This window comes from Rosa chinensis, chromosome 7, assembly GCF_002994745.2.
Source record: "Rosa chinensis cultivar Old Blush chromosome 7, RchiOBHm-V2, whole genome shotgun sequence".
Lineage (NCBI taxonomy): Eukaryota > Viridiplantae > Streptophyta > Magnoliopsida > Rosales > Rosaceae > Rosa > Rosa chinensis.
Window position 1 is genome coordinate 55,448,389 of NC_037094.1, and position 72,089 is coordinate 55,520,477.

Consider the following 72,089-nt stretch of genomic DNA (forward strand, 5'->3'; position numbering starts at 1 on the left):
CAATGTCGTGTAGTGGTCATCGTCATTATGAGACGTTGCCTTACCGCTTGGCTGCTGGTTGTGGACTATAGACTCTTGGAGTCTAAACCCGTTTAGGTCTCTTTCCTATGGGGAGGGTTTGACAAAGTATGGTGCCTGGAGGCTAGACAATATGTTTGCATATAGAGTATATGTAAAGTTTGTAATTGTATGAACAATGACAAATAAGTATAGCAAGTAATAATATATGGATCTTATGGCCATGTAACGTGTATAATAATAGCGGCAAGTGTAATGGGTGTCTAGATAAAATTTGGGGAGTAGCTCCCGGTGAATAGTATGAAGCATTGTGAACTTGGGACTTAATTAAAGTATGTTGGATATATATTTGAGCGAGTTAGGTTGTGTTCGAGCAAGTTGGGTGTAGTTGAGCGAGTAGGCGCTGTGCGAGCACGTGGGGCATGGCTCAAGCAAGTCGTGGCCATGCTCGATACCTAAGCAAGTCGTAACCCAAGAAAATCGTTATCCGAGCATGTTTAATTAAGTCATAAGTGTCACAAGGTTCTAGGTATGTCATAGTTTGTTTAAGTGAGTGTCACACTAAATTGATTTAAGCGTGACATGTGCATAGCAAGTACTTGTAGTAAAGTTGCTAATAACATTTTTGAATTGTTGTAAACATACTTTAGAGATTATGGAGACATTTGAAGCCTGGCTTTGAGCATGGTAGATGTACTAGTAACATTGATACATAGTGTAAGCATGCTTAAAGTCATAGAAGCATATAAATGCATATCAAGTGTGATATGTTGTAGGCATGTTTAGAACTAGTGAAAGCATGTAAAGGCATGACAATAGTTCTAATTGCAAGACCGTGTATTGAGATATACACTACAAGAATATTGTTTATTGATAGCACAAGTTAATAGTGTTTTTCCCTTAAGTGCTATTATTTGTCACTTTTAAGACAAAAAAAAAAACAATCTTGAAACGTTATAGTTTTACTGGAAAGGTTACCGACTTACTGCCAATAGAAAAATGAAGGCAGGATTAAAAATTTTGGTTTCGCGGTTCGGCTTATTGATTTAGAGCGTTTAGCTTATCAAATGAATAAAAAAACAACGGGAGTTTATTAGAGCGTTTAGCTTATCCACTGCCGTCATTGCCATTCCCTCTCCTCCTCCTCCTATCCTCTCACCTCCCTTCATCATCGTTGCTGCCGTCATCACCATTCTATTCAATTCTTGTGAGGTCACCAGAAAAAGTGAGTTTATACTATATACTCCATATGTTTTGCTTTTCTAAGCTACGTGTTCTGGTGTTTTTTTTTTTTTCACAAGTGAGCTTGGGTATATGGACTGAGTTTTAATCTATTTGGATTTTTGTTTCCCTTGATTTCTTCGATGGGTTTTTCTGTCTCTTGAAGATTAGGTGCTTTCATTTCGTGTTTGTACTGGTTTGTGAAAGTTATTTGTTGTTTTTTGCAGTTCTGATTGAGCAAGGCGATTTGAGGGGACTCTCTGCTCTTTCTCAAACTAGACAATAGAGCTGCTTGTTGATGCTTCTCAATCATCCAGATGACCAATATCTCCAAATCTCTTTGGAATTTTCTTAAATGTTCGTTTCGTTTAGTCATGATCGATTTCTGTTCCAACAGCTTTCTCTTGCTTATTTTTTACTTTTGCTTATTCTGTGTCTGGGTATGTCCTCACTGATTTATTGCTTAATTTTAGTGGAACATTCGCTACTATTTAAATAGTTTATAGGAGTAACATTGTGGTTGCTTGTTCAATGGTGTATTGATAATACAAAGTGAAAAAGAATGTTTATTATAGAAAGCTATTAAAGAGGGATCTGTCTTTCTATGAAAAGAGTGGGATTGCATGTGGACCTACTCCTTGCATGCTCATTGGATATTGTTAAACTTAGGAGTTTGGGTTTTTCCATCAGATAACTGTTCCGTATCAACCTAGAGATGACTGTGCTTCAATTAGTATGGAAGCTGCAACTTCAATGGTTGTGCTTTTGTGCGAGTATGTCTGTGTTCATAGCTATTTGAGTATCTTTCTACTGTCTCAAGTATGTGTTCCATTGATCATTGCTCTCCTAAAATGTCAAATGTATATATGCAATAAATTAACATGATTCTAATTATAGTAGTTGTTGACTCTAGTTAGTGTGATAAGCTTTTCTACACAAAGTGAATTGCACATAGAACCTTGGCCTTTGACTCATGTTTGGTGATTATTGTGTGTCATTTCAATTAGCTTGTTTAGCGACTTAGGAGTTAACGCCTCATCCTATTCTATTAGAAAAGGTTGTAAGGTCAATAAAGATAATTTGTAATGAAGTTTAGTGTGGTATAACTAAGGCATGTGTGCCAGAGTTCTCTTCTATCATATTCCTATTTTGTTGTTCACACACCCCTTGAATGTTTTCTCACAAGGCATGTGTGATCTAACTTTTTCTTTCTTTCTTTTTTTCTTTCTATAATGCTACTTCTTTCTCAGTCCGATATATGTTCACACACCTCATAATTTCTTAACACTTTAGATTTATTATTTTTTACTTAATTAAATCTCAATATTGCTGCTAGGATATTCAAGGACAATAGGTTCGTGTGGCAGAGCTGGTTTGAAATTGTTTTCTCAACACAAGTGGTAAGTTTCAACCCCCTCCTCCTCCTCCTCCTCTCTCTTCCTTTTACGTATCAAGAAACTATGGTACATATCTTTATAGGTTTTAATTTATGCATGTACCTCAGATACTATATGTAATTCCACAATGAATAGTTTGCTTAACTTTCAGAAATTGCTTGTTCGAATTTTATGCACTTCCATAACTCATGAGTTGTTTGAATTTTAGAATTTGCTTGCCTACAAATTACATGAATATATGATGCTGGATAAAGGTTGGGTGCGTCTTCACAGGTAAAAACTATTGTACTTGGATAGTATAGAATATGAAAACTTGGATAATAGAACAACAATTTTTTTTCTTTTCTTTTTCTGTTCTGTTTGATCATAGAGCTGATCCCGAGTACAAGAAAGGAGCATGGAATTTTGTGAAAATGGTCACAAGGAACCTGGGAAACCCTGAAATGATCTTATGTCCTTGCATAGATTGTCGCAATATAGATCATCAGCATGGCAATATTGTTGTTGAACATTTGGTTACAAAGGGAATGGAGGCCAAGTACAAGCAAAGAAAAGATTGGTATGAGCATTGGGAGCAGATAATTCATGGTCATAAAAATGATGAAGTGGTCAATTAATGATGAGATATATAACTTATTTAGAGCTGCCCAATTTTTGGATCAAGACTATATCAAACCGACTGAGTTTGTTAATGAAGATTGTGTTGAGCCCACTGAAGACATACATGATGATGATTTCATAGCAAAACTAGAAGATGCAGAAACTCCTTTGTATCTTAATTGTTCAAACTACAACAAGTTATCAGCCATTGTAGCTTTATATCAACTTCAAACTCATAGTGGATGGTCTGATAAGAGTTTTAATGAACTTCTTAAGACATTGTCAGACATGCTCCCAAAGGACAATGTACTTCAGAAGTCGATGTATTCGGTGAAAAAGTTTCTAAAGACATTTGAGATGGGCTATGAAAAAATTCATGCTTGTGAGAATGATTGCTGTCTATTTAGAAAAGAGTACAAGGACTTCGACAATTGTCCTAAATGTGGTGCCTCAAGATGGCAAAGAAACAAGCGGACCAATGAGATTAAAAGAGGTGTTCCGGTTAAAGTCTTAAGATACTTTCCTATATCATTCCAAGACTCAAAAGGATGTTCAGGTATGAGAAAATGGCTGAAGATGTAAGGTGGCATTTCGATAATAAAAGTAATGATGGGAAAATGTGTTACCCTGTTGATTCAGTGACATGGGACTTGGTTAATGATAAATGGGAATCATTTGCAGTTGATCCACGCAATCTTAGACTTGGGCTTTCTACTGATGGTTTCAATCCCTTCTCCATGTTAAGCTCCAAATATAGTTGTTGGCCGGTGATGTTGGTTACATATAACCTGCCTCCTGCATTGTGCATGAAGAAAGAGAATATTATGCTAACACTATTGATTTCGGGTCCAAAGCAACTTAGAAACGACATAGACGTTTATTTACAACCACTTATAGAAGACTTGGAACACTTGTGGCACAATGGAGTGGTGACTTATGATGTTTTTAGTAGAACAACATTCAATCTCAAAGCAATTTTGTTATGGACTAAAGTGATTTTCCAGCACATGGAAACCTTGCCGGATGTTGCACAAAGTGAAAAATGGTATGTCCTCTTTGTGGAAAGAATAGACATCATAGATGGTTAACTCTTGTCACCTCCACATTCATATCAGGGGAAAAAGGCCTGATTTGACAACAATATGGAACATGAAAAGAAGCCAAGAATGTTGACAGGTCGGAATATTTCCATTGCTCTTAGAAATTTTCCAAATGATTTTGGAAAAGGTAGTAACAAAAAAAGAAAAAGGAATGACAATGCTAATCCAATTCTGATGGTGAAGACAATTGATTGCACGCATTTATATGCTTGTAATTGTATCTAAAACACTAGAAATATGCTAATCCTTGATCAAATTATAATGTAATTAATCCAATTTTATTTATTGGGTAGGAAATAAGCGGAATTGCGGAAATCAAGAAAAAATTGTGGAAAATTGAGCAAATTGGAGTTTCCGACAAATGGACAAAATAGTTGACGCGGGTCAACCATAGTAAATGCCATCAAAGGAGTGGGATCCAATTACCTCTGATACTACGTGAGGAAATGCATGGAGAAGAGTGAGAAGAAACGGAAAGAATTGTAAAGTCGGCAAAAGTAATGCATCTTAATTAATTAAGTTAATTAATTAAGTGATTAATTGCTTAATTAATCAAGTGATTAATTAACATAATTAATTAAAAAAATTGTGCAGCAATGCACGTGCAGCCTATTATACTTGCTTTCACTCTCTTCCTCTTTGTTCAGACATATAGCACGTGAACAGTTTTCCTTCTTCAAAATCAACCATTGCAGCCTTGACACGTGGACAGCTATCCACCTTTCTTGCTTTGGCTGCACCCATTATCAATTATACTCTCTTCTCTCTTCTCTCTTCGACATATATAAATATACACCACCACCTAATTCTCCAGCTCCCAACACCAATAACAGAGAAGCCGCACACCACAAAACTGGGCAGCCCTTTGGGCTGCTCTAATCCTTTCCTCCTCCTCTATTTTTTTATATTTTCTGTAGTTTTATTTTAGGTATTTGAATGATTTACTCACCAAAAACTTCAAGGATTCATCAAAGATTTCTCCTCTATAAGATTCAAGACTTGGGTAATTGTGGGAGTTGTAAATTAAGACTAGTAATGCTAGTTTTTTAGCTATTTGTGACTATTCTTATTTTCTCCTACACTTCTATATATACTCTTTTCTCTTTGAATTTTGTATCTTTGATGTTCATAATTATGGGTAGTTAGTAATTTCCTTGTTGGGGGTTAGGGTTTTGTGTCCATAACCCAAAATTTTGTGTAAAAGATGTTTAATTTAATGTAATGATGCAATTTTCATATGATGGATGCTTATATCTATTTTTGTTGGGTTGAAATGCATGTCTAGGAGCCTAGTTAACTCTAGGGTGTGTATTTTGAGCATATCAAGGACGGAGTTAGAGGCTTGACCCCCTCTAATTCCTAAGCTAGAAACCTTCAATTTTGTATTCGAGGGGTTATAAGCATGGTGATTGAGCGGGCGGCGCCATTGACTTGATACATATTTATGCAAGCGTACGTATCATTGTCAAGATAGGGAAATATTATGCCCAAAGTTTATTGTACCACGGGGATTAGTGGCTAACCCACAATCATTGGGTGGTCGGAACTAAAGTCACTTAGCAAACAAAGGAAAGAAAAATAAATAAAATAAAACTAATCTAAGGTGCCAAGCCTTTGCAATGCTCGGCTTTGATTTTCACCAAAGTCTAATAAAAACTAAGAGCCTAGTGGTGGATATGCACAAATGAGTAGAAGAGTTTAATGTTTGGGGGTTGATTTTAACATAACAAAAAGTAATGAAATGTAAAGCAACTAATAAAAATGCAAAGAAATTAATAAAAGCGTAAACAATATAAATGGGAATGTCGGGTGCTAGGGAGGATCCTTCACCAAATCTCATGTGTCGGAAGCTAATCTAATGTAGATGCAAATCAGCTGCCACATGTCACATGATGGATGGTGGAGGATTGATCATGTGCAACCAGAAAGAAAAAAAAAAAAAAAAAGAAGATAGGGGCTGCACGTGCTTGCCAATAATCATGCTTAATTAACATTGTGCTACTACCCTTGATCAATTAAGTAATTAACCACTTGATTAATTATCTTAATTAATCAAACTTCATTTCTTTCTATCTCTGAAAAATGCACAGACAGTGTCTGGACACTCCGAGGACTGTCAAAATGATACCTGAACTTTCAAATGTATCAAAGTGATACCTGGACTTCTAATTTGTTGTCAACGTAGTACCTATGGGGACTTTCCGTCACGGGTCTGTTAGTTCGAGTCACGTGTGACGCTTGTGACCCCCATAAAGAGGGCTAAATGACTTATGTGCCCTCCAATACTTTATAAGACCAGACCAACATGTTTTTCCCGTGAAAACACTTTGTTGATCATTTTTCCCTTGATTTATTCCCTCCAGTTCTGACTAATCTACATTGCTTCCCTCCAAAATATGCTGACCTAGTTGACCATCACATGTTTCACATATGCTCAACCAACCAAAATAGTACCATATGAAGTCCTGCAAATCTGGGTTTATAACTCCATCCAATTAAAAAAGAAAATTAAAACAAGAAGGGCCAATAACCATAATAGACATTGCTCCATAAACCAACATACTTTGTTCAACAAACAATCCAAAATTTCCAGAAAAGAGAGCAATTTAACAACCCTTTCTCATAAGGCCTACAATCATTCCAAAACAATGCCAATGTTCAATACATCATAGGCCTACAAACATGTAACAAAAACTTGGGGGCATCGTCACAACTTGCCTCAAAGTGCTGCATATTCCGATTCAAGTTGGGTTTTCTGCTGCGCCTTTCTTGCTGCAGGGTTTTGGCTGGTTTGAGTTGGAGGTTCATGGATGGTTTGTGAACTAGAAGCCCTTGTATTGGCAGCTTGGTTTCCCTCCATGGTCTTCATCTTCTTCCAAGCCTTCCTAGACTTGATGATTTGTTCCTTCAAGGTGCCATTGCCATTTGAACCTTGAACTTTTGGCGCCTACATATCCAACAATACATAACCATAACCATAACCATAACCAATTAAGACACTTATGAAACCATAAACAACATAACTAGAACAAGCCACCAAACAAACCAACTCATACATATCACAAACTCAAACCATTAACCATCCCTTAACTTTTACCAAAAACCAAAAATGCACAGATCAAATCAAATCAAAAACAAATATCATGTAACAAACATAGGCTTGCATATTACAATGGAAAAATCAACCAACCTGCTGCCTTTGTCTCTTTTTAGTTTGCTGGGGTGCAATAGAACTCCCTTCCCCCTGAAATGAAAAAAAAAAGTTAATGTTAACTTTTTGAAACTCTCTTTGCACACTTAAGACCAAAAACAAACCAAGTACTGTAGTGACTTACTCCTTGTTGTGCAGCAGTTACTTTTTTGGCCTTTGTGATTGGGCAACCCAACCTGTTATGGCCTTGTTTGAAGCAGACTTGGCATGTCGTTGTGTAGGTTCTTGGCATCTTTGATTTATCAATTGGGGCTGGTGGAGGCTGCTTCTTCTCATCAGACTGCTTGGTTCTCTTCATTTTTGGTCTGCCGGCTTGCTTCTTATATGGGGGAGGTGCTATAGGGTAGTCCACTTGGTCCCAATCATCCTCACTAGCAATAGGATGAATAATGGGATTATAGGATTCCATATAAGTACTTGGCATCAAGTAATCATCACAAAAAAGAGCAAGGTCTGCCTTTTTGCTTCTGATGGCACAAATGGCATGGACACAAGGTATTCCACTTATCTGCCACCTCCTACATGTGCAAATGTGAAGCCTTAGGTCCACTGCATGCTTGCTGCTCTTTTCTCCCCCTCCAGTTATTTGGAACTCAAATTCACCAGAGTGATAAACTCTATAACAGCTGCTCCTTTCTGCCACCTTCTCTAATATCTTCCTAATCCTTGGACCAACCATATCAGTCTATCTTTGAGCTGCCACTCTTCTGTTTGCCATCCTTACCATCATATCCATCCTTATCTTCTCCAACATTGTTATAATAGGCTTGTCCCTAGCTGGCAGGATTACTGCATTGAATGACTCACAAAGATTGTTCAACAAAAGGTCACACCTTGAATCATCCCTAAAATAAGCCCTACTCCATTGTTCTGGAGACTTGTCCTGAAACCAAGTCCATGCCACATCATCCAATCCCTTCATCTCATCCATGTGCTTATTGAACCAAACCCTGGTGCTTGATCTAGCTGCATCCCACACTAGTTGCTTCAGCCCTTCACTCGGATGCTTGGCCTTAAAGTTTTTGTATAGGTGCCGGACACAGTGTCTATGTTCCGCCCCAGGAAATAATTCAGCTATGGCCATCCCCAAACCTTTTTGCTTGTCTGTGGTAAATGTGTAAGATGAAGGCCTTTCCATCTTCAGATCCCAAGCCAAGTACTCCAAAAACCATCTCCAAGTGTCTCTATTTTCAACTTCAGTAATTGCCCAAGCAATGGGGAACATACCATTGTTCCCATCAACACCAACAACACTAAGTAGTTGACCAGGGTGCTGACCTTTAATATGGCAGCCATCTAATCCAATCAAAGGTCTACAACCCTCAATCCACCTTTTCTTGCAAGCTGCCAGGCAGATATAGAGCCTATGAAACCTCCTCACCTCACCTACCATCTCTGTCTTTATCTGAACTGTAGACCCTGGGTTGCTCCTTAGCAACTCCTTCTTGTAACTTGTCAACATATTGTACTACTGTATGTAATGCCCATCATTCATCCTTTGGCCTTTGCTCTCCCTCTTGCAATTTTTTGCATGCTTACATCAACATTGAAATTCTTTTGGATATGGTTCTGCATCCCCTTCCTGGACCACTCCTCATCCACCAACAAGTCTTCTTGTACTTCCTTTGCTATTCTGTGGTATGTTAGATGATGACTCTCTGTAAGGCTTGCACACTTATGCTCAGGTTTCAATGTCTTGATGACAAGAGTGCTTGGACCAAGTTCTGCAATATTGCTAGCATAAAACCAAAATGGGCAGGCCAACTGACATTTAACCTCAATCTTGTGTCTGCTATTCTTTTGAAACCAAAATCCTCTTCTGGTCACCAGCTCACACTCTCTAACTGCTTCCTTAAGTACCTCAGAGTTTGCAAAAACATGGCCAACCACAAACTTTGGGTTCTTCAAATCTACCCTTCTATTCCAAGACTTCAACTTAATTCCTCTCCAAGTGGGGAAGGCAAGTGGATTACCTTCTTCATCTTCTTCACTTCCAGAACTATTCAAACTCTCAAGCTCATCTGTCCCTCCACCGTCATCACTGCATTCCCCTCCGAAGCCCATTTCTTCAAACTCTTCCACAACTCTCGGATTGGACACATTTTGTTCAAACTGGACATTATCTTCAGAATCAACAGGATCGTAGTCTGAGTCAATGTAAAAATCAGAACCTCCTGAACTTGAGTCACTGTCCTCTTCAAACTCATAGACCTTCTCCCCTTTGCTTCTGGTCTTATACCTTGCCTCCTTTATTTGTCTCCCCTTCTTTTTGGATGCAGCTCCTCCAGCAACCTTCTTGCCTTTCTTTTCGGATGCAGCTGGTTCAGCAACCTTCTTGCCCTTCTTTTTGGATGCAGTTGGTTCAGCAACCTTCTTGGCCTTCTCAACCTCACTAAACCTCCTATTCTTGCTCCCCTGTTTACCACCTACTTCTCTTCTTGGTTCAACTGCTTGTTGAACTGGTTCAGGCCTTGGTTCAGCTGCTTCTTGAACTGGTTCAGGCCTTACTTCAACTGGTTCTTCAACTGCAGGCCTTGCTTCAGCCGCTTGTTCAGTTAGGTGAGCTTCGGCTGCTTGTTCAGTTGGGTGAGCTTCAACTTCAATTGGCCTTTGCTCTGCCTGATCTTGGACCACTTCTGTAGCTTCAACCTTAGTTGGTTCAAATTGAGATGCTTGAGCAGCTTCCACACTTGACTCCTTTGCTAGATCTGTTTCTTCAGGTGGCCCTTTAGAAAACTTCAGTTTCTTACCCTCTCACGGCCTCTTCACTACATGTTTCTCCCTAGGGCTACTAATGAATGTGCTGTAAAATCCACTAAATACCCCTGAATACCCCTTCAGACCCTCCTTCTTGCCCATTGTTACAATTCTGCCCTTACCCCATGTGACTTCCATCTCCTTGACTAGTAAACAAATCGGGCACCAAGTCACTAAGACCATTAAAGGTACTTTGACTTGCCTGCTGCTCCTCCACCCTGCCATCCACATCACTATCTGAGTCTAAATTGATGATACCATCTACCCCTTCCATCGACCTGCTTCTTTCACCAACCACATTAACTCTACTAGAACCAGAACCCCCCACAATTAGCCTATTTAGTTTACTTCCAAAAATGTTGGCATCTTGTTCTGCCTTTGCTTTCTCTGCTGCTGTCATCCTATTAAGAGGATTCTCCCAATCTGGATCAACAAGTCTTAAATCATCCTCTTCAGCCTCCTTTTTTCTCCTCCTACCACCACCAGTTATGAAGACACTAATCTGCCTTGTCTTCAGCGGAATAAGCCATTTCGAGTGCATCAGCATCATTCCTTATCGGCATCCAACCCTCATCGCAGAGTGTCCTAGGCATCTTGAAGTAGTATGATATAGGCTTCTCCCTGTATCCTAGATCCCATGCTATGTTCCTAAACTCTGTCCATGCAATCTTATTTGGGTCTAGACCATCTAGCCAAATTCTCCCACCATCCTTGTTGAACCTAGCTACTTTGTACTTCTTCCTACCATCAAGCATCTTGTCAAGATAACCACCATGGTGTATAAATCCTCTGGAACTGAAAACCAAATAAAAAAGCAGAAAGCTAAAAAATCCACTTCTAATCGAAACAAATGCATACTTAAAGCCTAACCCTTGCATATTGGCAGAAAACCCAGAAATAGCTCATCTATAAATGCCTATAATTTCACAGTTCATGTAATTAGAAGATTAAAAAACTGTTCTGGAAATTCAAACTTCAAGATTCCAATGCAAAATGACAAATAGAGGGAATAGAGTACATGGACCACTCCCAATTTGAAGTTTAAAAATTCACCCCCAAATCCCGAAACCCTAAAAAACCATTTCATCTTAATCAAAACCCTAATCTGGACTCAGATTCTCTGTAAAACACGTTTTTTACCAGGTCCGACATTGTTCTGTCAAGGAAGGGGATGAAAGTGAGACTTACTATCTTTGCGTCTCGGTCCAGATTCTCTGAAAAACCTCCACATCTTCGCCATCGATCACTTTTTGTCGGGAATCCAATGGAAACGAATCCTTTCCAGCCTGGTTGATTCACTTTTGTCGACTTTTGGGTTTGGGAGGAGTGGGAGTTCGGGTATGATTTAGGTCGACTTCTGTGTGCAAGTGTACTTGGTTTGGAGGGAATCGAAGTTTTCATCGAGTTTTGGGACTAATGTGAGTAAAAAGTCCATTTAGCCCTATTTTTGGGGGTCACGAGCGTCACACGTGACTCGAACTGACGGACCCGTGACGGAAAGTCCCCGTAGGTACTACGTTGACAACAAATTAGAAGTCCAAGTATCACTTTGATACATTTGAAAGTTCAGGTATCATTTTGACAGTCCTCGGAGTGTCCAGACACTATCTGTGCATTTTTCCCTTTTTTTTTTCTCCTCTTCTCAATGTACTTTGACACATAGTATCAGAGGTAATTGGATCCCGCTCCTTTGATGGTATTTACTACGGTTGACCAGCGTCGACTATTTTGTCCATTTGTCGGAAACTCCAATTTGCTCAATTTTCCACAATTTTTTTCTTGATTTCCACAATTCCGCTTATTTCATACACAATAAATACAGCTCTAGACACTTTATCATGCCATGTTCTATGCGTTCCCTTACAGTATATTTGCAAGCAATGATTTATCTTCTATAAAGGTCTCTGTTTTTTTATCTGCTTGATGTTATTGACTTACTAGATCTGTTTTCAGCTCTGCATGTGTGTATTATGTGCAGAGGAGCAATTTTATGAAAACTTAATATGTTCTCTGTAATTTAGGAAAACTTTAATTGAGGCATAATCGTAATTAGGTCAGCTCTTGCTATGGATTTATTTTGCAAGTTGTTTGATTGGTAATTTGAGGCAGCCTGAAGAATTACTGGAACTGCGTCAATTCTTTGTATTGAATAATTGTATTTATAATACAACCAGGCTGCTGTATACCAAACGTAGTACAATTAGAACTCTAAGATTACAAACATCTATCAACAACTAAAAGATAATTATGCCAGCTAGCTTAGACTTATCAACACAATAGGACGTTATCACATCCACAACAGAGGATAAGGACAAGTTAGTTAACACCCCCTGCAAACTGGGCGGCCTTTGGCAGACAAGTTTGGACAAGAGAAGCTGATGTCGTGGTTTGTGTAAAGCCTTAGTGAGCAGATCAGCGGGTTGATCAACAGAGGGTACAAAAAGAACACGATGACTGCCCAATGCAACACGTTCGCGAACAAAATGGTAATCAAGCTCTATGTGACGAGTGCGGGCATGGAGGACAGGATTAGCAGCCATATAAGTTGCACTGAGGTTGTCGCAATGGAGAACAGTGGAAAAGACTAGCGGTTGTCACAGTTCATAAAAAAGATAAGAAAGCCATGTAGTTTCAGCACAAGCGTGAGCAAGAGAACGATACTCGGATTCAGTGCTAGAGCGAGACATAGTTGGCTGCTTTTTAGAACACCAAGAAACAAGATTGGGACCCAAGTAAAGAAGATATCCTGTGGTAGAGCACCGTGAGTCTGGACAGCCAGCCCAATCGGCATCGGAGAAAGCATGAATTGTAGGAGTACGGATAAAAGGCCGAAGTAGAGTGCCATATTCCAAAGTACCTTTCAAGTATCGAAGAATCCACTTAACAGCGACCATGTGAGGTTGTCGTGGAGCACTCATAAATTGAGCAACTTGATTAACAGCATAGGTGAGATCAGGTCGAGTGAGAGCAAGATACTGAAGACAGCCAACCAAACAACAGTACTCAGAAGGATTAGATAGAAGCTCACCTCCAATAGCAGATAACACAGCTTTGGTAGCAAGAGGTGTGGAGCAAGGCTGGCATTCAATCATGTTGCTGCGACGAAGAAGATCAATGGCATATTTTGTCTGCGAGATATGTAACCCATGAGAGGAAGAACGAACTTCTAAACCCAGAAAATTACTTAGGGCACCCAAGTCTTTGATGTCAAATTCACGCCCCAAAGCTTGAATAAAAGAGCCAAGATGAGAAGGGCTACTACCAGTGACAACTATGTCGTCAACATACAGAAGCAATAAGATGGTATGAGTAGGGCACCGATAAATAAATAAGGAAGAATCAGTCTTGCTTTGAGTGAATCCAAACCGTATAAGAAATGAGCTAAAGCGATGAAACCAAGCACGGGGAGCTTGTTTGAGCCCATATAAAGCCTTGTGCAGCTTACAGACATAGTGAGGACGAAGAGGATCAACAAAGCCAGGAGGTTGAGACATAAATACCTCTTCTTGAAGGAAACCATGTAAAAATGCGTTCTTAACATCCAATTGACGCATAGACCAGCCCTTGGAGACGGCAAGACTCAACACGGTACGAATTGTAGCAGGCTTCACTACTGGGCTAAAGGTTTCATCGTAGTCAACACCTGGTTGTTGATGAAAACCCTTGGCAACGAGTCTTGCTTTGTAATGTTCAATGCTGCCATCAGACTTGTGTTTGATCTGAAACACCCACTTACACCCAACTGTGTTTTGAGAGGAAGATGGAGGCACAAGAGACCATGTATGATTCTTAAGGAGAGCATTAAATTCTTCCACCATAGCTTGTCGCCACTCAGGATGACGGATAGCTTGGGAATAACAAGTAGGTTCTGAAGGGAAGGAAGAAAGAGCTGCAGTAAGAGCGTGAGAGAGTGGATATTGCACAGTCCCATCTGTGCAAATAAGAGGACGACTTATTCCACCCTTGAGGCGAGTAACCATCTGATGACCAGGAGGGTCGATAGGGGGTGGTGGGAAGGTAGGGGAAGGTGCAGTAGGTGCTTCAGGTGTAGGAGGTGGAGGTGGAGAGGCTGGAGGAGAAAGCGGGACAGGTGCCACATGGGGAGGAGGGGAAGGATTAATAGGGAATAATTCCAATTCCACAGTGGGTAGAGTAGGAATGGTTGACTGAGAATGAGCAAATGGAAAATGAGTCTCATTAAAGATCACATGACGGGAAATATAAACTTTGCCAGAACTTGGATCCAGACACCTGTAACCTTTATGTTGCAAGCTGTAACCCAAAAACACACATTCTACAAAACGGGACATTAATTTGTTAGTAACATAAGCCCCAAGATGAGGAAAACAGGCACAACCAAAGGTACGTAAATGAGAAAAATTAGGCGGACGTTGAAATAAAACAGAGAAAGGAGATGACCACTTTAAGAGAGGTGTGGGAAGTAAATTTATGAGATAAACAGAGGTAAGAGCAGCCTCAACCCATAAATTAAGAGGAGCATGAGAGGAAGAAAGGAGAGTACGTGTCATGTCGGCAATGTGGCGATGCTTGCGTTCAGCAAGACCATTTTGTTGAGGTGTATGTGGACAAGATAGACGATGTTGAATACCTAACGAACGACATAAATTCGAGAAATTATGGTTAACATATTCAGTACCACCATCACTCTGAAAATAGTTAAGAGAAGTGTTAAAAATATTTTTTACCATAGCAAGAAAAGTTTGAAAATGAGTAAATATATAACTATCAGGAAGAAAAACGAAACCAACAAAATTATCTCGAGTAAATTTTGCCACAGATAAGAGATTTTTGGTAAGAAAGGGCATATGGAGAGCATGACGTAAGAGAAAGGAATGAGAACCGAGAGACAGAGGAATAGTACCAGTTTGGGCTATGTTAAGAGAGTCACCGTTACCAACTATAACAGAGGTGTTACCATTATAAGGTGTTGGGTTTTGAAGAGCAGAAGAAGTTCCAGTCATATGATGGGTGGCACCAGTGTCAGGATACCAAGCTGGGTCATGATATTGCACGATATGAGTGCCAGCAAAAGGTGGTGCAAGAGAATCAGGACCAGCATAGTGATGAGAACAATTGGCAGCAGCATGTTGATTGGTGGAGCATGTGGGACACCATGGGGAGGGTGGAGCACCTAAGACACCAGGCCCAGAATTCCAATTGTTGTTACGGGTAAGAGGAGCACGGATAGGAGGCCAGGTGCCAGTATGAGGAGGAGCAGACCAAAGATTGGGATGAGAGGCAGAATTGTTCCAACGACCTCGGTTATGCCAATTACCACGACCAGGACGACCTCCACGGTTACGAGGTGACCCACGAAAAGAACCACGAGTAGAGGGATGAAAAGAGAGCTGAGAAGCACGAGGTGGAGCAGAGGAGGACTGAGTTGCTAACAAAGCCGTAGAGGTGGAGTTGTCATGGAAAGAACGGGTTGTTTGAGACTCAAATGAAAGAAGGCGAGAGCGAAGCTCTGTAAAGGCCGGTAGTGGTGGAAAATTGAGGATAGCAGTGACTAACATAGCATAGTCAGGACCTAGACCATGCAAGATAGCAGTGACGAGATCATTGTTGGAGACGGGCTCATTTATGGCAGCCATAGAGTCAGAAAGAGACTTGGCGTGCTGGAGATATTCAGATACGGTTTTGGAACCTTTGTGCATGTCAAGGAGTTGGAAGCGAAGATTAGCAGCATTAGCTACATTTTGTTGAGCAGAGTGTTGTTGCAAGCAGTCCCATATAGCTTTGGAGGTGTCATGACCAACTGTCACAGAGAGAATTGGTTCAGATAGAGTGGTCGTGAGATAACTGACCACAAGTTGATCCTCTTGAAACCACTTGCTATAAGCAGGGTTGGGTTGAGGGGGAGCATTTCCAACGGCAGGAAGAGTGGGAGATGGAGCAATGCAGGAACCGTCAACGTATTTGAAGAGGTTATGGCCATTTAGGAAAGGACGCATTTGGCGGAGCCAGAGTAAGTAGTTGGTTTCGGGGAGTTTGAGGAAGTGAGCAACATTAGGACCAGGGAGGGAGGAGTTTTCAGAAGTCATGGTGGTGAAAGTAGGGGAAAAAAAAAGAAGAACCTCGTTTAGAAGTTGGCAGGCTCTAATACCATGAAGAATTACTGGAACTGCGTCAATTCTTTGTATTGAATAATTGTATTTATAATACAACCAGGCTGCTGTATACCAAACGTAGTACAATTAGAACTCTAAGATTACAAACATATATCTATCAACAACTAAAAGATAATTATGCCAGCTAGCTTAGACTTATCAACACAATAGGACGTTATCACATCCACAACAGAGGATAAGGACAAGTTAGTTAACACAGCCTTTTTGTAACTGAAGTGTCTAAAAGTTTTTGTTGAGTGTATTTGATTTTCTTCCAACAGTTACTCCCATTTGGATTCAGTTGGCATGCCAAGTTTCCGAAATGGGTGCAATTTTGCAGCTGGAGGGGCTACTACACTTCCAGCAACTGCAACAACTGTCTGCCCCTTTTCATTTGGGATTCAGGTCTCTCAGTTTTCGCAATTCAAAGCCCAGGCTCTTCAATTGCTAGCTGCTAAAGGTACATATGGTCATGAGTTTTCTTGAGCACTAGAGCTTTGTTTCTTGAGCACTTGGCTCTTCCAGTTACTGACAATATGATCAAGTAAAATAACTAACTAGAGCATTTTTTGTACAGAATATGTATTTCAATCCATATAGATTGCATATTAGCTAGCTGTTTTCGATATATTAGGATATATATAGCAACCAATTATATAAGTATCAGTGCAGCTTAGAAACGAATATGCATATGATTGTAGAATAAGCCTTGGCTATCTAGCTATTCTTCGTATACGCGCTGACCTTTAAGTAACCTTAGTAAAGGAGGAATATGAGGACGAACTCTGGTCTGCTAACTCCTTCAGATCACCTGAGGTACTGCGTAGGGTTGTTGCAAGCGTGAGATTTTACACATCCATAGTAAGCTACCTGTTTAATATACAACCATCTCTACTTTGCGTGTTGACTTTCTGTTTAGATTTAGATGCCTTCTTTCCGTGCTCAGCAGCAACTTTTTCCTATTTGCTTTGCTTGCTTCTGTTTCTTAACTCAGTTTTATTACTCATGCCTGCACGGACTTTGGCATACATTATTGGTAACTTTGCATTTGTAGCTCTCTTTGGTTTTGATTTTGATTTTTTTTTTTTTGGTGCACTGCTGAAGATGTTGGATTTGAATCATTTGTGTTAGTGAATATCGATGTCAAAGTCTCTACCTTGCTTGCTCCTTGAAGATTTTCTGTCTTGCGTATCATCTGATTTGAACTTCTATCTCCTTTTTTGTGACTTTAATTAGGTCTGCATCGATTATGTTTTCATATTGATCACTGATCATTATGTCTCATGTAAATGATTTGTAAAAGAACTAAGCCCTGAGCCAACATGCCTGTATGCATTCTTCCTCACAACTATTAAGAGTAATATCACTAGATGATGCAATACAAACAAACTTAGATAAACTTCAAGAACTTCAAACATTCATCCAGATTCCACTACTTTCAATTCAATTCATGTCTGTTTATAGTTGTCATTCTGTTTGTTTTTGGTAATACCTTATATCAAATTCTTAATCTCAACAAAGCTCATAGAACCTTAAACTACATTCATGCTGATATGTGAACCTGTCATTTCAATATTAAGCTATTTACACATGCATTTTATCCTTTACTCCCGTCCCATATTGATGTCATTATTTCTGACATCCAGCGACAGCTCCTCAAATGAGATGCCAAACAAGCTGTTTCCTGCCGCCAATTAGGCAACTGACATGACAGAATCAACCGAGGACACTTCTGAGGAGTTAATGTAAAGTAGTTGGTTCTAACTGCAAACATATAAAATTTTTGCTCGAGTCTAATCATATTTTGCTAAAGTAGTTGGTTAGCATCTCTTATTTTGAAATTCGTAAATACACATCTGGTCAAGATACCAGATTTTGGAATCTGTAACACGATACTATCTTCCATTATATAATACATCTAATGTTTGTAATTGCTGTCTTACAATGCATAAATGATATAGCCGCAGCAATCCGCGGGCATCAACTATAGTTTGCTATTCTAATTTCTAAGTACCAATAAATATTGTTAATGTGTTGGAGAATATGAGGCTCTTATACCCTGCAGTCATGCAATCATGCAATCGTCCAAGTGATGATGTAGAACTTTTATTTAGATATTCATTCAAATCGATAAGGATACTAAAGACCAACTGTTAAGGTTTACGCAAAATGGCATTCCGATGTATTGTAATTAGGTAAAATTATACTTAAATTATTGTCTAATTAGACGTGATGACTTTAGGTTTTGCTTGCAAAATGAAGTAACAATGAACTAAAATCTGTCAGTTTGGTGAGATTATGACCATTGCCATCTAAATATGAAATTCGGTGCTCGCTAATTATAATAAATAAAGGAACGGTCTCATTAGGCAATTAATATTCTAATGTTCTTCATTATTTTGTAATAATGTGATGAAAAGTTCTATGATACATTAATGCATAGATTCATCAAATAACAGAGGTAGATTGATCTATGTATTAATTAGTAAACCAGCTTGACTTGATCTGAAATTAGTTTATATCTGAATCGAGATAGTTTACCTGTACTTTAAACTAGTCTACTTAATATATAATGTATCGATACATTATGTGATTGTGTTTCTAGCGAAAATTCAATATTTTGAAGTCTTAAAACTTTATATGTAAGAGTCGTTAGATCATTGATTGCAGTAGTGTGTACCGCATGCATAATGAGCTAATTCAATGAGACAGCTGTTTGAGCCCAAAATAAATATTTTTCCCGACATGGGGGACTCGACGAAATCTAGGCCAATATCGGTGGCCCAAGCTATTTATTTTCGACAAGTTCGGAATATATCGTTTGGAGGTTAAATAAGGCCTACTTAGAGATCAAGCAATCCTGAGGCGAATCGTGATATTCATGGATTTACTAGTAATTATCAAGAGATTTGATAATTAATAGTGGCTACGAAGATGGAAAGATCTTTGCATTAAAGATGGCATCGTGGTTGTATTTGGCTAGGATTCTAATGGACATATTTGGCAAAAGATAATCAAGGAAAGAGGAGGACGTGATGCATGCATGGCACAAGAATCAAGGCTACACATACATATATATTGCAATTAAGGCATAACCATGCTTGATGGCAATCAACAGAAGATTTGTATACAGGTTAATTATGCAAGCTGCATGCATGAGTACGTGGGCTATATATATATATTGCATGGGTGGTTGCATGGCAGATGGACAATTAAGGAGTCCCCGCGACGAGTGCTCGCGACGATATATATATAATTAATGCATATCCTACAGTTCGCATCCGAGATGATTACGTCCAGAACTCCAGAAGGTAATTAACCTTGCCTAAAAGATTGCTACGACAGAGTCAATTTATTATTGCTTACGATAATATCAAAACTATTAAGAGTTTTGATTTGATTCAAGGCCAATAACTGTGGCCTAAAATATAGTATTTCATTCCTATTTGGAAGGAGAATCTGCAGTAGCCTATATATAGAGGCTAAAGACGATACAGAAAACCTCCTCTCTCGAATCAATCAATCCCAGCGATTACAAAGCCTCCCCGGAGCAAACCTTCAACCTTGTTGAAACCCGGTGACCGCCCGCCAGTCCTAGTCTCCTCGCGAGCCGACTGCCAGTACTACTGCCACCGATACAACCAGCGAAGTAAGGGTAACGCCCTCGCAACCCAGCGAAGCTAAAGTCACGCTTTAGCAAACCCGTGCTTTCTCAGAACTTCCCAGTGATTGCTCTGCTCAACCTACAACTTTGAGTATCGATACGGTGAACGCAAAGAGATCACAACCAAAGTCCTTATCCGTAAGGCAAAAGTCCTTTCCCGAAAGGCAAGAAAGAACCCTGTGACGAGGTTGGTGCTCTCCTCGTCCACAGCGCTTGAAGAAGAAGTCAGGTCAAGGGACTACCCCAACGACTGCACCCCGCGGTGCTGGCACGCCTGCGCAATCACACGCTCAAAAGAGACTGTTTGCACACCAACTGGTTTTGGAGCCAAACAACAGCGATTGTAGACGTGCTTCTTTGTATCTCTAGGTACTTGTGTAGTAGTATATGTCAACACAAAAGATAAACAAAAACTCTGTCAGTGAGTCGGAGAGTATTCATTATCAGCAACATGCAAACCGTACGATTGTGGAGGACGTAGTACGGTGAAGGACGGTGGTGCAATATTTGCAGGTGATGGATCAAATTATCCAGAAATCGACTGCCTGCATTTCAATTTCAATGTTTTTCCTGAACAAGCTAGCGAGCTTGATACAGCTGTTTCACTTTTGGAAACTATTTTGACTAAAAATAGTGAAGTCGGTTTGACCGGTTGACCTCATCAGACCAAATTAATTAGCTTCGGTCACATTGTCGTAGACGTATATAATAATTATTTCATTTTTGATTCGTAATAATAAGATATTAGTCATGCTTACAGCATACACGTGTGTGTACCTATACAATTTGGATTCATCTTAAAAAAAAAAAAAAACCTATACAATTTGGATAGATGTTAGTCTTCCCATCTTGAATCCAAATCATGAGTTCCCTTACCCTTTTGAGTACTATTCTAGTCTCATTTCAATTTTATTTGATAAAACATATCTTCTTGTCAAAGGTTCTAAAAAATGCTAGACGCTAGTCGGGCGGTGACCCAGGGACTAGTGCCTAGGGGCCTAGGCGGGGACTAGGCGGTTTTTTTTTTTAATTTTTAAATTATTTTAATGACATATAATAATATAAATGACAATATTTAAAGTCTAAAAATTAATTATAAATATAAAAATAGTCAAAATATAGAATAAATTAGGGTTTATGACCGCCTAGGCTCCGCCTAGAACCGCCTAGCCCGCCTAGTCCCCGCCTAGCACCACCGCCTAGCCCGCCTAGTAGCCCAGCGCCTAAGGGAAACGCCTAGGCCAAAATCGGAGCGGTTCCTTGCCGCGTAGCGCCTAGGCGGCCGCCTAGGCCGTTTTTTAGAACATTGCTTCTTGTATATGCAACTTAATGATTAAATTTGATTTTGTTTACAAAAATAATTATTAAATAAAATTTTATAAATATATAATAGTTGCGATCAAAATTACACATAAAGTGATAAAGAGAAAGAAAGAGAAGTGTGTATATTTTGACAGATAAAGTAATTAATTAACAAGGAGTTATTCTGCTAAGTACTGTGAATATAATGGTAGTACATAGATAAAAGCATTATATACGAATTTTCTAAATTAATTATTGGTAGATGAATAATTCAGTATCATGTAATATGTATTCAATAGCTAAAAATGACCATAAGGACAGCGAATGGAGGGTGAATGATCCTATATTCATATTGGACTGGTTTATATTATGCGATAGCTAAATGATTATCGTTATCCCTAGCTTCTCCTAAGGCAGCACAGTAATAGATTCGTGTGTGCGTAAATATGTACTTAAAAACCACGTGGCATGATGTGATTGCTTCTTTCAAAATCTAGGAACAATTCATGCACATGTCAAAATTGCCAGCATCTTCCGACTTAAACGTAACTACGTGGAAGCGCACTCCACCTCCTCTAATAATAATGCTATAATAATCACCGATACATACAAAAACATACATATATAACCACTCAAGACGCTTCACAAATTCTTACTGAAGCCCTTTCGTTCCCACACACTGAATCTCCTCTCTTCTTCCTCAGAATCAAACCCCGTACATGACCCAAGAAATTAATCAAACCCTCCGGGCAGATATGGAAGAAGTACACGAGCCTGCGCCCAAGTACAGAGGCGTACGCAAGCGAAAATGGGGTAAATGGGTGTCCGAAATCCGGGAACCGGGAAAGAAAACCCGGATATGGCTAGGAAGCTACGAGGCCCCCGAAATGGCGGCCGCGGCCTACGATGCGGCGTTGCACCTCAGAGGACCAGGGGTGTCGCTTAACTTTCCTGAAATGGTTGATAGTCTTCCGAGGCCGGCGAGTTCGAGTCCCTCGGACGTGCAGTTGGCGGCTCAAGAGGCGGCAGTGAGGTTTAGGAGACTGCCAATGGGGTCATTTTTTGACGGAGGTGGCTGGTGGCTCCAGTGGTGGCGCGGTTTCAGAGACGGTGGGACTGTCTCCTAGTCAAATTCAGGCGATTAATGAGTCGCCATTGGACTCGCCTATGATGTGGATGCAGTACATGTACATGTCTCATCGTGATGAGGCTTTGTTTTTTGGGGAGGACATGCCATCGTCTATGGGTTTCTAACTTTTTATGATGATCATGATGATGATGGTTTGCAGCATCAGTCCATTTGGGACTCCTAGTTTATTACTTTACATGTATAAATGACGATGTAGTAACTAGCCAATTAACTAGCTACAATATATTCAACAGATTCATTCAGAACATAGACAAAATAATATTATATATCTATGTTATAGTTGTGTAGTCCTCAATCAATTGATGGTAGTTTCTAGGATTTCCAATTCGTAAGCGCAATTTGATCCAATCCAAGAATTTAGGAGAGGTTAATTTGCAGCTTCTCATCATGATCGAGTTGGTGAAAACTAGACACAGATGGTGTTTGGAAGCAAGAATGACGCTCTTAAGGTACATTATTATGGAGTTTATAAAGATCTTAGAGCAGACGTTTTAGACGTTTTTTGGTTTTCCCTTACTAGATATTATTAGTTTTATTGACGTAGAGGTGAAGGATGTGATTATGAGAATTGAACTTGCTTGGTTTCAAAGGTGGAAACATATGACAAGAATTCAACTCCTCGCTTCTTCGATTTCAATTTTATTTGTTACATATCCTCATTTAGTGCCCATTGGTGGAGAGGAGTAGTTGTCCATATCAAATTTTTATTATTTTTCACATATCTTTTAAGAGGGAACCTAGTGACTGATTTATTAGCCGATTTTAAATTTTAGATGACAAGTTTCCCTTGGTGGCCGTTGTTAAGATGAAGGTTAATGATGAGAGCAAAGGTGAAAGCAAGCGTGAGGATGGTTTTATCACATCATCTCACAGATTCTGTGCTTAACAGCTCGAGCAACACTGTTGCACGTGGTCTTGGTGAGCTTAACCGCATCACAACCATCTCTGTCACATCAGAAGCATGACTCAGCGTCTCTTTGACCAAATTTGGTGAGTTGCATGAGAATTCAATCCTGACCGCTCCATGTCATCCACATGTCATGATCTTGTTAGCTGATTAGAAGAATCCAGATTACTTAGTTTGTTAATTCTGTTTACTTGCCTGTATAAATAGCTAGCATCGGTTTTCATTGTGGAGTTGAGATCATTTTGTAGAAAGTTACTCGTATCAAATATCATTTGCTTCTCTCTTTTCTCTCTGTGAGCTTCGTCTTCCTCAGGTTAGGGTTTTATCTTTTCGCCATTGTTGCTTAGCTCCAAGCTTATATGATATATACATGAATTTTAGCAGCCGTGACTTATCTTCATATCAATTTTCAGTCATCACTATTTTCAGTCATCACTATTGTATATTTTGATCGGCAATGTCAGCCCACCTCTTTCTCTATTGGCATATATGGTTTCATATTTTGCATTGGAGAATATGGTGGGTTGCATGTTTGTCTCGCCTTCTCCTAGTCTCCTACATTTTCAATGGGATATGGTTTATATATGTCCCCCTAGTATTTGTATATATTCTCTCCCTCGCACCGTCCAGGTTTGGTAGGAAACAAAAAGAAAAAATCCAAGACATCCACGCTAAGCCATATCTCATCTGCAATATGATTCACAATCTCCTTCTCATTGCCGACTGCATATCCCAAAATAGCCGTGTACACACCCCTTTTAAAGGAAACATTTCTTTCCAACTAACTTACACAACCTTTGGAGAAAAAGTATTCCCATGCCAAACCCCTTAAGCTAGAATAGATCAACATGTAGTCAGATAAACATGCAACAAATGCAATCGGAACGTAGTATCGATATATATAAAGCAAAGGGAAAGATTAGCAATGTTAAGTCTGTTAATATAGTAGACCTTACCAAGTTAGCTTGTCAGGTCCTTACATTACCAGCAATGAGAACACGTATAGGGGGATTAAATCTTTAATTCTTACCCCAGAGTTCATTAGGTTTCAATTTCTTTGCCAACTGAAAAATTTCAATGTCCTTAAGAAACAGGCATATTGGGCACATTCTTTAAATTGGTCCTTCGGTGCCCTCAGTTCAACTTATTCACATTGGTCAAGTTGGATGCAAGCAAAAACAACACATGACAATAACACAATAATTTAACGAGGTTCGGCCAAATTGCCTACATCCTCGGGCGACCATGATAATGATGATTCGACTAATAAAAAAGGTTACAATCATAAACCACTCTAGGTAATCTCACTCCTCTCAACCCCTCTCAATAGAGAGCCCCAATTACACCCAAGAAAAACCTCACAAGCATTCCTCTCAAAGTAAAATCTCTTAGGGAAGCATCTCTCTCTAAATAATCTGTAGGTTCTTCACAATCCTAGTACTACTAGAACAAGTCCCCTCTTCTTGTGAAAGAAGAAACCGAAACCTTGCAGCCTTTGTGACTTCAGCTTACTGTTCCTTTGCTGATGAAGCCCGTGTCATGCTGTTCTTCCTCTCAGTTGTGATCCTCTCCTGAATTTGAGCCGCAACCCTCATTGAACATCCCCTACGTTTGTCCTCTGGTTGAATTTGAATAAGCTCAGTTTGGGTCACATCCACTCTTCCCCTCTCTTCCATGCTGCAAAAAGTTTCAGTCCCAATAGGATAAAAAAATCAATGGAAATCATATACTGAATTAATCTAGTGACATTAATTTGAATATGAAAACGAGCTTGCAAGTGGAAATTCAAATGTTCAAATGCGATATTACCTAGTTTAGGTAAGCCTCATCCGCTGATCAAATGGATCAAAGAGTACAAGACAGTTCTCCTTTGCTAGTGCATCACTGCTTCAGACAAGTCCTACATAAAATGCATGTGTTGATCAAGATGAAATTCATTGTTAAGCGATCAGCATCTTTCAAATTAAGTTGCACTATAAATTCAAAGATACAATAGACACGAGTTTTCTCCCAAGTTAGGTTCATGATCAAGTTGCAAATATGAGAGTTCATTAAATTGTTCACACATGGAAACCTTCATATCTTAATAGTACAACTGTGCATTATAAAAGGAGAGCTTATCAGTTTTAAACTCTCATTACCTATATTTCTGGCAGAATTGTGAAAAGCAAATCAATAGTCAAATGGATGCGACGATCCAAGACAATTTCAGAAATGGTGTATCACTGCTTGACAATTCTCCTGCATAGAGTATGTTGATCAGGACAGGATTCATTTCTCAAGTTACAGTTATGTATGGACAATTGAAGAAATCAGAAACCAGCATATGTAGTCTTAGGATTGCAGTAAGAAGGTGCAACGTTAACATTATTTCATAATATTTGCTCAAACCTTTGTTTCTCTGTTACCTTTGCTCCATTTGTAAAACCTCATTAATCAGCTCCCAACTGGACAACTATTCAGAATCAGTTATGCTCAGTTTAGCCTGTACATAAATCTTGGTAAGATTTTATACTACATAACACAAGTTCGAAATTCTTGTTTGGAAAGATGCATATAAGTGATATAACTAAAGTTTGATCATACCGGAGGTTCACCATGTCTTGGGATATATCCAGCAACTGAAAACTTGAGGCAGGGTTGAACACCCAGGTAAATCTCTAATACCACCTACATTGGTCAGTCGATTAATAGATTCCAGAACGCAGCTCATTGAGCAATCAGGATTTCACCATGTCCAAGCTGTTTTGAGCCGCAACCCTCATTGAGCATCCCCCACATCATTTGTCCTTTGGTTGAATTTGAATCAGCTCAGTTTGGGTCACATCCACTCTTCCCCTCTCTTCCATCATCCATGCTGTGAAAAGTTTCAGCCCCAATAGGATAAGATCCATGGAAATCATATACTGAATTAATCTAGTGACATCAATTTGAATATGAAAACTAGCTGGCAAGTGGAAATTCAAACCTACAATTGAGATATTACCTTGTTTAGGTAAGCTTCATCCACTGATCAAATGGATGAAAGGATACTAGACAGTTCTCCTGGCCAGTGCGTCACTGCTTCAGACAAGTCCTGTATTGATCAAGATGAAATTCAATTTTTCTAGTTAAGTAATTAGTAATCAGCATCTTTCAAATTAGGTTGCGCTATAAATTCAAAGATACAATAAGACACGAGTTTTCTCCCAAATTAGGTACATCAAGTTACAAATATGAGAGTTCATTAAATTGTTCACATATGGAAACCTTCATATCTTAATATGCATGGTACAACTGTGCATTATAAAAGGAGCATTTATCAGTTTTAAACTCTCATTACTTTTACTTGTGGCAGAATTGTAAAAAGCACATGAATAGTCAAATGGATGCGATGGTGCAAGACAATTTCCGAAATGGTGTATCACTGCTTGAGAATCCTCTTACATAGAATATGTTGATCAGGACAGAATGCATTTCTCATTATAGTTAAATTTATGCATGGACAGTTGAAGAAATCAGAAATTAACCAGCATATGTAGTCATAGGATTGCAGTAAGAAGGTGCAACGTTAACATTATTTCATAATATTAGCTCAAACCTTAGTTTCTCTGTTACCTTTGCTCCATTTGTAGAACCTCATCAATCAGCTCCAAGTGGACCACTTCAAAATTTAATTTCGTTCTGAGTCAGTAATGCTTCACCTTAGCCTGTACATAAATCTTGGTAAGATTTTATTCTAAAAGAAAATGAAGCCTATACTAAATAACAGACGTTTAGTAGAGACAAACTGATATATTACCTATATTTAGGCAGAATCATGAAAAGCACATCAATCAGTCAAAATGATATATTACCTACATAAGTTTTTGTAAGATTTGATTCTACAAAAAAATGAATTTTATACTAACAGAAGTCTGAAACTCTAGTACCTGAGTGTCATCATGTCTTGGGCAATCTATTGGAGGCTGTTCAAACCTGCAATATATCAGTACTCACGGATAAACAAAGTTTGCTCTGTAGGTCGCAATTAAAAAACTAAACATGGTCGCAATTAATTACATACCAGAATATCTGAATGCTGTCACTATTCAGTATCTATTTTTCTTCCTTTGGAAATGGTTCCACTAATTTTGACGTTTGGGATGCGAGAGATGAACTCGTCAGGAAGGCTGGCAGCAAGGCTCTCACAATTTTCGATGAGAAGATTCTGCAGTGGTGCATTTTGCAGGAGGAAGTCTGGCAGTCGTTTTAGTTTAGGACAATCCACAATATGCAAGGAAGAAAGGCGTGGCATTATTGAAATTGATTTCATTTGGGAATTAGAAGAATCTCCTGCCTTTCCACCTAATTCCCACTTTTCTAAACTCCACAATCCGCCAAGAAAGAGTGTTTCCAAACTTGGGAAGGATGATGATGATGATGTTTCTTCTTCTACTCCGTAAAATTCAGCTCCGATCTCTTCCAGATGAAACATGGTAATTAGCTTTACTACTTTAAGAGACGGTAGTTTCCCGAGAGGAGGCAAAACAGAGGAGCCGCTTTCACAAAGATGAAAGACTGTCAATCTGCTTAAATACGACGTCATCATCCAATTGGGCCAGATGGAGCCATAGTACCACCAAATTACCAAAGAGTCCAAATTTTCATGTGGTCGCGAGGCATTCATTACTCCAGCTTCTGCGTCGATGTCGAGTCGGGCATTCTGATAAGCAAGTTCTAAATGAGAAAGATGTACTTTTTGACTCAATTCTGCTTTCTCGACCTCACTTGCAGCATTTTCCCCAAACCTGTCAAAACGGATGTTAAGACGGCGAAGCTGATTCATCATTCTCAGATCTCCTAATGTCAATGCTTCGGCATCTTCACTACAATAAACAGATGGGCTCCCGTCTAGTGTTCGCAAATTCCTTAGACGCCTAATCCCTTTCGGTAAGTAATTCAGCCTATAATCAACATGAAGGTGCTTCAAGTTAATCAACTTCCCCATATTGTCGGGCAACTCTTCAAGGTACTGGCAGTCATCAAGCCTCAAAGATTGCAAATTGTACAAGTTACACACGTTGGCGGGTAATCTCCTCAAATTATCATTACCAGACACATCAAGATATCTCAAATGTATCAAATCACCAATCTCTTCTGGCAATTGCTCGATGCCGTTGTGACTCAAATTCAAGGTCCTTAGGCATTTCAAGTGTGCAACCAAATCTGAGTCTATGGCAGTAATTCTTGAACCAAAAGTTGCCAGGGTACGCAAAATTTTGCTATTCGCTAATTTTGATATCAAAGATGGAAATGGACCCTCGGGTGCTGACATTAAGCTCAAATGGCGAATCCTATCATTTGCACTCGATGTCTCTGTTCCATCGGTACCCGTAGCCTCCATAGTAAGACACTCATTCTGGGTAAGATATTGTACAAAATCATGCACAGTATCATGCATTTTGCAGCCTATAATTTCTTTGGTAAGTGCATTTTGACTGAAATCTTGAAAGAAACATCGCATTACTAACTTGGTAAAAACTTCTCTACCTTGTGTTGCCTCTTCTCTGTTTTTTCCAATATTCAGATAGCCTTGTGACATCCACTGCTCGATAAGAATTTCTTTGTTGAACTCAAAATCTTTGGGATAAGTAGCACAATACAGAAGACAACTCTTAATCTCCGGAGCCAAATCATAATAACTCAGTAATAATGGTCGAAAAACTTTTTCTTCAACCACTTTTACCTTCCATATCTCACTATAGAGAACTTCTTCCCATTCTCTAATTGTCAGCTTATGCAATAGGAGACTACCTAAAGTCTTCAGAACAAGAGGCAAACCGTCACATTTTCTAACAATTTTCTCAGCAATATCTCCAAACACCTTGTTGGACTTATCTTGTTCCCTATCCAGAAATGCAATACTATTGAATAGGTCCAAAGAATCTAAATCACTCAACTTCCCCAAAGTGATCATGTCACCGGTTGCTCTCATCATTTGAGCAACCTCCTGCTTTCGAGTGGTCACCAGAATTCTACTGCCTTTAGCACAGCTTTGCATTAGTACTGGTAACCTTAAACTCTCCCACTCTGTTTGGTCTTCCGTCCACACATCATCTAGAACAAGAAGAATCTTCTTGTCCTTGATATGTTTTTCGACGTTTTCTAATAATTTCTCCAACAAATTTGAACTATCTTGAGATTTTATTCCACTGACATGTTCAAGGATTTCTTTTGCAATCTTTATGACATCAAAAGGGTCTGAGACACAAACCCATGCTTTGATACCAAAATGGGCTTGAACTCGTGCATCATTATAGACTAATTGGGTAAGACTTGTTTTCCCCACTCCCCCCATCCCTACAACGGGGATGACAAGGCCGGGCCTCGTCTTCCTTAACAGCTCACTCACCAACCTCTCCTTTTCAACTTCTCGCCCATATATGGTCGATATATCGACGAAAGATGAAGTTATAGGCCGTGGATTAGGTTGTTCAACATTAACTACAGCAGCAGGCATGGTGGATTGCAAGCTAAACTTGTTTTTGTCAACGTAAATCTGAGTTAACTCTTCATTCAGATCTTTTATTGCACTACCAATCTTGTAACGATGAGTTACCTCATTCAATTGGGCAAGACAGAAGCAATTGGAACGAAATGAGAAACGTACCTCCACATCAGAACCTTGTGTTTCTTGTTTCTCATCAGCTTCTCGTTTCCCAGTCTCAGTGTTCCAAGCGTCGAGCACGTCATCCATCTTGTACGACACGTCTTTGAGCTGATCCAACCAGTCTCTCACAGCGGGATCCGACACTTGCTTCTTCTCAGCATCGTCAAGCACATTCTGGATAAGTTTGAGGGTGCTTCTGAACTTGTTAACGTCCTTCTTAGCATTCAAAATCAGTTTCACCCCTTCACTAGTCTGGTGGAAAACTACTGAACCCAATTGTTCAACAAGGAGGTTGACGAGTGCCTCGGCCATTTCTTGAACGAGTTAGAGATTGATTCATGCACGATTAGTGGAAACAGCGAAAGCAAGCTAGGGTAAAGCTATATATCTCCTTTCTTCTACCCAGTTCGTTAATATAGGGACACCATCACTTTGTCATCTCTATGACTTTATGGCTCCACAGTGCGTACGCAGTTAATTACTATCACGAATCGTATTTACCATCGCAACCATGCATATTGAATTCAATTGATTCCCCAGTAATGTTGTAAAAGTGAATGCATGTCGTGCTAATTCTATAGCTTTGCCCCCAACAAAATATATGGCCCTAGGCCCGCAGCTATTCTAGTGCGGCACCACTTTTAATTATAGCAACTGTCACTCTCCAGCTGTACCTCACTAACTAGATGAATTCAATTTTCCGGTCTCAATGGATCATTTGGAATGATCAGAGAAACTGAACAACAGAAACCAATTGCAAGAGGGTAAACGAATCATGTATACCCAACATGTAGCGCCTAGGCAAGGGCAACTGGGTTAAAATTCTTTTGGACAATAATTTGATGGTGGATCTATTCAGACCTCCCAATTTACTATTTAGACATCTCTTTATTTTTTTGCCACTGAACTTCCTAATTTACTCCTATTTTTTATCTATTTACATCTCTGTTATATATGCGATGTTCCAATAATAAAAGAAAAAAAAAATTTGCACCTCCAAACTCCAGTTAGCTTTCATGATCAACACGGAGCACACCCAAAAAAAAAAAAAAATCTTTTAAGATTAACGATTTCTTTGTTTTTGGTAATTACGATCGACTAATTTGAACTCTCAATTTCAAACCCCATTTTGTGTTCTTCAAACAATTTGGCATTACTTGATGCAGTTGAAGTTGGATTTCCATTGGAGCAATTTAAAGAACCTTATAATTCTTGATTGCCCAACTAGGTTTGATGAATCTTGGTCAATCCTTTTTGGGATGAGAGAAAAGTCAGTGAAAGTAAGTCTTGACTCTGTTTTTGCTTTCTGATTTCAAAGATATATTGACATTGAAATTGCATAAATTTAAATTCAAAGATTTTAAATATCATCTAATCTATAATTTATAGAATATAATAATAAACTTGAGATGAAACAACGAAGATGTCTCAAGCTCCTGGAGCTAGTGACAACCAATTAGGAGATGGGTACATGAAGGAATATGAGGAAGAGGGAAAGGAGAATAGAGAGAGGATTACAATAGAGAGTTGGAGAGAAAGAGAGATGTCTACTGCTTAGATCATATGATACATGTTTTTCTTTTTTTGTTTTCCAGTTTTGATCAAAACATGTTTCTTCCTCTTCTTAATCTTTGATTAGATGGTGATTTCAAATAAATAAGATGGAGTAGTTATTTCAAAGTTTGAATTTTAACTTTCTAAATTTTGTGGATAGGGATAGAATTGGAGAGAGAACTGTAAGATGTAAGAGGAGAGTTGCAGCTCCCACGATGTAGATGCAGGTTTTATTTTTATTTTTTATTTTTATATATTTGTAAAGGGGTAAAATTGGTTTTAAAATTGTGCAAAAAATGAAGGAGGTGCAAATAGCAAATTGGGAGATCCGAATAGAACCACCATAATTTTATGATAATTATTGATATTATCTGAGTTTATTAAATAATAATAATAATAAATAAATAAAAACTAGAGCTAAATTGCAATTGGAAAAAGAAAAAAAAAAAAAAAAAGGTCTGGTTCACCACAATCGGAAAAGAAGCTAGGTTCCTCTTAAAGTGAATCGAATCTTGTACTTTACTCACTGAGCTTATGGTCTTGGCAATTCTATGGCTTTGGCTTCGGTTACGACGACGACCTGACAAGAATATATAGGCCCAGCTGTTCCTAGTGCAGCACCGACTGAATTATAGCAATTGTCACTCTCAATGAAGACACGGTGTATATGATAAGCTGAGTGAGTAAAGTACAAGATTCGTCCCAATGGGTACCTCGATCACTTATTATTGACCTTCACTTTACGAATTACTCCCAGAAAATATTGCAGAAATAGCCCTTTTGCCACGAAAGGACTACAATGCCCTTCAGTTATCATTTATCATTTACCATTTACCATTTCGATTTACTAATTTATGGTTACAGTACTAAACTACAAGTAGCTTAAGAGGAATCAAGGTTCTGGTCCAAGATACAATACCTATTCCCCAGGGAGACTAATTGACAATACGTATCAACAATACAATACCTATTCCCTGTGGAATCAAGGTTCTGGTCCAAGATATCATAAGGCTAGCTGATCAATTTCATTATATTAGCTTCAAGAACATGGGCAAATTTTGTTGCAAATGTCATTGCTAACATTGGTTATTCGCAATAAATTGTTTGCTGGAATCATGCTCTCCCCTTATCTGCTCTACATGCTTATTATTTTGATGTTTAGGGATTGGTTGTTGAAGAGTGACAGGGTCCGCCCCGGATTCCACCCTGGAATCCGAAGTGGCCCCGCGGGACCCACCTTTAAACAAGGTTTACCAAAAAATTCGGCATAACCTCCCTTAAAAATGGGCAACCCAAAACCTGTAGAAATTCAATTTCACTTCTAAACAACCCTCCCAAAAACTTCTGGAGCCACCCTGCTCCCAAAACCGCACAACTCCACAATTTAGAGTATCAAATTATCTAATTAACTCAAATTACAATCAAGTCATAGGTTACAATATTAATTCTAAAATCTCAAGGTTATCAGAGCAGTCTAGAACCAAAAGATTAACGATACACATAGTAGGTTAGCAAGTAACCTACAAGGGATAGATGACAGCGGTGGTGCTAAGCCTCAACTCCTAAAGCCGAACAGCTACACTGCGAACTGGGCATTTGAAACCGAAGGGCCCAGGGGAAAATACAAGAAAAATGTTAGCGTGAGTGGACAAAAATAAATAGTTTTAACCAAAAGGAATTTTATACTTTCCCACATTTGTTTCTTTAAAATTTCCGATGCATGCAATGATTAATGAAAATAAAACAAGAAGAGTTCCGCTCATGAAAACTAACTAGCCCCGCTAGTCACATACGATTTAAAAGAAAAAGTTGGAACTCTGATGCTCAAGGAAAAAATAAGACCAGCCCCGCTGGTTAAACGAAAATCGAGCTAGCCCCGCTAGCCTAAGTAGTAAAGTGAGTAGGGGAAGGCGATAGCCATACGAGTGAGCCTCCCAGGCTCGGGTGATAGCCTCCCAGGCTAAAGTACTCCCATTACTCCCGTAATATACCCTTACGCCACTATGTGTAGCGATAGGATACTGGGCTTCAGAATTACTGTCACAGAGACAGTAACCAGCGCCACAAAGGCGGAGGGCTTCGGTGATTCCATCACCTCGCCACAAAGGCGGAAGATCAATGCTAGCAATGATAAGTCACCCAAAGTATGGCAAAAGAAAATCCGAAAACTGTATAAATCCATAAAACTTTCCCCAATTCTCGTAAATGAATTTCCCACGACGTGTCCCACACGCCAAGATAATCTCATCAACAAAATAAATAGGATAGAAATAGTATTATTCATAAACCGGAACAAAATCAATTTCTAAAATCACCAACAAGGCATTCCCAATGCCAAAACCGAAGTCAATAAATAAATAAATAAATATTAACTTCATCGAATCACATTTCGAAAATCTTTCTAAAAAAAAATCTCATTAATAAAATAAATAGGAGGGAAAAATAAGCATTCCAATGACGTGACCCCGCACGCCATAAAATCTTCAAATAATCATAAATCCAAATCCATTTTCGAAATAACCATATGCTCGAAAAAGTAAATTGATAAATAAATAGAGCATAATCAAGAAATAAATGCATGCATCATTTACTTAAAAACAAAAGTCCACTCACGATATACGGCTAACGTGGTATCCAAGCGTAAGGATCCTCGTCGAGCGATAGGTCGGTATCACGTCCTGTACACAATTATAATCCGTAAACAACAATTTGATAAATATTTACGATAATCAATAATTAATCTCAAAACCCATAACCTCAACTTCTCCAATCCTCTTCCACCCCCAATCAAACTTCACCATTAATATCCATCCGTTGATTAATGTATTCCATATCGGAACAAGGGAAATCTGAAGGTCGGATTCCCACAATTCAACAACCGAAACTCCCAAACTTCGGAAATTCATAATCCATGTCAAACTTCTCCCAAAATTAACCAAAATCACATATTTAACCTCTACAACAATTATAGAATTTAATAAGCTAAAAATTGAAATTAAAAAGAACCCTACGCACCTCCACGCGCAACCTACAGTGACGGCGCGTGGGGCCCACGCGCCGACGGCCACCACCTCTGATGGCCACCAAATTTCGGAAGCAACAACTACTCAACACGCCCAATCTTTTTCTCAACTACAACACAATCTAATTTTACCTTGAAACAGTCGAAATCAACCGGTGAAGAAAACCCAGAAATTCAAGAACCCTAGGTTGTCGATTCTGCCTCTACACGGCAAATTGGAATGCAAGGCCTTAGGGGAAATGATCTCCGTCGAAAACCGAGCCTTCGACGCCGGTTTGGTGGCCGGAGATGGCCGGAAACGAAAGAATTGCCGGAAAACCCCAATATGCTACAGTTTGCTTCTCGCCGTCGATTCTCGTTTCTCCGGCCAAATTGGCGTGACTCACGGGTACTAGCGTGAAGAGGGGGAGTAGGCGCGCCGGTGATGATCGGTGACCCGTCCCCAGGTGGCCGGACGGCCGGGAATTGAGAGGAGAAAGATAGAGGCCGAAAGGGAAAGAGGGAGAGATCGGGGGAAAGAGAGAGAAAGGGTGGGTTTCCGGTTTTGGAAACCTACCACAGTAAAATTTCTATATATATAAATTTACCATGAACAGTAACTTCCTTATTTCGCTCATAACTTTCGCATACGAACTCCGATTTTTACGCACCACATATGCACGCGCTCGGTTTAACGTCCTCTACAACTTTCATGAAGGAAATTTTCTCAAATTTTGACCCGAACAAAAAGTCGACTTTTAGGGCCACTAAACGTACTGAAACGATAGTAAAAGTGAAAATAAAGGTCGTTTACCGTCCAAATGACTAGTAAACGGGTAATTGAGATATGGGACGTTACAAAGAGGGCTCTTTGTAATTTTTCTTTCTTTCATTCGGGAAAAAAAAATACAATATATCTCCAAATAGCAATGATGCAACTTTATAAACACTTTTGTTTACCTAGTTTTAACCATTAACTAGCCTTCCTGCACGCACATAGCTCGTGCGAAAGGGCCGCGCTCATGCGTGGCGCCCAATTTTTTTTTTCCTTGTTATGTTTTGTTATTAGTAGGCGTCTATTTATTTAGGAAAGTGAAATTTACACTCCCCTTATTACATTCAACACTCCCATTTCATATTTTTATAATATTTTATCTGTTAGTCTTACTCCTCTACTGCAAAACCAAAACCTCAGATTTGCAATCTGCTATGGCTAGCTGTAAGTTGTGAATGAACTTCTTCTCTCTGCAAAAAAAAAAAAAAAGAGTGGCAGTTGAAGACTTCAAGAGTTTGAGAGAATACATGCATGAGAGGGAGGGGGAGAGAGAGTGTTTCAGTTGCCCGTGAAAGAGAGAGGGCGGGGACAAATAAGTAGAGGGGTGATTTGGTAAAAGAAGCACAAGGGGAGTGTAGAATGTAAAACTAGGAGTGCAAATTTCAGCTCCCTCTATTTATCAATGTTTACAGTTTCATTGGGTGCAATGTTTTTGGAATGACAATAGTAGACAATTGAAACATAAATGATGCATATGACTCAGATAACCTGTGGGTTGACACATGGTTACTTCTGGGGTATTTGGCTTTGGCTTTGGGATTTGGCTCATATTGGAGTTTAGGTTTCCCTCTTGTTGTACGATTAGGCAAGTGATATTTAGGGCACACACTTGTTTCGGTGTTGGGTCTTGTGTCAGGATTAACCTTACTAGGTATGATATCACTAGACTCACAAACAGGGCTATGCTCATCATTAACATTATCTGATTTGATTTCAGGATTAGGACTTACCATCAGGAGCATCCTCATGAGAAATAGGGATCGGTATTGTAGGAGTAGGGGGGTCTTCAGCTGAATCTGGCAGGATCGACTGAGGTTGATTATCATTTCCTGTTGCTGGTGCTTCTGGTTGATCATCATTTATTGTTGGCGTTTCAAGATCTCTTTGAGTTCTTTCTTGTACAACAATTCTCTCTTCTACAATAATTTCTGGTACTTCTAATGAAGAAGACTGCTTTTCTCCAGATGTGCTCTCCCCCTGAAGAGAAGTCTTCGAGAAAAAAAAAACTCTTGCTCAAAAAATGTTACATCCATGGTAACATACACCTTCCGGGTAGAGGGATTATAACACCTATATCCTTTCTGGGTAGAACCATATCCCACAAAGACACTTCTCAACACAAGCATCCAACTTTGTTCTCTGATTACGAGGAATGTGTCTATAAGCCACAGAACCGAAGATCTTGGGTGGAAGGGTATGGAGTGGTGGTAGGGTAAAGAACTGGCCAAGAGCTTCAAGTGGTGTTTTCCAACGTAAATGGTCATCCTCCAGTGGTGCTTTAAGGGCTTGTGTGGGTAGGCGATTTAGGAGATAAACAGTGGTAAGGATGGGATCACCCCATAGATACTCTGGCATGTGGGCTCCTATGAGCATAGAACGGGAAACTATAAGGATATGCTGGTTTTTTCATTTTGCCACACCATTTTGTTGGGGAGTTTGGGGACATGTGGTCTGGTGGATAATGTCATGGTTGTGTAGGTACTGATGGGGGGCATGGTTCACATATTCACCACCATTATCTGAGCAGAAGACTTTGATAGGAGTTTGAAATTGGGTTTGGATCATTTTATGAAAGATTTGAAACACATAACAAACTTCGCTCATATGCTTTAAAAGAAAACCCAACACATTCTTGTACAATCATCCACAAATAACATGAAATATTGCATACCAGAAGGAGTAGTTGGACAAGGTCCCCATACATCTGAGTGGATTAAGTCAAATGGTCTAACACTGCGAGAATGGCTGAGAGGATAGCTAGCACGGTGGCTTTTTCCTTGGATGCATATTTTACATTGAAAATCAAACTCCTTACAAGTTGTAAACAAGGTAGGAAGTAAGCTCCTCAGGTAGCTAAATGAAGGATGGCCCAATCTCTGGTGCCACAGCAATATGTTTTCTTTCTCTTTGCTTGTTGAAGTACTCTTCTGATCATGGTATACTTCACTAGCACGGAGGTCACTAGCATCTGTCATTTTCATGTAGTACAATCCCCCTTTCTCAATACCACGACCAATAATTTCTCCTGTGAGGATGTCCTGAAAAACGCAACACCAAGGATAAAAGATTACACAACAATACAATTGTTTAGTAATTTGACGCACATACAACAAGTTATTTGACAAGGAGGGGACAACTAAAACGATATCCATATTTATGGACGGTGTCAATGATACCAATCCAGCACCAGCAATAGGGAATGAGCCACCATTAGCATTAGTAACAACTGACCATTGAGTGGGAGATGGTTTTTGAATGACACTACGATCATGAGTCATATGATCAGTTACACCAAAATCAATTATCCACATATTTTTTCAATAAAAATATGAAATTTTTAGAGCATGGCTATGTGTACCTGAGTTAGCCTGAAAGGCTGAAGCGAATGCATGGTCATGGCAGAAGTACTGATTTACCTCATCCGTCATCGAAGACATCTTAGAGAGAGACATCTTGTCGGTACAAAAGATATTCCCTCACAACTTTTGATTAAGCTGCCCTTTCGGGTTTTCACCTCAACCAACTCCCTTTTTTTTTTTTTTTAAGAAGCTTTTAAATAAATAGATGCAGTGTGGCTTTAAATAACCTTAAGTTGCAGGCCGTGTGTAATGCCCCAAACCACACCTCACCAGCTTGAGCACGTCATAGTGCCGCGGGGTTCTAAAACATAAATCGAAAGCTCGATTCACATTCTAGAGGACCGCTAGGCATTTGTTAGAAAACTTTTTGCAAAACACAGCAGAAGCTACCAATATTTCTGAGGTGAAAGTCCTTGAATCGCTAGGTTCAATTTGTTCGTCTAGACTTGAAATGAATGCTCACTCAAGAGGTACAAAATTTAAGGAATAAGAATTTAGCTAGGTTTGACCCAAGAATAGTTTCACACAAGTTCCGGGACACAACGTTCGAGAAATAGAAATCAGAATAAAGCACAGAAGGCGGTTTACCAAACTTGTTCCGCACACCCAGCTCCGTCCGCCATTGTCCCGTCACCAGTGCACAGTACTTGCATCCATACTGTTGTAGGGGGTGAGCTTTCGTCCTCGCTGCTCAACAGGAACTCTACCTCAACTAGACTTAAAACCAATAAACAAATATTTGGGCTGCTCAGTATGAAAACATATTTAAACCACATATTTAAAGGAACGACAAACTTTAATGTTTTTCAACTTGAAAACCGATGCATGATGCTTAAATAAATACGGCGCCAAAACCAAGTATCACTTGATGGCCGGTCCCATAGACCCACTACACGACCTTACCTCAAATTAATTTATCACCAGGTAAGCGTAGTGAGAGCGTTACCTAGCTACACACACGTACCTAGTCCGGATTGCGGATACTCGGACGACCGGCATAGTTAACCCTCCGGAGATTTAGGGAATCGAACCTGATTCGCCAAAAGTAAGCGCGCAATTTAACCCTGAAAATGTCATCGTTAGTATTTGGTAAGTAGGGATTGTTCTAACCGGGGATTGAGGGTACACCTGTAATTGTAAAAACAACTAAAGAATTACAATAAGTATAAAGTATTATTTACAAAAATAAAACAAAGAATAGAAATATATACAAGTGAACACAAAAGGGGGTTTTAGGATTATTAAATCAAAAATAAAATAAATAAAATAAAGAAAATGTAAAAACATATATACACGGGTGGAACGCAAGGAACAAAGATCAAAACCACATCCATATGAATGAAATCCAATCACAATTCCTATAGTTGATCTTCTATGTCATGAGAAAGAAGTTGACCATGTGAAACGTTAGAAAGCAAACGATTTCCCATTTTTTACTTTCCTTGAATAATTAATCTAAGTAAAAGCACCTAAATCAATCCTATTGAACATGCAATCATAGTCTAGAAAGCTAGCTAATCAAGAACACATTCAACGCATGAAGAACAAAGAAAAGATGTCAACCAAAGTGCACAACCTAGTTATGAATAAGTTCACCTATTTGCAATCCTCCTTAATTGATTTCGACTTTTGTCCAAAGCCTTTACTACTTAAATCTAGCTCCAATTACATGCATATATCCTAAGTTGGCCACCAAAGAACACAAACATGCAAAAGTTTTCTGTAATCCAAAATCAATCAAGCAATCTCACATAAGCAACATATAAATCAACATAAAGAAATCACAACTTTATTTCAAAACATATAAACGGGCTTTAAACTTTGCCCTTAACGTCATGTTAACTAGAATCCATAACCCTACAAATCAAACAAAGGAAAACAAAAGAAAGTATGAAATACACCGTGAAAGATGGATGACAATTAAGCCTTGAGACGAAGAACTCGAAGATCCTTGAAAGCAAGCAATCTTCTAGGGACGACCCAATGGTGGATGGTGGATAGGATCTTAATTTATTGCATGACTTCTTCTCCTCATTGGTTGAGACACAGAGCTTCTGAAGACTAGAGAATGGAGAGAATTTTTCTAATGTTTATTTTCTAATGGAGAGAGGTGGTGTGATGGTGTGATGGTGTTGTGGTGATGTCTAGAGAGGAGGCTATATATAGGGGAAGGCAAGGCTTCATGAATTTAATTTCCAAAGTATTTTCTGGTTGCACCACACAGCTTCGACGAATCACGTAGCGCCATGTCAGCTTTGTCATGTCACTCAACCACTCAAAAGGCTCCAAAATCAATCCCTAATATTTTGTTACTGATTTTCCCATGATTTAATCTGATTTTATTCAGAATTTTCTGACAAATATCTAGGCATGAACCTAGACAATGTATCTGGATGCATTTTGGACCTTTTCTCCCTTAAATCTCTCCATGGCTTTATCCTTAATGGTCGCCCCTTGATTTTCTCTTGATTTTCACATTAAAATTGCAGATTTTATTTTCTACTTTTAGCCAACATATCTTGAGGGAATTAAGGAACGAATCTAGACTTGTTTTGAACCTTTTCTTGTTGCACAATCCCATGAAACTCTCCCAAGATTTTCTCAACGTAATCTCCTTGATTCTCTCCTTGATTTTCACATTATCTCCATCATTTCCCATGCAAAAATCATATTTAATCTCCCATAATATCTCCAACGTCATCTTCAAGCCATGTGGTCTCCTAATGCCTTCAGGTTTCCTAGCCTCATCAGGATTCCTGCGTTGACTGGGATTCCTATTCGGGCCAGGAAAACTCCATTTCTTCATTTCAGCTCATTTCTTCTCCATTTATTCCAATGCACCTAGAAAATAAAAACTAAATTAAAATTTATTTATTTAAGGAAATAACTAAGTAAAATATGAGGAAATAACAATTAAAACGTCGCATTAAAATGCTCCTATCAGAACCTAAGGAAGTCAGTGCCCCTTTCGCTCTCAAGCCACACATTCTCACAATGTGGTTAGTATGCATTGCATTTTAACATAACCAAATCATACCACCAACCATGCATCATTTTAACACAATATATAAGAAAACAACTAACCGAGGAGAGTCTTGAATCCCTACCTAGATTCTGATGCTTCCTCTCACACACTCTGAGAATCGCGAACCTTCTGTTCCTCGGGTAACTGGAGTCCTAGATTCCGACAATTCGACCGTTAATAATCCATTGAACAATTATATGAGATCTTGACGATTAATAAATCGTCCAAACCAACTTTTCCTGGTTTGACCAGGAGTTGACCAACTTTGACCATTGTTTGACTGACATTGACCAATGTTTGACCAACCAATTGCAAGCTCGATAATTAACCCAACTTACCGAACATGTGCTTGAAATTATGATACGGACCAGATATATTAGGTGCACCCAAATTTACTAAGGTCACCCAACATATTAATTCCTTTTCTTTACTTGTTATCAATTCACATCATGCTTAAGCAAACCAACGTTATAACAATTCCCAATTTCGTCAACAATTAAGTTGGAGTATACTTAGCAATTTCGTCACATAGTAATCAGAATTACTATCGACACCCAACCAACCTCGTTCCATTCTGACTAAGGTGTGCCCCAAAATACTAAGGATACCCCAGGTCAGACTTGACCATTTTCACTCTTCACAACCATTTCATTAATCATAACAAAACTCAATCCACAATTGCAAAAGCAGCAACAGATTCCACAACTTAGTCAAACTTACTTCCTAATTCAAACATAAACTCCAAACACCTAGATTAGGACAAACTGACCAAATCAATAACTAGAGGAGCTCCAATTTCAACCGAGCTAAACCAAACTCATTTCAATAGCTTCTGATCAACACAACAAGAACAAAGCTCTGATTCAAGGTTCATTATTACCTTCGAAAACGATTCCAGCCATACTCAGTTTCCCAAAACACAGCTGGAACTGGTTTGAGGGTGAACTGATGAGTTTGATGTTCACAGCCCAACAACCTTTATGATTATTGGTCTGTAAGTGCAGTTGAACGAGAAACAAAGCCCAGCAATGCCGGAAAAGCTACCGGCGTCGAAGAATTTCGACGGAGCAGAAGTCACCCAAGAACGAAAAGCATCAAAACTTAATCCAATTCGTAAACTATGTACACAAACATGTAGAGCATGACGAGGGATAGTTTTTCATACCACTTGTAACTCCGATGGTGGCCGGAAATTGCAGAACTCGCCGGAGAGACTCAGACCTTCTCATTGACGTTTCTCCCTCCTCGTCCTGTGCATGGGCAATCGAAGACCACAGGTGTGACGACGACAAGAGGAAGAGGTCGGTGGTCATGAGTCTTCGATCGGTGGCCGAACGGCATCACTCCGGTTAGTCACTGGCTGGTTCGCGCTGTGTCCGGGTCAGAGAGCAAGCTCTCTCTCTCTCTCTCTCTCTCTCTCTCTCTCTCATTCTCCTGGGTCTTCCACTGTTCACAAACTGATATAGATGTGTCCAATTAATGATGGAAGGCTAGGATCAAGCGGTGGAGACGGTGGATTTAAGGATGGCTAGGATTGCACCGTAGCAAATTTCTATTTCTCTAAATTATTTTCTAGGATCCCACAACTTCAGAAAATCATAAAAAATACATTGGGTATCCCAAAAATTCCCCGAAAATTACCACGAACTCGTCGTATTGTGTACTTTATTATCCTCCACCTCCTAAATTGAGGATTTCACTTTGTCAAAATTTCTGCAAATATTCTTGAGCATCTTGACATTTATCGAGATCGTTGAATAATTTCTCGTACGATCTCCGCTAACCTCGATACATTTTTCCGGGGCTCACACCGTGGCCATCGTCTGAGGCAAGCAAACTACGTCCTGAGTTCGCTGGTCAGTGGCAGACTGCGACTGAAGGGCCAGCGTGGTCCGGTCCGGTCTGGAAGCTGCAAGATGGACGTCGGGTTCGGTATTGGAGATCGAGCACGTCTCCGATCCTTCTGGTTATGGTACTGGAGATCGAGCAAGCAGCAAGGTAGGTGGATTTGCTGGCGGCTTTTGATGTGGTATGGGATTCTCAACCGGCGTTGCGCTAGGTGACTTTTCCGATCTGGCTAGGTGGCTTGTCGATGGCAAGGAGGTTGTCTGGGCTTCGTCTGTTAGTCTTGCAGACTAACCGGATTTCATATGGTGCCACATGTGATCTGCGACCTTGATGTAGATGCAGGTTGATGATTATGCAATCTGAAGTTCAATTACAGAGGATGATTGATGCAGGTGGATATTTGGTATTTAGTTGCAGGCGGTCTGGTATAGGTAGTGGATATGTGTATGGGTATAATTGCAAGCTCGTTCTTCTCAGGTGAAGAATCTAAGGGTTAGATAAGGGTATATTTCTGGGTATTCTTGGAAAGATACGAGTATGGTAAGATCTGGAAAAATAGGGAATAACTTGTAAAGGTATTTTGCAGCGGAATTATGGTATGGTAATCTAGATATGGATATCGGTCTCAAGAGCGTATTGCTCTGATACCATGATAGATATTGGGTAATTTCTGTACATTTCTATTTACCTCACCCTGAGGTTTAAATAGGATTACAAAACATATACAAAAGGTAAGCATTCAACAGCTAGCCTAATCATTTCTATGATTACAATCAAGGGAAAAAGATCATTTACCCAATTTTGGAGTTAATTAAACCCAATTACCCAAACACTCTAAGAGATCATTTCCCTAATACCCAATTAAGTATTTTTTTTATTCCTTTTTATTTATTTTTGGGGCAATTTTGCCCTCTCCTTCTTTGTCACTTAGAGAGACAAGTCATTGGAGACCTTACCGGACTCCGGTGACCAGTGGCCGGCCGCGGACTCTGGTGACGGACTCCAGTGACCAGTCACAGGAATCTCGAATCCGGCTACCGGACTGGTGACCAGATTTCGACGTCTGAATTTATTGCCCCCAATAATACCCAATAATCATATTATTGCCTCCCAATAATCATATTATTGCCTCTCAATAATCATATTGTTGCCTCTCAATAATCATATTATTGCCCTCGAATAATCATATTATTGCCCTCAAGTGAATTGCATAAACTCCCAAAACCAAAATGAATACACTACAGACACAATTGATCAATTTATATGTTCAATTGTACACGTAATTTTTTTTTTCCTTCCTCATTCTCGGAGCTCACAGTATACCAAAAAAAAAAAAAGTGTTATGGGCACCCACCGGAGTGTGAGGCCGGCTGGTTTTTTCGCCGGTGCTTCTCCGACGACGATTTGGAGGTCGTGACCGGATTGGGCGGAGGAAGATGCGACCGGTTGGGTTGGAGAACTAGCCGGTGATTGGCTTATCTCAGGCCGAAAGACTGGGGTCGGGTCGTGTTCGTCTTTCTCGGTTGGAAGGAGTGGTCGGGGCGTGGTTATGTAAAGGGAGCAGAGTCGAATCGGGCTGGGATTGGAGTCGGATCCCCGTTGGGGTTGAGTTGTGGCAATGGGCGTTGGATAGTTGGATCGGTGGTTTGGGTGATGGCGGCGCTCGAAGGTTCAATTCGGATCCAGATGCAGTGCTCCTATCTTGGGGCTGGCTTGGGGTGGGACCTATGACGGTTGAGATCGTCTCTGATGGCGGTGGAGACTTGATGGAGGTGTTGGCCTGAAGCCAGTGGTGGGGCGACGGAGCTGCAATGGTAGAGAGAGAGAGAGAGGACCGTGCAGATCGGAATCGGAGGATGAGAGAGGGAGAAAGCGCAGATTGGAGGGATGAGAGAGAGAGAGAGATATGAGTGTAATTTAAAAATTAAAATGAGGGCAATATTGTCAATAGGTGTTAGATTGGGTAAATGAGGCTAAAAAACTCTTAGTGGAGTAAGTGGACAATTTTTAAGCTGAAATTGGATAAGTGGTCACGGCCCCTACAATCAATCACCTATGATTACCAATCAATCAATCAATCTAGATTACAAGTTAATCATTCAATCAACATTAATCCTAACTGGAACAGCTCACGCAACAGATTATAGCAGCCTTCCAATCTAACAAGATGTGAGAGACGCTGAATTCTTCAAAAACGTCGAACTGTCTTATCACACATACAAATAATTAAAGATGCAGTGTTGTCGGAACCAGTTGAAATGTAAAATCTCCAACACAAAATTCAGAATGTGTGCCTTGAAAATCAATGTTGTCATGGAGTTACATTGCGCATGATAATCTAAAGTAAATTGCATGAATACAGGACATTTGACAATAATTGCTCTTCAAATAACAATAACTGATTAAGACAGAAATGCCTTCTTTAGCAATTGCAACTTAACACGCAACCTGCAGTCACTCTCCACCCAAACAAAGTTTTAAGACTTGATTAAATTGATAAGGAAAGCACAGAATATCTTAAATAAGTAATGTTGACACCATATAAAAATTTCCTGCAAGCTAAACGCCAACCTTTCAGCCACATCACAACACTTATAAACCTTGCATGGTGATACATTGGTATATCTAGCTTACGGTTCTTAGTACATGATCTCATTAGTGATTAATCACAAGCTTGACAACTCTGTTGCAATTTCGGAGTCTCCATGCATCTACAATTTTGATCTATATCAGATTTGTAAAACCATGATGCAGCAACTTAATCATCACAACATAAAGATCAATTCACAATTACACAAACACATACCAAAAGCATAAACATATGAACAAGAGATCAGTAGAAGAGAATTCCTAATTTTATTAGGACACTCATCTGCATCCACACTCTTGATTCCATCTAAGATAGTCTGACCAAGGGAAACCATGTTGACATCCATTTCTGCAGATGATTATCACAGCAACCTTACCAAAGAAGAGTCTTCTACCTTCTACTACTGTTTAACCTCACTCTATGGAAAATGAACTGTTTGTTACTCGTAGTAGAGGCAGGGACTTCTCCTGCTAATATATAGGCATCAATCCAAAGAGTCCTCTCTCCATAAAAGAGTCCATGTTATCTGCCTAAGCTTATCGATTAGGAGAATTAAGTTTATCACATTAACTTGATGTTAACCAGGTAGAGTTAACTTGAACTTCTAACTCCTATTAAGAGATATACATTCTCAATAGGTAACTAGATAGAGTTAAAGCATTATATTTCCTGTTATTTATCTTAAACTAAATCAGTTCTCATTTACTTAATGCTATGAGATAATGTGAAGTCCATATTTTCCAACATTCTCCCACTTGGACTCACATTGTCTAAAAGCTTGATAACTGAACCATAGTTCAAAACAGATAACAACTAAAGTGTGCACTGAAACATAAGCATACTCAAGGTCCATTCAGCTCGGTCAAATTGCAGAAACTAATCCAAGAACCAAAAACCAGAAATGATTAACATAACCACACTAGTTGATGACCACTTAACATCAGCTGCTACAAATCACATGAGCTCAAAACGTGATAATAAGGAGCAAGTTAAAATTGTATATCTACCTGTAAAATTACTTGCTCAATGTCCTATTGCATTGATTTTGTAATCTTCAAAATCACACCAACTATTTCTGCACACCAGTGGACTTGATAGTCTGAGACTTAATATGTAAAACATGCATAGCACAATAGTCCACTTGATAATATACACAGACATTAACATTTTTAAAAGTCATTCCAGAAATTCAAAATGGTACCAAAACAGTATAAACTGGAATTCCTCAACTTTATTCATAATTTGCAAAAGGCAAAGTTTACAAGTGAATTGAAATTAAAAATAACTGAACTAAGGAACATGGAATACAGAATTCAAAATTTTAAGACTAGCTAGTTGTGACTCCCACTGAACTCAAGCTTCTAATGCAGATAAAATCCCCATATTCCTTGCATGCTTTTGAAATGCTGAAACTGACAAGGCTTTAGTGAAGGGATCTGCTAGCTGAGAATCTGTATCCACATTCAAAATGTTCACCTCACCATGTTTCACTCTCTCTCTCCACACTATAGTACTTGAGATCAATGTGTTTTGAATTGTTTGACCTTTTACTATTCTTGCTAAAGAAAACTGCAGCCTCATTGTCACAAAAAATTTTAAGTGCATCTGAAACTATAAAGCTTAAAACCTTAGTTTGCATCAGAAAATTTTTAATCCAAATACCTTCACAGACTCCTTCATAAATAGCTATAAATTCTGCTTGCATGGTGGACGTGGATATTAATGACTGTTTCATGGTTTTCCATGCCACAGCCCCTCCAGCAAGCATAAACACATAGCCACTAGTCGATTTCTTTGAGTCAGGATAGTTGCCTGCAAAATCTGAATCAGTAATTACAATTAATTCCAAATGTTTCACTATCCTGTAAACCAACATGTGGTTCCTAGTTCTTTGAAGGTATCTAAGTATCTTTTTTCCAGCAATCCAATGTTCTTGACTAGGATTAGGTTGGAACTTGGATAAGATACCTACTACAAATGACAAATCAGGTCTTGTACAGACCTGTGCATACATAAGGCTACCAATTAATCTAGCATAAGGCTTACTGTCACAATCAGAAACACTCTCGCCCCCCCCCCCCCCCTTTTAGAACTTGTGTTCTTGGTAAATTTATCTCCTTTGGACATAGGAACTTCACCACATGCACAGGTCTCCATTCCAAACCTTTTCAACACTTTGGAAATATAATTTTTCTGAGATAGACCTAAAAGACCTTGCGCCCTGTCTCTTTGAATTTCAATTCCCAAAACATAAGATGCTTCACCTAAGTCTTTCATATCATAGTGATCAGATAAGAAAGTCTTCGTGTCTTTGAGTAATTTCATGTTACTGCTAGCTAAAAGAATATCATCTACATACAGTATAAGAAAAATGAAATTATTTCCTACTGTTTTCATGTAAACACACTCATCTACAATGTTCTCTGCAAAACCAAATGATGAAATTACTGAATCAAACTTCTTATACCACTGTCTAGAAGCTTGCTTAAGCCCATAAATTGATTTCTTGAGTTTGCATACAAGATTTTCTTTTCCAAGTTTCACAAAACCTTCAGGTTGCTTCATGTAATTGTTTCATCAAAGTCTCCATTCAGAAAGGCTGTTTTCACATCCATCTGATGGAGCTCCATGTTGTAATGAGCCACTAAGGCCATTATAACTCTAAATGAATCTTTAGTTGAAACTGGTGAAAATGTTTCTGTATAGTCAACACTCTCCTTTTGTGTGAAACCTTTGGCTACCAGTCTAGCTTTAAACCTTTCTATATTACCCTTTGCATCTCTTTTGGTCTTAAATACCTATTTGCTTCCTATAGGTTTGTGATTTGGATCAGGTTTTACAAGTTCCCATACTGAATTTTGGCTCATGGCCAGGATTCAAGCTCAGCTTCCATGGCCTTTTGCCATTCTTTAAACTCACTGCTTTCAACAGCTTGTTTAAAATTCAATGGATCATTATCCTCTGCAAGATTTTTATCGAGTTCTTGCAGGTAAACAATATACTCACTGTCCTGTCCTCCAAAAGTGGGTTTTTTAGCTCTCACAGACCTTCTAAGTTGGGGTTCTGGTATGTTTGATTGTTCTTGTTGTAAAGGCATGTTTTCAGGCAACTCACCTGCTGGTTCCTCAACTTGAGGCTGTAAATCCATAGGTTCTGCTAAATTTTGATTTGTGGCTTCATTATTTGTGGCAATAGTGGTTGTTTCTTGGTTCTGAAGTATAGGTGAAAGGATTTCCAAATTTTCATTTTCTGTAATTTCATCAAACTCTAAAGAAAGATCTTCAAAGCTTGTATTACACACTCCTTCATCCATAAATTTTGCTTGACTTGTCTCAAATATTCTAGGTGAGTGATGAACTGCATAAAATTTATAACCTTTGGATTTCTCACAATAACCTATAAAATTACAACTCACAGTTTTGGACTCAAGTTTCTGTGTTAATGTATTAGGTAACTTTGCCTCAGCTTTGCATCCCCACACATGGCAGTGATGCAAGCTTGGCTGCCTACCACACCATAACTCAAAAGGTGTCTTATCCACTGATTTTCTAGGGGACCTATTGCAAATGTAATTTGCCGTTCTTAAAGCTTCTCCCCATAAGAATATAGGTAAACCCGAGGTGCACATCATGCTCCTCACCATATTTAAAAGAGTTCTATTTTTCCTTTCTGCTACTCCATTCTGTTGGGGACTGTATGGGGTAGTATACTGAGCCTTAATGCCATGTTCTTGAAGGTATAAAGCAAAAGGTCCCTTTTGCTGGCCTGCCTCAGTATACTTTCCATAAAACTCCCCTCCCCTATCAGATCTCACTACTTTAATTTTATTTTCTAACTGTAGTTCAACTTCAGTTTTAAATATCTTAAAAGCTTGAAGTGAATGTGATTTTTCTGATAAAAGATAAATGTAGCAGTACCTAGAAAAGTCATCTATAAATGTGATGAAGTATGCATTTCCACAGATAGTCTTATGTTTAAAAGGTCCACAAATATCCGTATGTATTAATTCTAAAATCTTTTGACTTCTTGTAGCTTGTTTCTTTTTGAAATTTGTCAACTTGCCTTTATAACATTCAATACAATCATTCAGATCAGAGAAGTCTAGATCAGGTAAAGTTTTATTTTTCACAAGTGTTTTCAGTCCTTCTTTAGAAATGTGGCCTAACCTTCTAGGCCACAAGTTTGCAGATTTATCATTAAAGATGGTTCTTTTAACACCTGCAGTAGAGTTGTTCCTTAAGGCATTTTCATTATTTTCAATTAACAATATCTCCTGTTTTGCAACAGAACAATTTAATTGTAAATAATCATGAATAAAAACACCACAACCAAGATATTCAGAACCCTGAAATAATTTTATTCCACTGAAATTGATAATGAGTTTGCAACCAATTTTAACTAAAAGAGCTACTGAAAGCAAATTCCTTTTTAAAGAAGGAATATAATCAACATTGTCCAGAAAAATAAACTTGCCTAATCCTAAATCTAGCTTCAGAGTTTCAATGGCTTTAACAGCTACCCTCGACCCATTTCCTACACAAACTTGGAGCTCACTTCTCTTTGGTATCCTCCTGTTTGTTAAACCCTGCAATGAAGTGGTAATGTGTATAGGTGAGCCTGAGTCTATCCAATAAGAGTGTGGTTCTACATTTATAAAATTAACTTCTAAAGAGAAAACTGAATTTTGAACTAACTTACCCTTCTTAATCATCCAAGCTTTGAAACCACTGCACTCTTTCTTCATGTGTCCTACCTTCTTGCAAAAGTAACTGTAACGTCCCGAACCTAAATTCACCTGTTTACTAGTCATTTGGACGGTAAACGACAATTACTTTCACTTTTTATTCTGTTTCGATACTTTTAGTGGCCCTAAAAGTTGACTTTTTGTTCGGGTCAAAATTTGAGAAAATGTTCTTCATGGAAGTTGTAGAGGACGTTAAACCAAGCGCGTGCATATGTGGTACGTAAAAATCGGAGCTCGTATGCAAAAGTTATAGGCGAAAATGTGAAAATTACTGTTCATGGTAAATTGTATATATATATGGAAATTTACTGTTGGTAGATTTCTATATTTGGAAACCTACCCAACCGGGTAAGTTCCCTCTTTCTCTCTCCCCGACTCTTTCTCCCCTCTCGGCCGGTTTCTTTCCCCCTCCCGTTTCTTCCTCCTCCGGCCGACCCAGGACACAATCCGGCCACCCCCAAGCTCGGTTTCTTCCCCTTGTCACGTCTGTGGAGGTATTTCACGACGATTTGCCCGGAAAACCTCGATTTGGAGCAGAGGAAGCTACGGTGGCAGTTGGGTGCTTTTGCCGATTTCCGGCGATTCCGGCCACCTCCGGTCCTCATTCCGGCGTCGAAGGTTCGGTTTTCATCACTGATCATTTCCCCTATGGCCTTATATCACGATTTGTTGTGTAGATGCCGAATCGACGAATTGAAATTCTAGGGTTCTTGAGGATTTCTGGGTTTTTGTTCATTGATCGATTTCGGCCGTTTTTAATTGTTATTTGGGAATGTTGTAGTTGAGAAGTTGAATCAGTGTGTTGAGAAGGTGCTACTGTCAAATTTTGGTGGCCATCGGAGATGGTGGCGGCGGCGCCGCCACTGTGGGCGGCGGTAGCGGCGGCTAGGGTAGTTTATAAATTTTAATTTTTAGCTAGTTAAATTCTATAATTATCATAGAGCTTATATATGAAGTTTGGTGAATTTTGGAGGAGTTTGGAATTGTTTGTGAATTTTCGAAGTTTGGAGTTTTGTGGTGGAATTATGGGAAATCCGGCCGTCGGATTTCCCTCGTTTTCATTATGGAATATGTAAATTGAGGAATTAGAATTGTGGAAGAGATTTGGGTTGAATTTGAGAAGTATTGGAGATAGGGATTTTCGGATTTCGTTTAAGTTCGTAATTATTTTATCGGATTGCCGTTTATGGAAATATAATTGTGTACAGGGCAATGTCGCGAGCTACGGTTAGATGAAGGAACTCGTCTGCGTGGTTGCCCAATAGTACTGTGAGTGGACGTTTGTTTTTAAATAAGTGATGCATGCATTTATTTATTAAAGCATGTTTTATTTTATCAACATATTATTTTCCGAGCATATAAAGTTGATTGCAAATGATCTTATGGATTTGCTTTTAAATAATAATTCTCATGAATAAGTATGATTTATACCGGTTGTGAGTTTTGGTTATGAAGATGTTATGCTCGGATCCGAATTTATAAATGATGTTGATTTTCGACGAATTGATTTTCGATGTGATTTTCGAGATTTATACTGTTTATATTATCTTTATAATCGTCGATTTGAGATTTCTGAAAGATTTTCGAAATGGGATTTCGATGGAATAAATTCTTGTTTATTTATTCGATTTTTGGCATTGGGAATGCCTCATTGACAATCTACTTATTTCTTTAGCGTGTGGGACACGCTGTTAATTTATACGACTTTACGAGAATTTCCGGGTGCGGTTGGGAATCGTACCCGTGTTGTCTTTATACGTGGACATGGGGAAGCTTTATTGATTTATCGGTTTTTAACCACCATACCCAGGGTCGTTATATATATATTATATTACTGGCTAGCCTATTAGTACTCCTCCCTACTTACTATGTGTTCGTAGGCGAGTAGAGGAGAGCATGGGATGCTCTAGAGTGTGGGACACTCCGACCCGAGCCAATAAGGCTCCCTTCTTTTGTATGGTGAAACTTCTTCCCCATATATTATCGTTGCTTGACTAGCGGGGCTAGTCCGATTTTCACTGTAGCCAGCGGGGCTGGTCGTATTTTCTTGAGAAATGAGATTTCGGTTTTACGATATAGTTTTCGAATGTGGTGACTAGCGAGGCTGGTCGATTTATCGTTTTGGAATTCTTGGATTTAAAGCTAAATGTATTTTTTTCTAATTGTTGCGTGCATCGGTTGTTAAAGAGAATAAATGTGGGAAAGTATGAAATCCTTTTTCCTTTAAATTGTTTATTTTTGTCCACTCACGCTAACGTTTTTTGTCTACTTTCCCCTGGGCCTTTCGGTTTCTAATGCCCAGTTTGCAGGCAAATTAGTGGAGGTCGGGCGTACATGACATTTGAGGCATAGTTGTCACTACTTCCGCAGTGTAGGATCGCTTGATCCTTTACTCTTCTTTTATATCCCTGTGTATAGTAGTATTGCTCTGCATAACCTTGGGATTAGTATTTTTGAGTTTGTGTTTTGTGAAAGTGGAGTTGTTGGTAATTGGGAGCAGGGTGGCTCCAGGAGTATAAGGTTGATTTGCTTGAAGTGTTTAGTGTGTTTTACAGGTTTTTGGGTAGTCCATTTTAGAGGCGACTCTGCCTAATTTTTGGTAGAGTTATCCCTAACGTGGGCCCCACAGGGCCACCTCGGATTTCAGGGTGAAAGTCGGGGCGGGTCCTGTCAATTTGGTATCAGAGCATTAGGTTGTTAGGTTCTGTAGACTCGTTTCTATTCTGTTACCTTATATACTTGGTGTTGCCCAGTACCTCTCGAGTGATGGCCCGACTGCAGCGGTTCCCCATCGTGTGCTCTTCGGTGCTGTGGTATTCATCAAGTGTGTAAGGTACAAAGTCAGTTGGTTTTCTTCTGGTGCTATGCCTCTTGTACGCCGACCTCCTAGGGTTTTCTTTGCGTATTCCATTGGTTAACTGTCTTGCGCCTATCCCTGGTGATGGTAGAGTAAAACTACTCTACAGTTTCGAGTTGTGCTACGAAATGTGATTCGAGGAAAATGTTGTGGTTGTCTTTTCTTTGATGCCAACAAGTTTGTTGGGGTAGGGATTAAGGTGCGGAAACCAGAGTTCGAGTTGTGTTTGAGTGTCTGAGACGAGCGACAATAGCTTTAGGCTGTCTCTAGATGATATGATTGCTTCGGAAATCAGGATTGTGGGTGGAAATGGACTTGGTAATAATGGTGGTTTTGACTTTGAACCAAGTTTCGGGAAAGATATTTTGTGATGTGATTGGTTGTTAAGTAACATTTGAAATATTATAGGAAATTTTTGGTGGTTCTTTGGGAACCTCAGTGTTGGAAACCATTTACAGAGAAAATTGAATAATTATTCTGGGTTGTTATGGCTAGAGTCTTTGTTTTCAAGTGACTTTGGTCACTGATGATGGCAAGTGAGAGGTGATGACAGTAATTGAGAGATATAAGTAGGATGAGATTTTTAGAAATTGTCATTTTGGGTCGTTGACCTAATCAAGGTGTATGAGCATAGTTTTGCTCGAAATAAAAGAGATTGATTTTTGATACCACAACTTATAGTTTTGTCTTCCCGAGTATTGGATGATAACGAACAGGGAGATTAACAAGAATGGGCTTTTGCAGTTATGTGCTTGAAGTTCGAGAATCGGAAGAATGTTTAAGGTTTTATAATAGAGTTACGACTTTGGTCGGTAAATAATTGGGAGAGTTGGAATCAACTCTTCGTATGTGGTATTATGCAAATGGATTCTTTTGTTTATCCATTTATGAGTGAAACGGTTGTACGTAAATTTGGGGAATAGTGATAGTGATATAGTTGGGTGTTCTTAGAAGTTCAAACGAAATTACTTTGTGATACGGAATCTGATTTGAGTTTTAAATCGCGGAGCCTTGAAGGTTGAATTGTGATAGACTCTTAGTGGAAGTTTGCCGGACGAATGGGTTGTGATATTATATTAGTGGATGGTGGAAGGAATAACTTTAAGGAAATAAGTTTTTTGTTGGCTCTGGAAATGTTTTAAGTTAAGGCTTGACCAAGACTCTTGTTATCTTGGGTGGAAGGTATTGTAGTCTGTTTTAAGTGATGTACTTCAGTGATGATTATTTGAGCAAATTGGATCATTATTGTGGTGGGACCACGTTCGGATCCGGATATCGATTGGTGTGGCCCAAGCTGTTGGACGGGTGTCCTTTGTCTTATATTAAGGATTGTTCGGGAAAGAGCTTGTGAATTGTGTTAGCTACCTTGAGGAATTAGTTATTGCTTGAATTAAATATATTTAATGGATTCCTTTGGAGGGATTAAGCGAGTTTTGCCATCTTGGTGACCCTTAATTGAAAATGTATAGGAAGTTGGTACGAGTGAAATCCGGTCACCACTTGTCTAAAGGTAAGATGACTTGAAGAGGAAGTAGGAGTTGAGTTGGAATGAATTGATTGGGCTTATGCTCTATCATGGGTTCAATATATATTTAAGTACTACTTGTTGAGCTACTATGATTGAGTTATGTTATTGGAATAATTCTTAGTGAGAAGATTTGGAAAGTTTTTGGTGCAATTTTGGTTAGCACAGGAAAGTCATTGAGATCCTTGTTGTAACTAAAATTTTAGAAGTCAAGTGTCGATTGAGGAGTGGATTTGTGGTTATCTTATCCTCTTTTTGGTAAAGGCAATTGTTGTTTATCAGTTTTGGCCTTAAGTTAAATAAAAGGAGTTGGCTATATTCTAGTACTTGCAAGTTCAACGTGGTTTGACATAACTGATTTCCATTGATTCTTGTAACATCAGACAATGAACCTCTTCGATATCATATTTTCCTATCTTGGGAAGTGGACTCCGTTTCTGTGGTACACACGTGTTATTTGTTTAATTAAGTGACTTTAAGTTTTTCTATTTGGGCTCTTATTCGACTTTCTCTCCAGGTTATTTTGAGCAAAAGAGTTTTTACGAATTTTTGCTTAGCAGTGGCTAAGAGTTATTGGTAATGCTTGAGGGCATATCTATACTTTAAAACTGTTGAGTCAGCAAGGGATGCTATTTTATTTGAATTTGATCGGAATTCCAATCAAGTATTGTTTTCGGTGGTGAGAATTATATTGGCATACGAAGTAGAATTATCATTTGTGGCGTAGAGGCCAGCGAAATTGACATGGATTCAACTAAATTTTGACCTATGACTAAGAAGTGTAGCCTCAGCTAAGAACAACTTTGGTGTGATGTATCTCTTAGATTTGAATATTTGGGCTGGAATTGAGTGAATATTTATGGATTTTGCTTTGCATCAGGTTTCGGAAGATGTAGTACATAATGTGAGCAGTTTCGATTTTAGACATTGGTAATTGGTAGACTTCTTGGAATGCATGTGATTTAGAAGAATTTTATCCCCACATTATAGTTATAAGCAGCTTTCGTGGGACAATGCTAATTTGCCCGTTTGAGAACTATAAGTGTGGCCAGCGGGATAACTATTAAATGAGTTTTCTTGTGACTGGGAATGTCATTTCAAGGCGTGATCAATGTTCCAATCAGTTGTCTGGGTAACAAAGAGGAAGTGTAGTGGTTCCATAACCTACCTGCTTAAGAACTTATGGGTTTGTCCGAGGCTACCCTTTGTTATGCTTGACAATTGTGGGACCTTTACGTGAACGACATTCGATCATAAATTTTTATATAAATAAATGGAAGGAAGTGTTGTTGTGTGTGGTAGTTACGAAGATTACTTGTTTTAGACTTTTGGGTTTCTGTAACCATGTTGTGATGTCTTAATCGTGTTGGCTTCCCATTAACACCTGTGTAATTTGAAAAAGGTATTGTGTGTGGGGTCAATGACTTATAACAATGTTGTTGGTGAACGGTTTGGTTCTTTACCGTATGAGTTATATGCAAGATTATGAATACGTCTATTCCAGTCAAGTGGCTTGTGACGTCAATACCTCGTGCTATCTGAATTATAATCATGTTTTGATTTGCTTGTGTAGTTGGGATTATAGGAAAAATCTTTGGGGTTGTCAAAGTAGTTGACTTGTGATTGTAAGAGAAAAATTTGACCAAGGATAAGTCGACAAGCTTCAAGGTTTTGGAAACATTGGATGAGATATTGTTTTGGTTAGTCTTTTGGGGACTATGAAAAGAAGTTCATTCTGGTTGTGGGTTATATCGTTATTTCCATATCTTGGTTTTCTTGACGGGCGAGACGATTATTCCTTATGCAGTATTCAAGATTACAGTGACTGGTCATATTTCTGCTTGAGGACTGTTCCTTTTTATATGTCGATTCCCTTATTTTATTTGGCCACCTCTTGGACTAGATCTAAAGTTAGTTTCTGCATGAGTTGAGCAGACTTGCATATCGATCGTGCGATATCATCCCCACTTTGTTATGATCTAAGTACTACCTTCGTTGAGGATGTTGCATTGCAGATTAGTACATGTGTGCTACCTCTACTTTAACAGTATGAATTTCGAGGACGAAATTGTTATAAGGAGGGGAGATTGTAACGTCCCGAACCTAAATTCACCTGTTTACTAGTCATTTGGACGGTAAACGACAATTACTTTCACTTTTTATTCTGTTTCGATACTTTTAGTGGCCCTAAAAGTTGACTTTTTGTTCGGGTCAAAATTTGAGAAAATGTTCTTCATGGAAGTTGTAGAGGACGTTAAACCAAGCGCGTGCATATGTGGTACGTAAAAATCGGAGCTCGTATGCAAAAGTTATAAGCGAAAATGTGAAAATTACTGTTCATGGTAAATTGTATATATATATGGAAATTTACTGTTGGTAGATTTCTATATTTGGAAACCTACCCAACCGGGTAAGTTCCCTCTTTCTCTCTCCCCGACTCTTTCTCCCCTCTCGGCCGGTTTCTTTCCCCCTCCCGTTTCTTCCTCCTCCGGCCGACCCAGGACACAATCCGGCCACCCCAAGCTCGGTTTCTTCCCCTTGTCACGTCTGTGGAGGTATTTCACGACGATTTGCCCGGAAAACCTCGATTTGGAGCAGAGGAAGCTACGGTGGCAGTTGGGTGCTTTTGCCGATTTCCGGCGATTCCGGCCACCTCCGGTCCTCATTCCGGCGTCGAAGGTTCGGTTTTCATCACTGATCATTTCCCCTATGGCCTTATATCACGATTTGTTGTGTAGATGCCGAATCGACGAATTGAAATTCTAGGGTTCTTGAGGATTTCTGGGTTTTTGTTCATTGATCGATTTCGGCCGTTTTTAATTGTTATTTGGGAATGTTGTAGTTGAGAAGTTGAATCAGTGTGTTGAGAAGGTGCTACTGTCAAATTTTGGTGGCCATCGGAGATGGTGGCGGCGGCGCCGCCACTGTGGGCGGCGGTAGCGGCGGCTAGGGTAGTTTATAAATTTTAATTTTTAGCTAGTTAAATTCTATAATTATCATAGAGCTTATATATGAAGTTTGGTGAATTTTGGAGGAGTTTGGAATTGTTTGTGAATTTTCGAAGTTTGGAGTTTTGTGGTGGAATTATGGGAAATCCGGCCGTCGGATTTCCCTCGTTTTCATTATGGAATATGTAAATTGAGGAATTAGAATTGTGGAAGAGATTTGGGTTGAATTTGAGAAGTATTGGAGATAGGGATTTTCGGATTTCGTTTAAGTTCGTAATTATTTTATCGGATTGCCGTTTATGAAAATATAATTGTGTACAGGGCAATGTCGCGAGCTACGGTTAGATGAAGGAACTCGTCTGCGTGGTTGCCCAATAGTACTGTGAGTGGACGTTTGTTTTTAAATAAGTGATGCATGCATTTATTTATTAAAGCATGTTTTATTTTATCAACATATTATTTTCCGAGCATATAAAGTTGATTGCAAATGATCTTATGGATTTGCTTTTAAATAATAATTCTCATGAATAAGTATGATTTATACCGGTTGTGAGTTTTGGTTATGAAGATGTTATGCTCGGATCCGAATTTATAAATGATGTTGATTTTCGACGAATTGATTTTCGATGTGATTTTCGAGATTTATACTGTTTATATTATCTTTATAATCGTCGATTTGAGATTTCTGAAAGATTTTCGAAATGGGATTTCGATGGAATAAATTCTTGTTTATTTATTCGATTTTTGGCATTGGGAATGCCTCATTGACAATCTACTTATTTCTTTAGCGTGTGGGACATGCTGTTAATTTATACGACTTTACGAGAATTTCCGGGTGCGGTTGGGAATCGTACCCGTGTTGTCTTTATACGTGGACATGGGGAAGCTTTATTGATTTATCGGTTTTTAACCACCATACCCAGGGTCGTTATATATATATTATATTACTGGCTAGCCTATTAGTACTCCTCCCTACTTACTATGTGTTCGTAGGCGAGTAGAGGAGAGCATGGGATGCTCTAGAGTGTGGGACACTCCGACCCGAGCCAATAAGGCTCCCTTCTTTTGTATGGTGAAACTTCTTCCCCATATATTATCGTTGCTTGACTAGCGGGGCTAGTCCGATTTTCACTGTAGCCAGCGGGGCTGGTCGTATTTTCTTGAGAAATGAGATTTCGGTTTTACGATATAGTTTTCGAATGTGGTGACTAGCGAGGCTGGTCGATTTATCGTTTTGGAATTCTTGGATTTAAAGCTAAATGTATTTTTTTCTAATTGTTGCGTGCATCGGTTGTTAAAGAGAATAAATGTGGGAAAGTATGAAATCCTTTTTCCTTTAAATTGTTTATTTTTGTCCACTCACGCTAACGTTTTTTGTCTACTTTCCCCTGGGCCTTTCGGTTTCTAATGCCCAGTTTGCAGGCAAATTAGTGGAGGTCGGGCGTACATGACATTTGAGGCATAGTTGTCACTACTTCCGCAGTGTAGGATCGCTTGATCCTTTACTCTTCTTTTATATCCCTGTGTATAGTAGTATTGCTCTGCATAACCTTGGGATTAGTATTTTTGAGTTTGTGTTTTGTGAAAGTGGAGTTGTTGGTAATTGGGAGCAGGGTGGCTCCAGGAGTATAAGGTTGATTTGCTTGAAGTGTTTAGTGTGTTTTACAGGTTTTTGGGTAGTCCATTTTAGAGGCGACTCTGCCTAATTTTTGGTAGAGTTATCCCTAACGTGGGCCCCACAGGGCCACCTCGGATTTCAGGGTGAAAGTCGGGGCGGGTCCTGTCAGTAACACTTAAACTTGAATGGCTTTGCAGCCTTTGAGTCTGCAGGTTTCCCAGAAACTTTAGTATTGGTTGTCTTCTTCAGCTTAAGCTTGTTCTGTTCCTTCCACTTGGGTTTTTCAACCAAGTTCACTGCTTTAGTGGGTTCTTTCTCCTTCTTAATTCTATCCTCTTCATCCACACAAATTGAAATAAGTTTGTTGAGGTCCCATTTAGACTCAGTTGCATTATAGGAGGTTCTAAGGTTACTATAGTCACTTGGCAAGGAAAACAGTGCTACATGAACAACCTGTTCATCATTAACTCCTATCCCTATGTCTCTCAACCTAGCATTGATCTCTATCAGCTCCATAATATGTTCTCTCACACTCCCACTTCCAGAAAACCATGATGCAGCAACTTAATCATCACAACATAAAGATCAATTCACAATTACACAAACACATACCAAAAGCATAAACATATGAACAAGAGATCAGTAGAAGAGAATTCCTAATTTTATTAGGACACTCATCTGCATCCACACTCTTGATTCCATCCAAGATAGTCTGACCAAGGGAAACCATGTTGACATCTATTTCTGCAGATGATTATCACAACAACCTTACCAAAGAAGAGTCTTCTACCTTCTACTACTGTTTAACCTCACTCTATGGAAAATGAACTGTTTGTTACTCGTAGTAGAGGCAGGGACTTCTCCTGCTAATATATAGGCATCAATCCAAAGAGTCCTATCTCCATAAAAGAGTCCATGTTATCTGCCTAAGCTTATCGATTAGGAGACTTAAGTTTATCACATTAACTTGATGTTAACCAGGTAGAGTTAACTTGAACTTCTAACTCCTATTAAGAGATATACATTCTCAATAGGTAACTAGATAGAGTTAAAGCATTATATTTCCTGTTATTTATCTTAAACTAAATCAGTTCTCATTTACTTAATGCTATGAGATAATGTGAAGTCCATATTTTCCAACAAGATTCATAGCTGAAGAATTAGTTTGTAATGGATTACAAGAATATGAATTTCATAGTAAGTAGTTAAAGGCATTTACAGACTTTTGCATACCATAAAGATACCTGAGTGTCATATTCTGCTGATCCACTGCTACTCTGAGGTCTGACCTGCCAAAAGGGTGCTCTTGCAACATCTTCTGCAAAAAATTATCTCTACAGATCAATATAGTTTGATTCTCATTTAACATAAGCTGCTCATAGTCTCAAATACAGAAACAGAATCTAGAGCATTGCAAAAGACTTGGTGCATGCATGACAAAATTGTAAAAGCTCCTTTCTGAGTTCCAAAATTTTTTAAAACGTGTGAATTAACAAATAACTATCAATAGTTTTGTACATGTTATAATTAAACAACTTTCAATTTGCTTGTAACTTTAACAAATAGGACCAGAAATGTAAAGCCATAGCTTGAGCTGGATTGAAAGTAGACGAAGAAGAGATGATATGATGACTGAATCTGCTCATACTGTGCTTCTTCTTCAGCTTAGTGTTCTATTGTTATGACATCATTATCAGTCCTTCCAAGAAATTGAGGATCTGTAATTGACTGTTTGCACTCTGGTTTATGTCAACACAAGATCCGTAAGAAGAAGTATGACTGATGCATGAAGCTCAAAAAAATAAACCCGGCATGAATGCAATGATCCTAACATATCGAGTATGTCTTCCTAGGCTAATACATCTTGTACATGTAATTTTTTTTGTCTAATCACACTATTTTGCCAGAAAGAGAAAAAATGATGATTCTTGTGGGGTTTTATGTTCTTTAATGAATTTTACTAGTATTTATAGTAGAAAGAAAATGTGGAAGAAAATTTCAGGGTACCTGCTTCCAAATTCTAATGCTAGCAAAGAGGTTACATCTGAATTTGTAACTCTTGCCACATCTCCAACTAAGAAAACTTTCCATGTTTCATGTTAGACTTGAGATGGTTTTGGGCATCATCTTAATCTGTAACTCTTGCCATGTCTCCTAAGACCTGCAGCTAAAGCCCCAAAAGCGACTCACAAATTATCGCAGAAAACAGCCGGAAGTAAAACTATAATGATTTGTAAGAAATAACAAATAGTAACCTGCTTTCAGTGGAAGAGGAACTCAATTCCCTCTCAATCAAATATTTACAGTAGTAGCCTTTAAGCTTTACAGTTTCAGGTGATCATGGTTATCTCCTCATCACTCGATGAGTCTATCTGTATCTCTGTTTCAACCCTACTGAGAAACCAGGAGAGTCCGTCAATTAGAACATAATCAATATTTCTACTCGAGAAATCTGTCATGCAACAGAGAAAGCCGAATCAGTTCATAGAATTAGTATACATAATTCAGGACAACGATCTCCTTTTTACACAAAATTAATGGAGGCTTCAAAAATGATATTTCGAAAAGTAACGGATATATCATGCATGCATATGCACCCTAGCTAGTGATTATTTGAAGATGCCAAAAAGAAAAGAAAGAAAGAAATCTAATGAAAGAATTACTAAGCGAGTAAACAAGAGAAAAATTACCTCTCAGAAACATTCGGTATTACCTGATCAGGTATTATAATACTCCGCCGACATTTGGTGATGTAAATTCTACTGACCGGTGTGTTTTTCAGGAAGAATGGCAGGTTCATCAGCTTAGGGCAGTACTGAATTGTGAAGGAAACAAGGCATGCATGGCATAGTTGTTTAAATTTTGGGAATAAATCAGAGGATGATGATGTTTGAGTGTCCATTATTCCCAAAATGACTCCTTTTGCCCTGTTTGTTTGTTTGTTTGTTTCTGTTAAAACAGTAATGCTCATTGGAGTGTTCTAAACTATTCCCAAATTAACTAGATTAGTCTAGAAACATCTTGTAATTGAGAAGTTGTAGAAAAATCTAGAAAGAAGTAGATATTTATGAGCTAAAGTCGGTGGAGTGGAGATAATCCTGTGAATGTCGGTGAACTAGCAAAAATGTCAGCTAACCATCTCTATATATGTGTGTCCTCTTGTAATTATACGAATTAATGAACTAAGTACAAGCTAAAAGCTTCTCTCCTCTGTTTTATATACAACCTCTTTTGTTTCTAACCCTTTAGCACCTCCTCTACTTCTAGTCCTAGATCACCTAGCTCCTAAACATCTTTTCCTAAACACGTTGTCCTAGCCCACTACTACTAAAACTTCCGCACCAAATTCCAACAGTGGTATCAAAGCCACAAATTCTAACAATGGTATCAGAGCTTTCTTCGATCAAATTTGGGGCGTTGATTTGTGTCTTCCACCATGTCTACCTCCACCTCCAACCAAACATCAATTCCTCTTCCCATCTTCAAGGGAGAAAACTATGATTTTTGGAGTATCAAGATGAGAACCTTCTTTATGTCTCAAGATCTATGGGACATAGTAGAGAAAGGATTCTCGACTCCAGAAAATCCGACGGTGGAGCAATTGAGGCAAGAAAAGAAAGAAAAATTAAGATATGCTAGTGCTCTCTTCGCCATTCAACAAGTGGTGGACGATACAAATTTTTCAAGAATCATGGGAGCTACCACATCAAAAGAAGCTTGGGATCTACTAAAGGAGGAGTTTCAAGGGACGGCAAAGGTACGCTCCGTTAAACTACAAACAATGAGGAGAGAGTTAGAAAATTTGAAAATGAAAGATTCTGAGATCGTAAAAGATTACTATTCCCGGTTAAAGGAAATAGTAAATCAATTAAGAGCCTATGGTGAAAATATTAGTGAGACTAGAGTAGTTGAAAAAAATACTCATTAGCCTCACTGAAAAATATGACCCAATAGTTACTGCCATCGAAAATTCTAAAGACATGACAACTCTTTCAGTGACAGAACTAACAGGCTCTTTAGAAGCTTATGAGAAAAGATTGAGTAGTCAGAATGAAAGTCTTATAGAAAGTGCATTCCGATCTAAACTCAATATTCGATCTCAGAAAAATGAAAAAGAAAAGAAGTTTGAAGAATTTTCTAGAGGAGGAGATAGACCCAAATATTGGGTAAATAAAAAAGATATAAAGGAGAAAAGAAATTATTCTCCATGTGGAATCTGCCAGAAAAATAATCATCAAGAAAAAGATTGTTGGTTTCGGGGAAAACCGAAATGCCGAAACTGCAACAACTTTGGTCGTATTGAGGAAAATTGTTTCCTCAAGAAAAATCACCGAGTAGATTTTTCAGAAGAAAATGAGCAAGATGAGCAGCTCTTCTATGCATGTCACTCGGCGATTGAAGAGAGAAATAAGAAGTGGTACGTGGATAGCGGCTGCAGCAATCACATGTCAGGAGATAAAACCATTTTCTCCAAACTTACTTCACAAAAGTCTCAAGTGAAAGTAGGAAATGGAGAAATGGTGAAAACTAAAGGCAAAGGTACGATTTCCATCCCGACTAATTTAGGAACTAAAAAGATTAATGATGTTCTATTAGTTCCTAGCTTGGATCATAATCTCCTAAGTGTCGGACAAATGATGGAAAATGGTTATGCTATATTATTTCATGGAGACTTCTGCAAAATATTTGACAAGAAAAGAAGGTTGATATTCAAAATAAGGATGAAAAATAGATATTTCCCCATCCAATGGCAACAAATGGCCATGAAAGCAGAAGTCAAGAAGAAAAATATTTGTCTAGAGAAAAAGCAGCCAAGGACTCTACCACGTCAAGCAAATAAAGAAGGGAGTTCAAATCCTCCACAACCAAAAATTTGTGAAGTTGCGATGAAGAAGAAAGCCAGAAAAAGGCTATGGAAGAAGAAAGCCAGAGGAAGGCCGTGGAAAAAGAAAGTAAGAGTGAGAACATCTTCGCCAAGGTACTTCTAAAATCGAGACTTAAATTACTATGAGATTAGTCGGAGTACCATCAATGAGCATTAAGGAGGAGTGTTAAAACAGTAATGCTCATTGGAGTGTTCTAAACTATTCCCAAATTAACTAGATTAGTCTAGAAACATCTTGTAATTGAGAAGTTGTAGAAAAATCTAGAAAGAAGTAGATATTTATGAGCTAAAGTCGGTGGAGTGGAGATAATCATGTGAATGTCGGTGAACTAGCAAAAATGTCGGCTAACCATCTCTATATATGTGTGTCCTCTTGTAATTATACGAATTAATGAACTAAGTACAAGCTAAAAGCTTCTCTCCTCTGTTTTACATACAACCTCCTCTGTTTCTAACCCTTTAGCACCTCCCCTACTTCTAGTCCTAGCTCGCCTAGCTCCTAAACATCTTTTCCTAAACACATTGTCCTAGCCCACTACTACTAAAGCTTCCGCACCAAATTCCAACAGTGGTATCAAAGCCACAAATTCTAACAGTTTCAGAATTGCAGTGTTCCACTCATCTAGCATGTCAACCATCTCATAAGAGACATCTTTCACCCGATCCAACCAGTTCCTCACGCTAGCCTTCTCCACTTGCTCCTTCTCAACATCCTCAATCGAGCACCCCTTGAATTGCTTTGAGATTGCTGCTGAACTTTTTGACCTCTCTCAGCTTTCAAAACCAGTGTCACAGCTCCCTTTGTGTGGTCAAAAGCAACTGCAGCCAATTGTTCCAGAAGCAGGTTGATGAGTGCCTCGGCCATATTGGAAGCTGAAACACAAACACAAGAGCTAGAGATGAAAATCTCACATATAAATGTAGAATGCCTGTGAGGCTATTATGGGTCTTCTACCAAGTTTGTATAGAGCACAAATTGTCAAGGCCAAATCCAGTCAAACTATTCGTGCAAATAATAGACAAGTGGTGTCTTTTCATTAAAGTAGTACAGGTGGTGGTCTCCTTTCATTCAAGTAGTGTAGCACTGATTGTGGTGGCATGGATGATATATAGATGTATCTTTGTTAGAGAGAATTAATAACTCATCGGCTAAAATCAAGCCATAACTTAGCTTTCGTTTCTGATTTGCTGTGTAATTGCTGTAATATCAACAGTTTAGGATCTACTGTATATTTGTAGTAAATGCACTTTATTCACTCTATGTAACAGTAGCTTATCTGCTGCTATATAAGTTGTGTACTTGTACAAACAAAGGTAATGAAAATCACTTTCTACATGGTATCAGCGTAGGTCTAGGATCTATACCTGTGTCTAATCTTCTTCTCACGTCTTGTTCTTCTCCTATGTTTCTCCTTTATCTTGTGTCTCTTCTTCCCCATGGCTGCCTTTCCTCCCTCTTCTGCTCCCTCATAGGCTACTGCCCCATTCACCACGCGTAATGACACCAACTACCTCACTTGGCTTCGTCAAATCAACTGCGGTCGTCATTTCCAGCCGCAGCATTCTCAGCAGATCGCGTATTCTTTCAACGCACACAAGTAACTTTTTAATTCATATGGCCCTTACACCTCTCCCTCTTGGGCTGCCCGCCCTCCCCCATCCAATGGACTCGGTCCAGCCCCAACTTGTTGTCCAAATTGCCACACAAGCCATCATGGGCTGCATCAATGCCCTCAACGGTTTTCCGGACCATCCACTACTGCACCGTTTGTTGGTGCTCACTCCGCTGCTGATCCAAATTGGTACCTGGATACAGGAGCTACCCATCACATGACCGCCATGCCTGTCCATAATCCTCACTCATACGCTGGTCCTCATACCGTTCTTATGGGTAATGGGGACTCAATGCCCATTTCCCATACTGGTACTCTTCCTTTGTCCTTGGGCTCCTCCCATTTTTCCTTACAAAATGTCATTCAAATTCCGTCTATTCGTAAAAATCTCCTCTCTGTTGCTCACTTCACTAAGGATAATAAAGTTTGTTTCCTTTTTGCTCCTGATTTTTATCAAATATATTGCTTACTTTCTGGTCGTCTCTTGTTTCAAGGTCCCTATACAGATGGCCTGTATCCACTCAATCTGTCTAGCGTATCCACCACTCCTCAAGCTCTCGCCTCTATTCACTCCTCCATCTGGCACAATCGCCTAGGTCATCCGTCATCTGATGTTCTGTCTCGTTTAGGTTCTTCACTAGGTTCAAAGTTGTCTTTCCGTACTTTTTATCTCGAGTGTGCCCTTAGCAAATCTCATCAATTGCCTTTTAAATCTAATGAAGAGTATGCGACTTCTCCATTTTATATTATTCATAGTGATGTATGGGCATCATCTACTTGCTCTGTTAGTGGCTTCAAATATTATGTTCTCTTTACTGATGATTTTTCCCTCTATACATGGCTTTACCCCATGCGTCGCAAAAATGAAGTTCTTACCCATTTTCAAACTTTGGTTGCCATGATTCAAAATTTCTTTAACACAACCATCAAGTTTCTTCAAAGTGACAATGGGACTGAATATGTCAATAATGCCTTCTCTCTTTATTGTAAATCCTTGGGAATTCAACAGAGATTTTCTTGCCCACATACACCACAACAGAATGGACTTGCCGAGCGCAAACATCGCCATATTGCCACAATGTGTCGTAGTCTTCTCCTTACCTCTGGTGCTCCCCATAATCTTTGGGTCGAAGCGGTCTTGACCTCCATTTATCTTATTAATCTCCTTCCCACACCCACTCTCAATTGGGATACCCCCCACAGCCGTCTTTATGGTAGTCCGCCTTCCTACTCGTCTCTTCGAGTTTTTGGTTGCTCTTGTTTTCCTCATCTTGGGTCTTCTGTCTCTAATAAACTCTCCAGTCGTAGTATCGAATGTGTGTTTTTAGGTTATAGTCCTCAACACAAAGGTTACCGTTGCGTCGATCCAACCACTGGTCGTGTCTATGTCTCTAGGCATGTTATTTTCAACGAAACAATTTTTCCTACAAGAGTTTGCAGGTACCATCAGTTTCGGAAACTAGCTCATTAGAATTCACCCTCTTGTCCAGCCCGGGTATTATTCACTCACAGCCCAACACACCTGGCCCAAATCCACATGATGAGCTGATCCCATCTCCTGCTGTCATCCACAACAACCCGGGTTCTCCACCCCCTTCTTCTGTCGTTGACCTTGATGCCCAAAACCGAGCACCCAGCATCGCGTCAACATCTAGTGCGCCTCCGCCATCCACGGCCGCTCCATCGCAGCCTCTAGCGCCCAGCGCTGCTTCGACGCCCGCCCCCGCCCCCGTCCCCATCCTAACCTACCAGCGCCGCCAACCTATGGTTCCAGATCCACCTCCATATGCTTCACAGTCCTCTCGGCCAGACGCTCCTCCACCTGTGTCCCCACCTGCTTCGGCTACTTCTCCTTCACCACCAGACCACCCAGCTCCACCTCTGGCTCCTCTTCCAAATCCAGCCGCAGCTCAGGCTCAGATTGCCGCCGATTCTCCTGTGCAGGCCGACGTCCCTGTCCCAGCTTCTCTTCTAATTCCAGACCCTCCTCCTCCTGCTCATCCACCCATTCATCCTATGAAAACATGTCTTCGTGATGGCATTGTTCAGACCCGAGTTCGCACAGATGGCACAGTGAAGTATCCTCTTCCTCGTGCTCTCCTTACTGCTCTTGATTCTACTGAACCTACCTGTTACACTGAGGCCTCTAAATAGGAGGTGTGGCGTACTACCATGGTGGATGAAATTAATGTCCTCTTGAAGAATAATACTTAGACCCTAGTTCCTCCATCTCCATCACAGAATACCGTTGGCTGCAAATGGGTGTTTCGAGTCAAGCATAATCAAGATGGCACTGTAGAACGTCACAAAGCTCGTCTTGTGGCTAAAGGATTTCATCAACAGCAAGGTATTGATTATGAGGAAACCTTTAGTCCTGTGGCTAAACCTGCCACTATTCGTGTTGTGCTTTCTCTTGCTGTGTCTAGAGGCTGGTCGCTTTGTCAATTGGACGTCAAGAATGCGTTCCTTCATGGTTTTCTCAAGGAAGCTGTGAATATGACTCAACCACTAGGGTTCATTGATCAATCTCGCCCATCTCATGTTTGCAAGCTCAACAAGGCCCTTTACGGTCTCAAGCAAGCACCACGTGCTTGGTTTCATCGCATGACCTCTTTCTTATTGTCGGTTGGCTTTGTTCAAAGTCTGGCAGATTCTTCCCTTTTTATTTTTCGTCATGGAGTGCACACTATTTATTTTTTGCTGTATGTTGATGACATTGTGGTCACGAGTAGTGACACTCAGCTTCTCCAACGGTTTATTGATGCATTGGGTCATGGTTTTGATATTAAGGACCTTGGTCCCCTGCACTATTTCCTTGGTTTACAGGTATCCTCTCACAATGATGGGATTCATATTGGCCAATGATTACATGTATTTTTATGCGCGTAATTACGTTCTAAACACTAGAATTAAGCTAATCTCCAAAGTAATTATTATGTAACTAATCTATTTTTATTTATTTTGTAGAAAATAAGCGGAGTTGCGAAAACGAGATAGATAGATGCGAAAATGGTGAAGCTTGAGTTTTCGACATGAGGATGAAATTGGAGATTTGTTAATTGGTTAATTAAGCTTAATTAAGTAATTAAGCCTAATTGGTTAATTAAGCCTTTGAGCTGCAGCACGTGGGGTTATTAAACCATCAATTAATGGTTTGATTAATCAATTAAACTATGAATTAGTTAATCATTCTACCTCCCAGACCAATTTGGTTTTTGCCACGGGTCCTTCCCAACATCATTTCCTTTCATTGTTTCATTCTGGCATTATCTCCCAGCCAAGGAGAATTACCATCACGTGCTCTTCTCTGCATTCAATCCTAGCCATATGCCATCATATATTCCCCTTTAATCACAGCCATCTATTCATCATCCACTTCTCCCTTGACAAACAGCCACACACCGAGACCACATATATATTCATTCAACCCTCTCTCTTCTCCAACAGCCGCAGACCCCAATTTTCCTTTACCCTTCCTCTAACACCGAACCGCCCACCTCCAACCCATTTTCTATATTTTCTTCACTATTCCACCACAAAGCTTCATCAATTCCACAAGATTCAAAGAGGAACCCAAGCATCAAGAGCTTCATAAACATCAAATTTGGGTAAAAGTGGGAGCCATAAATCAAGGCTAGCTAGCCATAATTGCTCTATAGCAATTTGTGGCTTGTTCTTGTTACTCTCTACTTCTCTTCACTTTTTTCTCTTTCAATTATGTATTTTGATGTTAGTTTGGTGATGGGTAGTGAGTAGTTTTGTTATTGGGGGCTAGGGTTGTGTGCCCTACCCCAAATCTTGTGTAAAAAATGTTTAATTTAATGTAATGATGCAATTTTCATATGATGGATGCTTATTTCAATTATTGTTGGGTTAAAATGCATGTCTAGGAGCCTAGTAAACTCTAGGGTGTGTATTTTGAGCATGTCTAGGATGGAGTTAGAGGCTTGACCCCCTCTAATTCCTAAGCTAGAAAACTTCAATCACTACTACAAAAAATTCATCACACAACGGTGGAAATCTGTTGTGTGATTTGGACCATGTCTGTCGTCTATCTAGGTGTTGTGTGATGAGCACACTCCAACAACGGTGTTTCACCATTTTGTGTATACCATAGACACAACGCATAAGTTAAAACCGTTGCACCGATTCTGCGCATGCCAATGCCAGATTTTGGAAGCGGCGCATTCAATTGTTGTTTCGATGATAATCATACAACAAAAGTAAGTACACACTGTTGTTGGTTAACTTTTCACACAACAGAAAAATGACACTCAGACAATGGAAGTAATACCATACTGTTGTTGGTTAACTTATCATACAACAGAAAAATATGGCAACTGTTGTTGGTTGTTCCTTCACACAACAGATATCATAAAGTAACTGTTGTATGTGTGAGGCTCAGTGTTGAATTCTTCACAAGTCATACAACATATTGTTTCTATACCGTTATGTGATTTAACTTGAGACAACTGATATCTACTCTTTCTGTTGTGTGAGTACTAATGAGACAACAAAATTTTTTAGAGACCGTTGAGTGATTTTAGTGGTTTATTGTGTGATTGATGACAAATGTGTATTCATACAACGTTCGTTCATTCGATATTCTACCTAGAATATTTGCATAAATATAATGCTCAATATATATTACATAATGAAGTATTCTAATTGAAGCGTCTAGTGTACCAAAAGAGCTAGCATTTGCCAATCATCTATATATATATATAAGTATATATATATATATATATATATTCATGTATCCAAAAAAGCTAGCATTTGCACAAATATAATGCTCTATATACTTCCGATGACCTTGAAGCTTTTGCTAGGTCCAGGATCTGGTCCACGACCTGCAGATCATGACAGAAGCTTGCAATGCTCTGAACAACATTATCTTCAACATAACCTTGAATGTCTCACTCACAATTGGCCTGCACCATGATTAGATCATTGTTAGAAAACCAAATATGCAAAGAAAAACACCAGACCTTTAAGACCACTGGAATCAGTATTTTGCATCCATTTAATCTGAATAACCAACAAGATCAACGAGAACTCCAGTACCTTCCCAAGTTGATCAAATCCATCTAATTGGTTAAGCAACTCCATGAGTGTTCGCTGGATTTCACGATCTGCACTAGTCCCTTAGCTAAAACGCTGTCCCCCAATAGGATCGATCACATCCATAAAAATACAGGGCTAGACATGAAGTCAAGAAATAAGGTATGCTTTTTAACAGTAATATACAGAGAAAATGCTGAACAAATTTCAAGCCCAATAATCTGACCACGCAATTGGCCTGCAAGATGCAAACTTGTTTAGTGATTTGAAGAAATTTGGCAATGTCTAAATCAGGCACTTGTGTGTATTCAAGCAATAACAAATGCAAACTCTATACAGTTGACAATTGACAGTTGTGAAAGACTCTATATTCATGGTTAAGTATCAAAGCATCACCAAAGAAGCAGTCAATTGGATAATCAAACATCTTGGGATAGGTTGATATGCATTTCTGCACTGAGGAGGAGATTCCACATTTAGACCTTCTGGTATACCTGTGCCAAGTAGTTTATCTTCTTCCAGTTGTGGGTCCTCATTTCTTGACAAAGTTCTAATAGAGATCATCTCTAAGTTGCAAATGCGGATGCAATCTATGACTCACATGCCAATGCTCTTCCACTACTATGTAGCTAAAACTATCAAAAACTCGTGCAGAGCCAACCCATATCATGGTCTGTTAAAATCTACTCATAGTTAATTTCACCCAAAAAAAAAAAATGCTCATAGTCAATTAAGTTTTTAATTGCAATTGACACAATCATCCAAGTGAATGCATTGTTGGAAACTAAAATCATAGACGAGTAAACTTATCATGCACATTACTTGGAAACTAAAATCATAGCCAAGGCAGCACATTGATCCATGTGTCAAACTGGTAAAAGTACAAAAATGCATAGTCCGCCATATTAGTTTAGCGAGGATCGAGGAATGATCAATTACCGTTCAACTTAAGTTTGAAAACCAATAGTCTACCAATTTATTTTGTCTATAACTTAAAACAGGGGAAAGTATGGTTCAGAATATACCACAATTATTTCTAGATTGTAAGTTTCTTTTCTTTGTTTTTTCTTTTCCCGAAAGTGCTGGTACTATAAAGTGGAATATGAAAATGCAGACAAGGACTAGAGAATTACTTCTCTTTTGAACTCAGCCAAAGCAGCTCCCGAGAAATCCTGGTCTAGGAACTTCTTCACAGCAACTTCCTGTAACTCAACTACAAATCTACAATCCACCAGCCAAAACCAATAGTCAACCGTTAATCCTAATTCCTCTTGTAATGGCTGTGAAATTAAATGCAAAACAATTTCAAGCCTCAGC

The 72,089-nt window shown here is 39.2% G+C and overlaps 4 protein-coding genes and 2 long non-coding RNA genes across 9 annotated transcripts; 3 read left to right on the top strand and 3 right to left on the bottom strand.

Moving 5' to 3' along the window:
- Positions 1-7,605: 7,605 nt before the first annotated feature.
- Positions 7,606-8,226, bottom strand: LOC121050679. The gene has a single exon (XM_040511520.1). The coding sequence runs from the start codon at positions 8,224-8,226 to the stop codon at positions 7,606-7,608; it is 621 nt and encodes a 206-aa protein (XP_040367454.1).
- Positions 8,227-16,662: 8,436 nt separating this feature from the next.
- On the top strand, positions 16,663-18,366 carry LOC121050357. Its single transcript, XR_005802756.1, has 2 exons — positions 16,663-16,895; positions 18,082-18,366. It is a non-coding gene; the product is annotated as an uncharacterized LOC121050357 (long non-coding RNA).
- A 3,790-nt stretch (positions 18,367-22,156) lies between these two features.
- LOC112178206 (ethylene-responsive transcription factor ERF022) lies at positions 22,157-22,528 on the top strand. Its single transcript, XM_024316393.1, has one exon. It carries the CDS (start codon positions 22,157-22,159, stop codon positions 22,526-22,528), a length of 372 nt encoding a protein of 123 aa, XP_024172161.1.
- A 2,116-nt stretch (positions 22,529-24,644) lies between these two features.
- On the bottom strand, positions 24,645-30,453 carry LOC112180163 (putative disease resistance protein RGA3). 4 transcript variants are annotated; one of them, XM_040510231.1, is made up of 10 exons: positions 27,504-30,453; positions 27,370-27,415; positions 27,240-27,294; positions 27,056-27,147; positions 26,445-26,534; positions 26,045-26,315; positions 25,867-25,943; positions 25,600-25,699; positions 25,268-25,358; positions 24,645-25,135 (listed from the first exon to the last, which is right to left on the bottom strand). In XM_040510231.1, the coding sequence occupies exon 1, from the start codon at positions 30,399-30,401 to the stop codon at positions 27,525-27,527; it is 2,877 nt and encodes a 958-aa protein (XP_040366165.1). In that variant the 5' UTR covers positions 30,402-30,453; the 3' UTR covers positions 24,645-25,135; positions 25,268-25,358; positions 25,600-25,699; positions 25,867-25,943; positions 26,045-26,315; positions 26,445-26,534; positions 27,056-27,147; positions 27,240-27,294; positions 27,370-27,415; positions 27,504-27,524. The 4 variants fall into 4 exon arrangements, with proteins under 4 accessions (XP_040366165.1, XP_040366166.1, XP_024174436.2 ...); XM_040510232.1 differs by lacking the exon at positions 27,240-27,294 and having other exon boundaries at positions 27,056-27,101; XM_024318668.2 differs by lacking the exon at positions 27,240-27,294.
- Positions 30,454-49,881: 19,428 nt separating this feature from the next.
- LOC112178208 lies at positions 49,882-59,943 on the bottom strand. The gene is made up of 4 exons (XM_024316395.2): positions 59,826-59,943; positions 59,386-59,776; positions 50,220-50,290; positions 49,882-50,106 (listed from the first exon to the last, which is right to left on the bottom strand). The coding sequence occupies exons 1-4, from the start codon at positions 59,941-59,943 to the stop codon at positions 50,072-50,074; spliced, it is 615 nt and encodes a 204-aa protein (XP_024172163.1). The 3' UTR covers positions 49,882-50,071.
- Positions 59,944-62,520: 2,577 nt separating this feature from the next.
- LOC121050418 lies at positions 62,521-64,693 on the top strand. The gene is made up of 2 exons (XR_005802916.1): positions 62,521-62,970; positions 63,753-64,693. It is a non-coding gene; the product is annotated as an uncharacterized LOC121050418 (long non-coding RNA).
- The last annotated feature ends 7,396 nt before the right edge of the window (positions 64,694-72,089 follow it).

Coding starts and splice junctions, on each gene's coding strand:
- LOC121050679 (XM_040511520.1), bottom strand. CDS start 8,226: ATGGTTGGTCCAAGGATTAGGAAGATATTAGAGAAGGTGGCAGAAAGG.
- LOC112178206 (XM_024316393.1), top strand. CDS start 22,157: ATGGAAGAAGTACACGAGCCTGCGCCCAAGTACAGAGGCGTACGCAAG.
- LOC112180163 (XM_040510232.1), bottom strand. CDS start 30,401: ATGGCCGAGGCACTCGTCAACCTCCTTGTTGAACAATTGGGTTCAGTA.
- LOC112178208 (XM_024316395.2), bottom strand. CDS start 59,943: ATGGTTTCCCTTGGTCAGACTATCTTGGATGGAATCAAGAGTGTGGAT. Junction 50,291..59,385: donor AAGCCATTCAAGTTTAAGTG/TTACTGACAGGA, acceptor GGGACGTTACAG/TTACTTTTGCAAGAAGGTAG. Junction 50,107..50,219: donor AGCTTGGATGATTAAGAAGG/GTAAGTTAGTTC, acceptor ACTTCATTGCAG/GGTTTAACAAACAGGAGGAT.